The sequence below is a fragment of the Manis pentadactyla genome, chromosome 17 (assembly GCF_030020395.1).
Source record: "Manis pentadactyla isolate mManPen7 chromosome 17, mManPen7.hap1, whole genome shotgun sequence".
NCBI lineage: Eukaryota > Metazoa > Chordata > Mammalia > Pholidota > Manidae > Manis > Manis pentadactyla.
Genome location: NC_080035.1, coordinates 32528242 through 32600330, shown reverse-complemented (window position 1 = coordinate 32600330; position 72089 = coordinate 32528242).

Here is a 72089-nt window from a genome sequence, read left to right as displayed (position 1 = left end):
TTATCATATAATGTTCCCTCTCTTTGGCATTCCCTTCTCCCCATTACCACTAGATATTGTCATTTTCATCCTGCAGAAGCCAGCTCAAATGTCACAGACTCTTGATGGCTTTTTCCAAAGTCCACACCTAACAAAGAAAAGCAGTTCTTTGTGTATTGTGTTGAAGTTACTTATGATTTTGCACTTAATATTATGCATGCTATACATTTTAATAATATCTTTTTATTTGAACTTATACAAGTCCTAAAATTATGTTTTCTCAGTACTAGCACAGTGTCTACAGTGAAAGAAGCCAGAGATGTTTATTGAAATACATTGCATGCTTAGTACTTATAAGACACATTATGGCAGCAGTTACTCATTTTGCACTAGAAATTTAAATATTTTTAAGACCTATGAATTAAAGTAACTGTGATTCAGAGTACTTAGGTTTATAAATATAAATAAATACCTATTTTTTTCTGATTCCATAATAACTTTTCTTGGAATTCAATGCCCTTTGTTTGCTGTTCTGAATAAATAGGCGTTTCCATTTTCCTCTTGCAATTTTCTTTCATTTTCTGATATATGTAAAAATCTGTATATGTCCTGGTAGATATTTGCATATACAGTATATTGTAATGTGATTTTGAGGCATTTTTCTTTTTCTGAATGCTTCAAAGAAATTACTTTGGGTTCAGAATAGGGATGAGTCACTGAGATTTGTCTTTGAGTTTAGTTTCAGAAATACATTAATCTGTCTTCTGTGTGTACAGAACAATGTTAGGCTCTTACAGAGATGAAATTGAGTAAGATGTCCTATTTGCTGCCTTTACAGCTGTAGTGGAGACCTCATTGCATTAGAAGCTTGTGGGCAATAGTGGCCTCGGCCTTTGGTATATTCAGAGATGACTTTCTGTTGCTCATGCTTTTAATTTTCCACCTTCAAGATGGTAACTGCTTGCATTATAAGTAATTACATATCATGTAACAAAGAATTTTTTAAAAACCATTCTTCTCAGAGACTGAGTTTCTTGGTTTTCATCCCCAAATTAGTGCTGGCTAAGCCAATGAGAAAAAGACTGAAAGGACAACAGTGTGGTCCTTGTCTTTAAAGTGGCCATGTCTGATGGTATGTGATAAAAGGTATCTGAAGGGACACTTCAGATACAAGAGGCCTGACTTTCATTTATAGCTCCTTCCTTATGCAACTGCATAGTATCTGAAGGAATAAGTCACAGAGGCTCTGTTTTATTTTCTTGTAAATTCAATGGACTATGACTGAATTGTAATAAATGAAATCATTTCTAAAAATGCTATGCATGTGTCCTAACAATATTAGAGATTTTTGAGTGCTGACAAGCCACCTCAATTCCATTTTGCAATTAGCATGAAATAGATGCTATATGGATGAATGAATATTAAATAAAAAAATTATTAGTCTCATACTCCTGATTCTTCCTCTGAGTAAGAAATTGCTTATCAATAAGTGTTCGAGTTGCAATATTTTCTCTCTTAATATGCACAAATATATACAAATAACTCACACATAGCTTTTTTTTTTTTCTCTTCCTTTCTGGGGACATGCTATAGACACAAATCTAGCTTATTGAACATTTCTGTCTTAGGAGGAATAATTCCTTATGATTGGCCATTGTTTATTCTTTTCAAATATATATACAATGTTCCCAGTGAAATCTTTTGGAATAACTCATATGAACCAGAGGTCTTTAATTACTATATTTCCTTTGGATTTGTTTTTAAATATGACATCAAACATGTAAAAGGAAACAAGGGGATTATTAAATCAACTAATCAGAAATTAATTAATGACTCTTTGTTCAGGGAAACTAAGCTTATTTTTCTGTAACATATAACTCATAATGGAATTGATGTTAGCAGTACTTAACATTTATGTCCTTTTTTTGTGCTTTCCAAACCTTTCAACCTGTATTATGCTATTTAGTCATCACAACAACCAGGAAAAAGATACTTTCTCCTTTGGGTCAGTACACATACATTTAAAGGCTCTAAATTATTTCTTAAAAGTTACAGAGAGAATAAGTTGCAGTATAAGGTGTCAAACTTACATCTTCTGATTCCATGGCTTCCATATTTAAACAAAACAAAACAAACAAAGGACTTCTAAAGCTAACACCAGGAAGAGACGGGTACTCTCATTCCCTGAGGCTTCAAAGATGAAGACTAAGTCCTGCCAAGCCTAAGCATCTCATTTATTCAAAGAGCTGGACTAGAAAGCTCAGAAATCTTTGGGGACCCACTCCAAAGGCACAGGATTTGGCACTGAAAGCATCTCTAAAGCACAGATTGGAGCAGGAGCAAGGAAAAGGAAGCATTTGCAATAGACCACTTGTATTTTAAGGTCTTTTTTATTATGATTTTATTAAAGTGTTTTCAGCAGCTTTAAGGATCAGGACAAAATCAAGCACAGAGGCCTTTGGGATAGGGGTTACGGCAAGCGGAAGTCTGGCCTATGGACACCAAAAGCATCTTCCTGTGTTGTAAAAATAATAAAACCAAGTCAGATGAGGCACTTGGGTATAGTAAATCTAAGGTCTGTATCTCTGCCAAAAGATGCAATAGAAACAGCCCCATCTCTCCCAACTCTGCTGTTTGCCTTGTTGTTGCCAAATTCACCAGTGTAATGTCCATTAAAATAATATCTTTGGGAAAATAGCACAGTGTAAATGTTGTCTATGAGAATGAGAAAAACAGAACGAAGAAAATGGCACTCATGGAGATCTCTAGCTGAGTAATTATGGGGAATCAAAACTTCTAAAAGAAAAATAATATCTGCCATAAGAAGATGGATGGAAGGAAGAAAACTATCTCGGATCAAAATAAGTATGATAATTGAATTTAATCACTGTTCGAAGACAAAGAATGAAATGGATCACCATCTCATTGATTTATGATTCAGTTATCTCCTTCATTCTTCAAAGCAATAATACACAAACTACCTTGCATGGATATGTAGTGAAAGGGCTCATTTATGACCATAGGCTCTCGATACAGCTGACTTTTCCCATGTTGGTGGAGTCCTATCTTACCCTGTTAGCCAATTCTTTCTTGGAAAAGCAAGATAAGGAGATTCAGGTTATTAATTCATGACATCAATGATGACAGTTTGCTCTTGGATTTGTCCTTGTCTTCCTCTGAGCCATCATCCTCTGTGGTTCCCAGTGACTGAATTCTTTCTGAATTTCTACTCTTCTAAGTAATCCTGTGACATCCCCGCTGTGAGCCTCTGATCATCTATCCTCCTTCTCAAAAACACATTCTGCATTTGGACACAGAGCAGGATTTGGACAAATGTTTCTACAAATATTCCATTTTTCAAATCCATTAAAACTATCCCCTATTTCCATACCAAAACATCCCTCTGTGACCTGATATGGCATACTCCTATAGATCTGGGGCTCTTCTCAGCTCTGACTTTCCACAAGGTGACCACCCTACAGAAGCCTAATGTCTGATACCCTGATATTAGATGATGGATGGATGTGTTTTCTTTGTTAAGTAAGCTAGTATTTGTGATGGTTACTTTTATGGGCCAACTTGACTGGGCCACAGGGTGCTTACTAGGTATTTTGTCAAACGTGGTTCTTGGTATGTCTGTGGGTGTGTTTTGGATGAGATTAACACTTGAATCCATCAACTTTGAGTAAAGCAGATTGTACTCATAGTGTGGGTGGGCCTTGTCCAGTTGGTTGAAGGACTGAATAGAACAAAAATGTTGACTTCCACCAAGAAAGAGAATTCTCCAACAGATTGCCTTTGGACTTCAGCTGTGATATCAGTCCTTCCTGGACAGTCTTCAGGCTCAAAGTGGAACGTCACCTCTCCTGGGTCTCCAGCCTGCTGGCCCACCCTGTAGACTTTGGATTTGCCAGTCTCCATAGTTGTACGAGCCAATTCCTTAGTAATTCTCTTTACACACACACACACACACACACACACACACACACGCACACACACACACATGCACACACACACACACACATCCTATTTGTTCTGATTCTTTGGTGAACTTTAATTAATACAGTCCCATTTTTTAAAGCGATTTATTTATATTCAGCAAAGGACAATGCCGTAATTATATGGAAAACCTTACATATTAAGACTACACCCAGCCTTTCATTTCTATGTTCATTCCTCTATAGTATTTTAATCTTAGTCCATATAAATATGTTTTTATGAAATTGTCATATTTGTTGACAATTTAAATTGTGATGTTATAGATGTCTTAAATGTTCTCCATTTAACATTATATAACATTCAGATCATTTCATCACAATTATAGTTTATTTTAACTAGTAGAATTAATTTATTATACTTTTTGAAAATTCTTTTGGATTTTAATTTTTAATATTTAAGAAAAATTGACAATAAATATGTACATTTGTAATCTCAATAAATGGAATTCATAGGTTAAAAGCTATGAGCATCATTCATTACTTTCTAAAAACTGTGATGTGTGTAAGTGATTATGTATAAAAATATCAACAGGATATAAATATTCATGTCACAGAGAACAGTAATGCATATTATATATTGTCTTCTAGAAAACTATTTTTTAATTTCAGATTTGGTCTTTATTATATTATGGAAACCACAGATAGAACATATAACAAGTTTATAGTTCTATTCATTGATATTTCCTATCAGTCTCCACTTTTTCCAAGTTCTCACCTACCTACTTCATTAATTTTTACAAATAAAAATTGTATACATTTAGGCTGTACAATGTCATGTTTTGATATATATATATATTCTGAAATGATTACTACAATCAAGTTATATAACATGTCCATCTGCCCACATAGTTACACCCCCCTTTTGTTTTTGTCATGAGAATACTTCAAGTATATGACACATTATTATCAACTACAGTCACCATGCTGTACATTAGGTCTCCCGAACTTATTCATCATATAAGTGAAGTTTGTACCAAATGACCAACATTTCCCCTTAATCTGAACCCCAGCCCCTGGTAATCACCATTCTACATTCTGTTACTGTGAATTCAACAATTTTTTTTGATTCTGCATATAAGTGAGATTGTGGAATATTTGTCTTTTTGTGTCTCGCTTATTTCACTTAGCCTAATGCCTTCCAGGTTCATTATGTTATTGCAAATGGCAGGACTGCCTTTTTTTTAAGGCTAAATAATATTACATTGTGTGTGTATGAGTATGTATGTGTATATATAAATAATTTTATTTATTCGTTCATCCACTGATGGACACTTAGGTTGTTTCCATATCTTGTTTACTGTGAATAATGATCCATGAACTCAGGAGCACAGATATTTTTTCCAGATCGTGATTTCATTTCCTTTGGATACATACCTGGAAATGGGATTGCTAAATGATACGGTAGTTCTATTATTTTCTTGAGGAACCTCCATACAGTTTTCCAAAATGGCTGTACCAGTTTACATTCCCACACACAATACACAAGGATTACCTTTTCTCCATATCCTTGCCAACATATTATATTTTTACTTTTTTGATAATAGTCATTCTAACAGGTGGTGTGGGATGGTTTTCATGTGGTTTTGATTTGTACTTCTCTGGCAATTAGTGATGTTGATCATCTTGTCAAATACCTGTTGGCCATTTGTATGTTTTTTCTGGTGGTGGGAAAAATGCCTATTCAGGCCCTTTACCCATTTTTAAATTGGACTATTTGATTTTTGCAGGAGTATATGAGTTCTTTATATATTTTGAATATGAACCTCTTATCAGACATACGATTTGCAAATATTGTTTTCTGTTCCGTAGGCCATCTTTTCATTTTGTTGATTTTTTTTGCTGTACAGAAAGTTTTAGTTTGATGTGGTCCTATTTGTTTCGCTTTTGTTACCTGTGTTTTTGGTGCCAAATCCAAAAAATGATTGTCAAGACTACTGTCAAGGAGTTTTCCTCCAGGAAATTTATGTTATTTTTGATTTCAGGTTTTTTCCTTCCTCTATGAAAAATGCCATTGGAATCTGAATAAGGGTTACACTGAAACTGTACATCACTTTGGGTAATATGGACATTTTAACAATACTAATTCTGCCAATAATTTCTTTAATTAATGTTGTATAGTTTTTGGTGTACAGATCTTTCATTTCCTTACATTTAGTCCTAAGTATTTTATTCTTAGGTTTGTCTTAGTTTGTTGTTAATGTATGGAAATGCAACTCATTTTTGTTTGTTGATTTTGTACCTGCAATATTGCTGAATTTGTTTTTTACCAGTATTTTGGTGCAGTTGTTAGGGGATTCTATATCTAAGATTAAGTCATGGCCAAACAATATTACCTCTTCCTTTTTTTCATTTAAGGTAGCTTTTATGCCTTTTTCATGCCTAAATGCTTTGACTAGAACTTCCAGTACTGTGATTCATAGAAGTGGTATGAGTGGGCAATCTGTTTTACTCCTGATTTTAGAGGAAAAGCCTTATATTTTTCATAATCGAGTACGATGTTATTTGTAGGCTTGTCATATATGTTCTTAATGTAGAGGTACACTCCTTCTATGCTTAATGTGTTGAGGGTATTTATCATGAAGGGATGTTGAATTTTGCCAAATAATTTTGTATGTGTGTCCATTGAGACAATAACGTGACTTTTGTTCTTCATTTTGTTAAAAAGTTGTATCACATTTATTGATTTGCTTATGTTAAACCAGGCTTGCATCCCAGGAAGAAATCTAACTTTATCATGGTGTATGATCATTTTAATGTACTGCTGATATCATTTTGCCAGGGTTTTGTTGAGGATTTTGCATTTATCTTTTTGAAAGTTACTGGCTTGTATGTTTCTTTTAGTGCTGAGAAATCCACTGACAGCCTTATAGGGGTTAATTTGTATGTGGTGAGTTTTTTCTCCAGTTACTTAAAAAATTATCTTTATCTATGATTTTGGGCAATTTTATTATAATGTGTCTTGGTGAAGTCCTCTTTTCTGATTGGAAATTTGTGCATTTCATGTAGCTGAGTGTACATAACTCTCTCAAGATTTGTGAAATTTTCCACCATTATTTCTTAAACTTTGTGTCCTTTTCTTTCTTTCTCCTCCTTTTGGGATACCCATACTGCCTATTGTACTCACCCAATAGTATCTAATACTTTTAATTCTTTTTTGTTTCCATTTTGTTCCTCTCTCTGGGTAACTTCAAATGATTTGTCTTTGAGTTTGTAGATTCTTTCTTCAGCTTGTTAAAATCTGATATTGACACCCTCTACTGCATTTTTTCTTTTCATTCATTATATTTTTTAGCTTAAAAATTTCCTTTTGGTTCTTTTTATATTTTCTCTTTTGTCAAAATTCTTAGTTTATTAGTATTTTGTTTTCTTAATATCATTGCATTGGTTATCTGTGTTGTCTAGAAGCTCTCTGAGTTTCCTGAAAACAATTATCTTGATGCACTGTATAGACATTCATAGATCTCCATTTCTTTGGGGTCAGTGCCCAGAAAATTGTTGTGTTCCTTGGACAGTGTCATATATCCTTGATTTTTCATGTTTCTTGTAGCTTTGTTTTAATGTCTGTACCTATGATGCAGCAGTCAGTCACCTCTTTGAAACATTACAGATTGGTTTTGGTGGGGAAAGACCTTTATCTACAGGTGGGTGAAAGGCACCAGCCAGGTCAGAGGCTCCAAATGTTGTGCAGCTACATCAGCATCAGCAAAAATTGCAGGGATCCTTGCTGGCCCAAACTGAAGGTGTGTGTATCAGCAGCAAGAATTGCTAGGTCTTCAGTGGCAAAGCCTTCTGGAGTCCTCCTGATATCTTTTTCTTCCATGGGTCAGTCATGGCTCAGGGGCATTCTTTTGGAGCTGGGCACTCATAGTGGTGGTGCTCGTGTCTCATGCATGGGCACCTGTGAAGTGGTCACAGATCTGAGGTCTGGAATGCAAATGCCCTTGGAGGAGCCATGGAATGGGGATTCAGAATGCAAGCACACACACAGCTATAGATGCTCCAGGGTCCAAAGCATGGGCATGCTCACTGCAGTAGTGGTTCTGGCGTCTATGTGTGGGTATTCACAGAACAACCACGGAGTCAAAGCCTGGAGTATGGGGGTGCTTGAAATGACTATAAAGCTGGGTTCTGGAGCATGCACAGGGTTCTGCATGGTCACAGTCTTGGTGCTTGGATGTCACACCAGCAGATTCCTGTATAGTGGTGCAGTGATATCTCTGTCTTTGGGGGTCAGAGCAGTGATGATTACTACCTAATCTGAGATAGTACTGATGGTGTCCTCTGTAGAATGAGCTGATGGGATTCACAATGGTGAATATTATAGGTCCATACTATAAAAACTAGGGAAACCATGGCTACATCTGTCATGGTGACTGTTGAGGCTCTCAAACGTAAAGGCTACCAAGATCCTCTGCATAGCAGGCCAGCAGGGACAATGGTGGCACTTGCCACAAAGCTGATGCTGATAGCCCCCATCCTTTTTCTTTGTTTTAAGCTGTCTTCCGACATCTCAGCTATGCCAATCTCTCCAACAATCTTTTATGTGCAGTTCTCTGTTTTCTGCTCCACTATGATGGTGTAGGTTCTAAATGGATTCTTTAGCTTTTCCAGGGCTATTTTCATTTGTGGATGGCTATCTAATTTTTGCTTTTTATGGGGGGATGAAGACTGGTATCTTCTACTCCTCCACTATCTTGTTTATGTCACCTACAAAATTCATTTTATAGGTACAGGACAATGAAATGTACTTAAAACATAATAAACATAATAAAAATGTTACCAAAATACCCACATCTTTGTTTTTTATATTTAAATATTGCCCCTTCCATAATTTAAAATAGACGTTTGTTTAGAAACAACTCCAAGCCTTTATGATATTAAACAGTTTTGTTAAGTTTTTTGTATGACTTCTGATAAATTACTACAATTTTTCCTCTGAGCAATTTCTGGCCTAAATTTGATATGTGAATACATAGTACTATGGTTGGTTATTTGTTAAGTATCTTTTTATTAGGCTATGATTTTCTTCATCTATGAGTGTTCTTTTTATTTTTCTAAATAGCAGAGTTTTATTAGCTTCTAATATTTATTCATTTATTTATATTTTGATGAAATATCTTTGATATACAATATTATGTTGGTTTCAAGTATACAACACAGTGATTTAAGTTACCTGCATTGTTAAATCCTCAACCCAACTACTCTAGTTACTATCTGTCAACATAGAAAGATGTTACAGAACCACAACTATATTCTCCATGCTTCACTTCCATTCCCATGACCCACTTCTGTTATGACAGGGATTTTTGTGCCTTTATCCCCCTCACCCACTCCATCTACCCACTCCAACCCCTCCCATATGGTAACCACCAGTCATTTCTCAGTGTCTATGAGTCTATTGCTATTTTGTTCATTTTATTGTGTTTTGTTTTTATATTCCACAAACAAGTGAAATCATGTGATATTTGTATTTCTCTACCTGGCTTATTTCACTTAATATAATACCCTCTAGGTCCATCCATGTTGCTACAAGTGGCAGGATTTCTTTTATATGACTGAATAATATTCCATTATGTGTATATACCACTTCTTCTTTATGCATTCATCTATTGATGGACACTTTTGTTGCTTCCATATCTTGACTATTGTACATAACATTTCAATAAACACAGGGGTGCATATATCTTTTGAGTCAGAGATTTTGTTTTCTTCAGGTAAATTCTTAGGAGTGGAGTTATTGGGTTATATGGTATTTCTATTTTTAGTTTTTTGAAGAACCTCTATACTGCCTTCCACAGTGACTGCACCAATTTACATTCCCACCAGCAGTGTAGGATGATTCCCCTTTTCTCGACATCCTCACCAACACTTGTTATTTCTTGTCTTTTGGATGGTGGCTATTCTAACTGGTGTGAGGTGGTATCTCACTGTGGTTTTCATTTGCATTTCCCTGATGATTAGTCATGCAGAGCATCTTTTCATGTGCCTATTGGTCATCTGTATTTCTTGTTTAGAACAATGTCTGTTCAGGTCCTGTGCCCACTTTTTAATCAGCTTTTTTGGTTTTTTTTGGCATTGAGGCATATGAGTTCTTTATATATTTTGCATGTTTACCCCTTATCAGATAAACCATTTATGAATATATTCTCCCATACTACAGATTGCCTTGTTTTGTTGGTATCCTTTGCTGTACAGAAACTTCTAGTTTGATGTAGTCCCACTTGTTCATTTTTTATTTTGTTTTCCTTGCCCAGAGAAAAAATATCCAGAATAAAAGTATTCATGCTTATGTTCAAGAAATTTTTGCCAATGTTTTTTTCTAAGACATCTATGGTTTCATATCTTTTATTTAAGTCTTTAATGTATTTTGAGTTTATATTTGTGTATGGAGTTAGACAGTAATCCAGTTTCATTCTCTTGCACATAGCTGTCCAGTTTTCCCAACATCATTTATTGAAGAGATTGTCTTTTCCCCATTGTATATTCACAGCTCCTTTATCATATATTATTAATTGACCACATATGTATGAGTATATTTCTGGGTGCTCTATTCTGTTCCACTGCTCTATGGGTGTGTTCTTGTGCCAGTATCATACTGTTTTGTTTACATTAGCTTTGTAGTATAGCTTGAGTCAGGGAGCATAATACCCCCAGCTTTGTTCCTCTGTTAAGATTGCCTTTGCTCTTCAGTCTCGTTTGTGGTTCCATATGCAGTTTAGGATTATTTGCTCTAGTTCATTGAAAAATGCCATTGGTATTTTGATAGGGATTGTACTGAATCTGTAAACTGCTTTGGGCAGGATGGCCATTTTGATAATATTAATTCTTCCTATACATGAGCATGGGATAGATTTTAATACATTTGTGTCTAATTTCTATCATAAATGTCTTATAGTTTTCGGAGTACAGACCTTTCATCTCCTTAGTTAGGTCTTTTCCTAGATATTTTATTCTTTTTGATGCAATTGTAAATGAAATTGTTTTCCTGATTTCTCTTTCTGCTAGCTCATTGTTAGTACATAGGAATGCAACAGATTTCTGTATATTGATTTTGTTTCCTGAAACTTTGCTGAATCTGGCTGTTAGTTCTAAGAGTTTTGTTTTTTATGGAGTCTTCATGGTTGTCTATGTATAGTATCATGTCATCTGCAAATAGTGACAGTTCTACTTCTTCCTTTCCAATATGGATACTTTTTATTTCCTTTTCCTTCTGTTTGCTATGGCTAAGACTTCCCATGCTATATTGAATAAAAGTTGTGATAGTGGGCATCCTTGTCTTTTTCCTGATCTTAGATAAAAAGCTGTCAGCTTTTCTTTATGGAATATACAAATACAATGCAAAAGTCTTTGTCTGGTTTTGGTATTAAAGTAATGCTGACCTAATAGAATGAGTTGGGAAGTATTCCCTCCTCTTCTGTGTTTTGGTGTACTTCTAAGGATTACCTGTTCTTTAAATATTTGGTAGAATTCAGCTGTGAAGCCTTTTGTTCCTGGACTTTTGTTTGTTGGGAATATTTTAATTATCAAATCAATTTCATTTCTAGTAATTGGTCTGTTCAGGTTTCCTATTTCTTACTGGGTCAGTCTTGGAAGGTTGTACTTTTCTAGTTGAATTTTTCCATTTCTTCTAGGTCATCCAATTATTGGCATATAATTTTTCATAGAATTTTTTACTAATTCTTTGTATTTCTGTGATGTCAGTTGTATTTTCTCCTTTTTCAGGTCTGATTTTGTTTATTTGAGGCCTCTCTCTCTTTTTCTTGATAAGTCTGGCTAGGGATTTGTCTATTTTGTTTATTTTCTCAAAGAACCAGCTCTGGGTTTCATTGATATTTTTCTGTTGTATTATTCCTCCCTATATTATTTATTTCTGCTCTGATCTTTGTTATGGCAGTCCTTCTAACTTTGGGTTCCATTTGTTCTTCTTTTTCTAATTTCTTTAGTTGTGAATTTAGACTTTCAGATTGTTCTTGTTCCTTTATGTTTGTCTATACTGCTATGTACTTACCTCTCTGAACTGCCTTTGTGGCATCCCAAATAGTTTAAACTGTTGTGTTTTTATTTGTCTCCATGTATTGCTTGATTTCTTCTTTCATATGCTCATTGATACATTGATTATTTAGAAGCATGTTATTTAGTCTCCATGTGCATTTTTGTTTTCTTCATGTAATTGATTTCTAGTTTTACATAATTGTGATCTGAAATGATCCTTGATACTATTTCAATATATTTGAATTTGTTGAAACTTTTTGTGTCCTCATATGTGATCTATTTTGGAGAACATTCCATGTGCACTTGAGAAAAATGTGTATCTTACTGCTTTGGGGTGAAAACTTCTGCATGTATCTGTTAAGTCCTCCTGGTCTAATGTGTCATTCAACACCTCTGTTTCCTCATTTATTTTATGTATGGATGATCTGTTCATTGATGTAAGTGGGGTGTTAAACTTTCCTAATATGATTGTGTTGCTGTCTATTTCTCTCTTTAGTTCTGTTAGTATTTGTTTTACTTATATAGATGCTCCCATGTTGGGTGAATAGATATTTTAAATTGTTATTTCCTCTTGTTGGACTGGTCCCTTTATTATTATGTAGTGTCCTTCTTTGTCTCTTTGTTCGTTACTTTCTTTGTTTTGAAATCTATTTTCTGATATAAGTTCTGCTACTTCTCTTTCTAATATTTATTATAATTTCTTTTGCATTGATTTTTTGTTGCATTGCTGCATTGATTTATTATCTCAACTGCTATCTGATCAATGCTTTTTAGGTGTTCCATGGGTGCTTTATACTCTTGACACTAATATCAGGGCCATAATAAAGCTAAAACCAAAATTGAACTTGAAAACAAACAAAAGAGAAAATTTTAAAGAGTATAATATTCAGAGGGGATAAACTAGCTTAATTGTATTTATTCAAATAACAAAATACAAAAGTATTAAATACAAAAATTAAGAATAAATTGACAGGTATATGATAACATATTAAAAGGCATCTTACCTCACCATGTAAGCCATTGAAACAAGTAGAAAAAAAATAAATATTAGTGAGGAAGATCTGAATAATATAGCCATGAAATAAGCAGTGATCATTCATGTAAATTATCAATTTTTATAGAATAATTCCTTAATTATTTGTGTTACATAATAATTTGAGACTTCAGTATAAAAACATAAAAGTAGTGCCATGTGAGTATATAATAACTAATGCTAAATTATTTAAAAGGTAATAAATAGTGTGTCTTTATCAAGGAAAACTAAGTGCTGTACTGATGTAGTGGTTCAAGGAAGGCTCAGCAGCAATTCAAATAGAGACCATTTCTGGCAGAATTAAGACTTCAGATGGAAAATGGTGGGAAAAATATAGACATAGAAAAGGGTGTATAATATATACTTAGAACTCTCCACAATAGGTCCATACTAGTGTTACAAACAAATATAGTGCACAATTCATCTCTTGTACATATCACCATACAATAATTTATTAGTAGAAGGCTTAATAATATATTCACAGGGAAGAATATTGCATGAATTATGTATTTTATTTTTTCATCATCTCATTTAGAGTATGATGCTTGAAATAAGAACTATCTTTCAATAAACATTTATTGAGTATTTACCAAATACCAGAGTATATATAAAAAAGACCAAAGCCCTGTACTTTGAGGAATTATATTCTAACTTTGGAGAGGATGAGGGGATGAAAAATAAATATTAGATTTGAGACAATATTGAATAAGTATATCTTTTTCTTTAAAGTAACCTAGATTATTTCCTATACTCTGTTTTAATTATATTTTATTTATTTTATGTGTTTAATCTTCATAAATAAATTTTAGCCAATTTCTGAAATCTTTATTACTACTGGGAAATCAATTTCTTGAAATTGGTTTACCCCAAAGTATTTATATTAAGGTATATTTTTGTAGGCTCTAGATCTCCATTGATTCTGCTCTTCTTTCTCACTCTTGCTTTTTAAAATGATATTTCATTTTAATTTATTGAGCTCTTATAATTGGCATAAATTTGATTAGCTCAGATAATTTTATGAGATTAAAATAATGGATTTAAAAGGCTAATCTCAATTCCAAGATTTTTTTCCTGAAGCTCTATTTATTTGGGTTTTGATTTCTAATTTGTTTTCCACAGACTTTTCTGTGACTGAAACCAAAAAGAGTGACTTCAAAGGTCAGCATTTTAGGTAACAAGACAGGTGGGCTAGACATATATTAAGCACTTTGATGCTTCTCAAATTGCTTGTTAACATCCTGCTATATAATATATATGGACAGCCAGATGGGCAACACGATTCGTCATTGTGTTGTGGTGGTTGTCTATTTTGGTGACAACAAGCACATAATTACACAACAAACCTTTATCATCATACTGAATTATGCTAAGTTGCTAAGATTTTGTGAACTATAAAATATTAGACTAACAAAACCCACAAATACCACCATTTCTTGTCAAATACTTTCTCTTTTAATGAGATTCTTTAAAATTCAAACACTAAAAAATAAAGCTTGTCAATTTGTTCTATTTTAATGGAAATTTCTAATATATATATATATTTCTAATATATAAATAATATATATAAACTTCTAATATAAAATCTTTTAATCTATATTTCTAATAAATGTATAAATTATATATGTAATATAAAATATATAGATTATATTAAATAATTAGATTAGAAATTATGTATATATAAATATATTGCTGAAGATATATGTGTGTATATATATATTTCTGAGATACAGACAACACATTTTTTATGTCATCGCTTAGATATTTATATATTTTGAGGTATAAGAGCCCAAAGCTAATTGTTATATTTTATAGGAAACTGCTTCTTTGTAGTTATAATTGTATAAATTACTTGAGAACATTACATTTGCAAAGCAAATTTTACCTTACATGCCAAACCAAAAGACTTGGAACAAACTGGTATATAGATATGGATCAATAATCTGTTAATATTTTTAATGGGTTTCTAAAATATATTTTTGTTTGCTACTTTTCCCTAGGAATTTGATCTCCATGTTTAAATCTGCAACTTAGGAAGCTGGAATTTCTTCCCATTAGAGATACCATAATAACTTTGTAATTAGTGAAATCATTGTCACACTGCATAATCAGCTCATTGAACACATACATTATAGTAAGAAAAAATAATAAAAAATCCTTGATAGTAACATTACTGTCCCATTAAAGTCTTGATTAACTTTATAACAATAATGTAGTATCATTTTACTTTTATAAATTAGCAGACAAATTGGAAATATATCAAACAATGCTTCTGGATCTTTACAGAAGGGAGGGATGCTTAATTAAAATAATATAATGCTGGCAACATTAATTTCTTATTGTGGGGATTTAGCAACTCATTTCAGAATGTGAGGCCAAAATTATATTTCAGCAGTTTTATGTTAAATGTTTCAAGGAAAGCCATACGGCCCCTGGGCACTGCATGACATACAGGGGCAGCAGAAACAATCGATGTGTGTAATGACAATTGTGAGCATCCTTTCCAGATGAGCTGACCCACCCTGATTCCACCCTGCTGCTCCTGTTATGGTCAGCATGTACCTTCCACCATCTGTTTCTCTCATAGCAGTTGAATTGTTTCTCTTATTGTGCACCTAGACGGTGAAGTGTGTTGAATATGAAATATAGCTTGTAGGTCATGGGATATTCTAAGTATTTCTGATTAATATGGTAAGACTAATTTTAGTTTTGAATGCATTTTCCTTTGGTAGTAGGAAAACAGTTTTTATTCTGAGTGTAATCAGACCAAGGCATGTAAATTTTTAATAGGGACCATACATATAATTACAGATTGCTATAATTTGCTGTTTGTATTATTAACATCCTTATGACGATATAATAATCATTCCTTCTAACTAAGTACTTTGCATGATTACTAAACTGGCCTTGAAAACTAGAGTGCCTCGAAGAAAACATATACTCTGTGGACTTGAAATCTAGAAATAATTTTTGCATTGTTCTTTGTCTTCTCAAAAGATCAAAACTTACATTAAGTGTTTTTATCTGGCATTAAAATTTATATAATTTATTCTATTTTAATAGAGCCCCAAACGTTAATGTTATATCCAAGAAATTCATTTATGCTCCTTTGGAGAAATTCTGTTCCTCGTGGTCTCAGGGAATGGAGGATAAGAAATGAAGTCATACTGGGGAAAACCTAACTGGTGATTCTTCTAAGGAATAATTGGTAGAGGCCCAGGCAAGTGATGGTTGGGGAAATGGTTCACTCCTGAGAGAAGAAAGAGAGCAGCTAAAACTGTAACCTCAGCATTTAAGAAACATTTCCAAAAACATTCAAGAATCAACAAACTAACATTTCTTCAATGTTATTTTCATCGCATTACTGTTTGATTATTTTAATGTAATAAATAACTCAGGGAAAATCAAGCACACTAGTTTTCAGTTATTCCATTACCTCTGCTGTTACCTTGGATAAATAATTCAAATCTTAAGTCTTTACAGTGCCTCTCGCAGGTCCTGCGTGATCCGGGCCTGCAGTATTTCTACTAACTCATCTTTTGCTGTGTCCTCCTTCAGCTGGCTCCTGTCACAGTACCTTCCTTATTCCCTGCTCCTTGAACTGCCAAAAATATTCCAGCCACATCTTTCACAGTTTCCTCTGCCTGGGTCATTTTTACTCCAAACATTACTCTTTGAAATAATGTAACCTTATCAATGAAGCTTTCATTGACCACTTAGTGGAAAATTGAATCCATCCACAAATACTTTTGCTCCCTCACCACCCTTGCTTTGCTTTATTTTCCCCAAGCCCTTTCCAAGCATCTTGACTGAATTTATGTCCTTTTATTTTCTCACCCTCTTTTCCAGAATATAAACTCTATCAGGCACAGGCTTTGTCTGCTTTGCTTATAGTATAATCTTCAGATCTTAAAGCAATACCTGACACGTAGTCAAAATTCAATAAATAGTTGTTTCATGCAGGAATTAATTCAATAAACTCTTAATTAGTGACCCCTTTGTGCAAGCATTATACTAAAGATGAGCTAGAGATATACTGTTGAATACAACAGAGGTTTGTCGATTGTGACGGTAAATTCGGAAATATAAATTATTTATAATGTGATAAAACTGTGTATTACTTATTTTTTCCTTACCAGTTGTTCATTGACGAAGGGTTGAATTCAATAATCTCTACTGTTTCTTTCTGTTCAAAAGATCCCCCTTAATCTACCTCCACTTCACTATTCTATTTCTCTCAAAAGCCTCTTTTATAAACAATGACCTCTATTCACAAAGAATACCCTCAAAATCACCAAAAAGTCTCCCTTGTATTCATATGATTCTCTTTACTCGCTTCTGTCCCTCTGAATCCTATCCACTTTCAAGGGTGGTCCAAATCCTTCTTATCTTGACTTTACTAACCCAGTTCACAGTGGTTATAAACAGAATATGCTAATGAATTCATTCAACCTCCTATACAGTGAAAAGCAAGTAGAACTAGAGACATTGCTTCAAAGCATCTAGCCAGGAGATGACAAATTCTGCTTTTGTCCCTAGGCCCACAACTTAGAAGTCTTTTGCCTGGATCTGGACATCATGTATTCTTTTGTATTGTTTTCTTAGTCCATTCAGAGGTCTCCTCATAAGGATTCCAAACCTTGTCCTAAAAAATTATCTGATTTTTTTTTTCTGATTTAGGAAACTTTATTTTTCATGTTTGCCTTAATGTCTAATGCCAATACTCTTCCACTTGAAACTTTTGAAAGGATGATGGATAAATAACAAGTTCCAAAAATGCCCTAGATAGGCTCTGTCTTGCAGAGGGTGGTCTAGGAGGAGATGAAACGCAGGGGGACTAGCTGCCTGGGGCTTACCTTGAAAGGCTCAAGAAGTCATCCTCTCTAATACTATGAGATGAACATCACTGAAAAGAAGGCTTTTAAAAACACTAACTTCCATGTGGCAGAATAATTCCAAGAACAAGTAGAGTTAGGACTTATATAACCTGACTGAATTGATACAAAAATTAATGTATTGATTTAATGTAAGATTTCCCTTCCTAGAGGAAAGATGGAACTGCACAAATTAGAAAATTTGAAATAACATGAATTTTAAGGCAATACAAACATTCAGTCTGTAGGAACTGTTAACTGTATTTTTATTTATGATACCAAGTAAATGTAAATTAGCCAGTACATAACCTTTATGTTGTACGATGCAGGACTTTTTGACTCTTGATAATTCTCAAAGTTTCAAAACTTTTTCTGAAATTATCTGATCCTTTTATACTGATTTCTGTGTTATTTAATGGGATCTAAATTTAATTTATATCACAGATGATTTTATATATATATATTTCACACCTTAATGTGTATATGATATGTATGAATACATATGTGTTTCACCTATGATTTTTCTAATTGAAAAAATGAACACAGTTGAGATACTTCCTAGATCTTTGTATTTTTCACTTAATTCTTTTTGGAGATATTTCCATATCACTCATTATTTCTAATGATTGCCCAGTAGTCCATTATATAGAATATAATAATTTGGTTAACTAAGCTTCTAAGTTCTGATGGTCTCTTTAGGTATTTCCATTATTTTATTTTACTATCCCTAATAACAGTGTAATGAATGCAATGTATACATTTGTAAATGTTATATACACCATATAAATATAAGTAGTTTTTATAAATTTATGGGCCATTTATTCATTTTTGTGAGCTACATGTTCCTACCCTTGGTTGATTTTTGTATTGATTCAATCATCGTCTCCTTTAAATTTGTATGGACTTTTGGTAAATTGGAAGTATTAGCTCTGTGTCAAGTGTTGTAAATATGTTTTGCCAGTTGTCATTGGTATTCACTTCACTGAGATTTAAGGCAACTCATGGAAGTAAGGCTGTGAAAGCTATGCAAAATTAAGTGGATATCTGAGGCAATTACTCAGCAGAGTGTAGCCAGAAAAAAATGCTCAATTACTTTAATATTTCAAAAGGAAGTGTTAATTTGGCTTATTTTTAGAAAATAAAATAACTGGCATAGCAAAATATTTTTATCTGGAGTTCAATGGCATAAATAATATTTAATAGCTTCTGCAACAAAGTCCATATGTAATTTAGATATTTTGTAAGAATGTTTCTCTGTTCTTGCTCATCTCTTGAAAATAGTTGTGTCTGGTCAGATGGACATGTATCTCCTCTATGTCAAAGCATCATTTAAATTATCCTAATTTAAAGTAAAAGAAAATTGTATCTTGAGAATTAAGTATTTAGGAAAGAATAATAGTGATAATTGCGTTGATCAAGAAGAAGAGTCATCTAGGATAATATGTATCAAATAGAGGTGGAATCCTCTCCTGACCTGGATATTAGAGAGGTCTGTCTCATCTACATTGCTCTTCTTTGTTTCTACCAAAAATTTGAAAAATCTCAGTTTTTATTAAGATAAATTCAACTGGATGGTCCCCTTTTATGGTCATGTGAACATTTTGAGGTCATTATGTGAACTTTTTGAGTTTTCCCTTTCTTATGTAATTTTTACTCATGGCATATTTTGTTATTATTGTTTCCATCTGCCCCCTTTCTGGCACGGATTCTTTCTAGTAGACATGTCAGCTTTATTAACTAACAAAAATGGTCTCAGGGTTCCATGTGAGCTTATCTGATACTTCTTTTAAATCACGTTAATTAGTAGCAAGTGGTTTCTGTTTTGATTTCTCTCTGCTTTTAGTTTAACATAATTCTTCTTCCCCATCTATTTACCACATATGGAAATATGTTTAAAATGGTTTCTGGAAAATATTATTTATACACAGATGTTTCTACACACACATATCAAATATTTTATCTAGAAAGCAATCACATAAATAATACCAATAGCTTTGACAAGAAATATTCATTTAGAACACATAAGTATGTACCAAATAGGAGGGGATTATTTTCTTTTTCTCATCTATCTACCTACAAACAGGTACCTATAGATAAGAAAGCAATGGACATACCTAAAGAATATATATTTATGTGTGTTTAGTTATATAGTTGTGTGTGTATATGTGTGTGCACATAAAGAGGGAGAAAGAGAGAGAGGGAGGAGAAGGAATTCTATTTCTGCTTGGTACATTTTTTTCATCATCTGAAAATCTTCAAAACACACTATTAGAGCAACTGTGATGTTTAAAAATACGTAGTATCTGGAACAAATTCCACAGGTTTTCTATGGAGAATGGTTGAAGTAAAAATGCAAACAGAAGCCAAACAACTTTCCATGGCCTACAGCCAGGGTTTAAGTGCTTTGCTGAGGGACTAGGGAATGAATGAAAACTCACGTGGTGAGGTGTTGGGAGGGTGGGCTCTGAATGTCTGGTGACTGAGTTCACTAGCTGTATTTCATTGGCATGACATAATTATTCATGTCATTTTATACTCATAAAATATGGCTCATAATAATCTCTATCCCATTAGGTGATGTGAGGATAGAATGAATTAACACATACAACGTTCTCTAAAGAATGTTTGGCATGCACTAGATAATGAATATCTGGTTGTGTTATTACTGTTATCCCATCTTAAGCCTGTAGAAAAGAGACTGTTTCCACACCTTCCTCATATGTAGCAACCTTGCTGCTTAATTTGAGGTTCAGGAGTGAGTTGGCTCTTAGACGAAAGCATAATGAGAGAATGAGGCGGGGCGTGCCGGTTGGTGGAATGGCAGCTGAGAAGCTTGGGTGTGACTGTTCCATGACACTAGAGCCCAGCGCTCATGGGAGAGTTGGCAATAAGGCGAAAAAATGGACTGGCATCAAACTGTGACAGTGCTACTGTCATACTGAAAACATTTAAAAGCCCTGGACCCCAGCTTTAGGGCCAGTTTCCACAATGTTCCCTTTGGTAATGACTGCTCTTCTTCCTGAACAGTCTCCTGATCAGATACTACAGATCTTAATTTTTTTTTCCAGTTTTTAAGTGAAGAGTATGATAGACATGCCAGAATGTCATGAGAGCTAAATGAATTAAGTAGGACAACTAAGTATAGTCCCTGGCTTATAGACATGTTTATAAACAATAGTTATTATTATCAACATCATTAGCAATAGCGTTTTTATATAACTCCCCAAAGGAAATATAAAGGGTCAAAATTACATATATTGATATAAAAAGAGGGACAAGAGCAAGGTGAGTATGAATTTTTTCTTAAATTACAATTAGACAAATACAGGATTTGTGTCCTCATCTGGCTGGTACATCTTATGTGCACAAAAATAATTTCAGCAATTTGCTATTGAAGGTTACACTGTTTATCAGTCTTCTCAATCAATTTTATTCATAAAAGATGGTAAGTATGAAAAATATCCTTGTGGGGATAACAGAAGAAGGCTGCGAGGCACGGCCTCCAAGTGAAGAAGATAGCACATCAGCATCCTGCCCCTTCACAGCCTGAAGCGGCTGCAGTGGAGCCAGCACAGGGGCCCACGGACGCTGCCAGGGACCCAGATGCTCCCGCGGGAAGGCACGTTTCCTCGACTCAGTGTCTGGGGCTTGTAAATGTGGTCCAGACAGAAGGAGGGCAAACAGAGCTTTGTAGAGACAAACACTGTGTCCTTAACTGCATGCTGAATATTGGGGGAAATAAAAGGCAATATTTGTATGATTTTTAAAAATTAATTAACAAACATAAAACCAGACTGGACCTTGTAGTCAGTATTCCTCCTTGTCAGTGATCACATCCATGAAGGCATTTACCCATCAGAAAGGTTGTGATGACATTGACTGTATTCATGTCTTTGGGGGAAAGAAAGTAAGTGCTCCATACAACCATGTGTTCAATGTCACTGCCTGTGCATGAACGGATCCTAAGTGGAAGTGTTTGTGTGTGTGTGTGTGTGTGTGTGTGTGTAAATATTTGCAAAACACAGCCATGCGTAATTATATTTTTGTGCAGAATTTATCAGTGTATTCTACAGGAATATTATATATAGCTAGGAGTCAGATTGGTTATAGTGCCATGTCCTTCACTGAACAATTTCAACTTACTTTTTAAATATTACCAGCATTTGGTAATGAAAGCATAAGATTAAATTACTTAATCATATGGAGCTGGAATTTGAAGTTCAGGCAGTTGTGTATTTAAAAAAGTACAACTTAATCCAATAAATCCTGGCTGATGGCCTATTAAGTTCAAGGCAGTAAGAAATTGCTGGAACAGATTCGTAGATTTGGAATAGGCTTTTTCTGTCCAGAAGTATACTATATTTTGACATAATTACAAGTATTTACCACTTATATTTTTCTACCTGTTTTGTAAAGGACAATAGTCAAATACTAGCAGATAATGGAAAATCATGATGTTTTACATACAAATCTGCTTTATTACATTTTAAGTCTGCCATATTCTTATTACCTTTAGATTCTTTGCTGAGCAATAGAATTTGTTGTTTATGTATTGTATCTACCAGAACAATTTTGTTTTAATTTTCTAATGTTCTGATAATTAAAAAATAATAATGCCATTTTCTAATGGTAAAATAATAATTTCAAAGTAAAGAGATATAGATACGGAACATCACTTTTTAAAAATTATAAAACCAAATATGTGCTGACCTTCAGAGTTTCTCCTTTTTTAATTTAAGTGTGTTTTAGAGAAACAGCATCATATGACCAGGTCCCAGTTCTAAATCCCCACTTCAACCATTTCATTTCTTGGTCAAGAGTAGTACCACTAAATCTAGAAGGCAGTTTTAGAAACTTTTGCAATAATTGGTACGATATACTTGGCAATCTAATGTGAATGCAAAATTGTAACAATTTAAAACTAATCACTTTTCCCCCCTTAAATAAATGTCAATAATGTCGTTACTATGGATTATAGATTATATGTGTGTGTGTTTGTGTATTTGTGTGTGCTTACACAGTAGATAGAAACGGGGTAGAAGTTAAAAACATCTGAAAGGAAGAAAGAAATCATTATTTCACATGTGGAACATTCCCTGCATAGTTTGTTTACTGTTAAATCAACAGTTCTACTTTCAATCTCTCTTGGGTTTACAAAGTCACTGAAGAGAACCCAAATTCGATTACTTGAATCAACAGTCTTGCAGCTACCCATATACTCAAGTCCCTGCTTTTTATTGGATAGGAATTGCTCCAAGTTTTCCAGCTGCATAATCTCTATATTTTGCACACAAACCAAAAATATTAGATGTGTAGTAAGGATAGGGCCCGTAGCCATGTGACTTTCTTGGCTATGTCCAAAACACTGTCCACGTCTTACTCTGGCAGTTCCCCTAGCAACTAGCACTGTATATATTGGCATTTACAAAGAATGTTTGTTGAATGGAGTAATAAGGGAATGAATGAAAAAACTAATAAAAAAATAAGATATGAGGAATTTAAATTATATTGAATGATCCATAAAAATGAAGAGGCCAATGAGAAAAAGGCAGAAAAACCTACAGACTGAACAGCCTCTTATTGACAGGCTATCACAGCAATTTGCAACTGAATTAGCAGTGTGCTGGCAAGGAGCACTGGCTTTCTAGCTGTTGAGTGTTTGCTAAATCACACATCTTCTCCAGGCCTTGGTCTCCTCAACGGATCTGGTAGGTCATGAATTGAAACTAAGCATAGTGACTGCAAGTGCCAATAGATTGACAGCTGTTTTCCAAAACTGTGTGTGAGTCTAAGTCTACCCCTCTACATACTGAGAGTTCAAATACTGTGGATGGTTGGTTTGTGATGGCTGTCATGTGCCTATGGGGATGAGGGCATCCCTAAGCTGGTTTTCCATGTTTCCTCTGGATTCTCTAATTATTGTTTCTTTGGGTTAAAATGCTTTTCTTAGCTCTTTAACACCCTGCCAATGCCCATTATTTATAAGTTTTACTTAAACCTTTTCAAGACAGCGGTTCTGAACACATCACTGGTTAAATAACTGTGTTTCATGTTCTGTGTTAATTTTTCCTTATTGTTTGGTTTTCCTAGATGAGATATTACTATTTTAAGTCTCATATATAAGCAACCTCATGTAAAACAATTTTAAAAATTTAGTGTAATAAAAGTGACTTGTCTTACTACTCAATAAGAAAGACAAAATTATTTGAGATCATATATACTTTCTTGTCACATAAAGCTAATTAGTTATTTGATAACACTAAGTAATGGGTAATTCTAATGCAGAGTTTTCATAGAGGACTAAACAGTTACATTCAGGTTTTACTATCACTGATTATGTTCCTGGAAGGGTTATCTTAAACTGCCATCTATTTATTTCAAGGCACTAGTAATCCAGGTATCATGAAATGAAAATTTTATTAACTTTAAGCAATTCAGTTCAAATTTTCGTTAAGGTAGTTTGTACATGTACATGCTTAGAAACCTATTAGAAACAGTTTAGTCAATCCTGTTACAAAAATTCTCTTCTGATTAACAGACATAGTAATTTATTGGGTCTAATGCATTTTAATATATCAGTTTAATCGTCTTTGGCATGCATGTTGCCAATTTTTTGCCTTTAAACAAGAGTATATGGCAATTGATCAGAAAGAATATGCTTTCTGTGTGACTTTGAAACTCCACTGTTCCTGCTGCAGTTGTGGTGCTGCGATGGATGACTTTCACAACAGGAAATCAGGCCAATTTAAAGTCCAGGCACCAAGCAATTTGAGAACCACTAGCTTTATGCAGTAATATAATTATTCCCTCCGAGGCTCTTAATTGTATTCATCACACCATGATTTCTGCACAAATTAAGCATGCATTTACTGCTATATATAACTTGCTTTGCAGTTAACATTCTGGAAACAAATTTCAAGGAGATAGAATTTTGGACTTATTCATCCCCTGAAATCACAAGTTCCAAATGTTCCATATATTTCAAGGTCACATTTCTACCTTGTAGCTGCTAAATAAATGCAGTAACAAATTGTTTAGAGAGAACAAATATCTGGAACTGGATTTTTATGTTCTTTTTTTTTCCCTTATCCTGACAACTTGCAGGACTGCAAATTCTAAATATTCCTTTTGTGAATAATTTTGCTGGAAAGAAATCTTAGCTAAATCTAAGTTATATGTAAAGTCACACAGAATCAAAATCTGCCTTAATATATGCTCAATATGAAATGCTAGTTACTCATGAAACACATATTTAGGGCAAAATAAAATAAACAAAAATGATCCAATGAAATACATAGATAATCTTTCTCTGTTAAAACTAAATACTATATTTTACCTGGTATACTCAGAAAATGAATTTGTATTACTTTTTCTCTAAAACATTTAAACAAGAAAAATGAAGCATTTTTATTATTTCATTTTAAAAACCTTAGCTAGTAAAGAAGTTTTAATTTCGATACTATTTTCTGCTTACGGCTTTTATTTAATCACTTCCCCTTAGCCTGCTTTATTTTTATTTTTATCCATACTAGAATCATCACTTTCTAATATTTAATAGAGTTTACTTTTTTTCTCTGTTTTCCAGATTGTAAGTTCCATAAGGGCAGAGATTTCCCTCCTCTCTTTCCCTCCCTCCCCCTGCCTCTCTCTCGTTTATAAGTCTATATATCTGATCTATTGTTACTGCTCTATTACTATATCACTAGTGCTCCAAAGAGTGCCTATCTCAAAGTGAGTATTCAATAAGTATTTGCTGAATGAAATGCTGTGTAACATTCCCAATATTGGTTCTAGCTCATTAGAGTGTAAACTACTTATAAGAGGAGCTCTATGGGGACAGCATAGTGATTTGTATTCTCAGTCATTTATTCAAAACCTTTTGTTGAGCAGCAATCATGGGCCAGAAGGCAACTAAGACATATATGGTCTTTGCATTCCCAAATCACAATGGTTCAGAGTGTGGGCTTTCCAATGGTTTGTTCTTTTTTAGTTGAATAACATAAAGTTACTAACACTCTGTTCTTCGTAAAAGGAGGCTAATGACAACTATTTAAAAATTTGTTAGCAATTAGGTCTCTTACACACTGTTGGTGGGAATGCAAAATGGTGCAGTTGGTATGGAAAACACTATAAATGCTCAGAAAATTAAAACAGAACTCCCATATGATACAGCAACCCTATTTCTGGGTATATATCCAAAAGAACTGAAGCCAGTGTCTTGAAGAGATGTTATTAGAACTCCTGGCTATATAGCACTATTCATAGTAGCAAAAGTGTGGAAATAATCAATGTTCATTGACAGGTGAACAGATAAAGAAAATATGGCATATGCATACAAGAAAACAATATTAGCCTTTAAAAAGAATGAAATTCTGAGATATGCAGTGACATGGATGAACCTAAAGACATGCTACATGAAAAAAGCCAGGCAGAGAAAGAAATACTGCATGAGGTATCTAAAATGGTCAATTCATAAAATCAAAGTCTAGGATGGTGGTTATCAGCGGTTGAGGAGAGAAGAAATGAAGAGTTATTAACCAATTGGCATAGAGTTTCAGTTAAGTAAGATGAATAAGCTTGGGAGATCTGCAGTTGGACATGACATCTATAGTCAATAATAAGGTATTACACACTGCAAATTTTAAGAGGATAGATCTCAGGTTAAATAGTAAAAATAGTAAAAAGATGTAATTCCTATTTCCATATTGACATTTACACTTCTCTAAATTGATAAATGATTTTAGAAGCAAAGAATATTAAGATATAATACAAGTCTGAGTGTAAAATCCTGCAGACATTGGTCTGGCAAAGTAAGCTCTTAGTAGATGGTAACTTACTTCAGGGAGATTTTGATCTATATTTTTTGATCTAGTGCTTAAAACATATTTGGTGGGGAATAATTATTTTTAAAAGGCTGATTGATTTCTTTCAAGTGCCCATCAGTCAATTGTCCTCAGATCATGGGACTCTGGAAAAGGAAGGGTCTGTCCTAATTTTAATAACAGCTTTTAGGACAGCTATGAAAAGCAGTCTTTGCTGGTGATCTATTCTGAGCCATGGAGATACAAGGCTTGAAGGAGGCCCAATGTGATGGGTTGAGGTTTCTTCTAAAGACATCTACAAACAGTGAAAGGTGTTAAAGGATTTTGCAAGATAGAAAATATTCCTGAGTATTTTCTGGGAGGTTAAAGTATTCAAATAGAAGAAACATGGTCACCAGAAAAACTACTTTGAGATTTTTCATTAAAAGGTGTGAAATAGTGGAACACTGAATAAGAGTAGTTGTAAAATGACTGCTAAAAATAGGAAAGAGAAAGGCTCAAAAGAATTGGATAATTGAATGGTAAGGCTTACTCCTGGGATGCAGATGAAGTACAAAAAGAATCAAATATAAATACAGATACCTAAGTGAGTAATTATGCCATTTACTAAGGAGGAGGATGTAAAAAGACGAATAAGTATCCCTTGGATACACTTAAATACATATTTTAGGCAGAAAAATTATACTATATAATTATTGGGCACTATACTAATTTTCTTTTCCTATTTTCCCACCTTAATTTTTCTTCAGCTTATAAATTTAGTCTGCTCAGTGATTCAGTTTCAAAATTTTAGGCTTAAAATTACTATATATTTTCTTTACTGTTGTCTTATATGAGTAAATCTGAAAATGTAATTAATATTTGTCTTAATATATAGAAAATACCTGTGCTGTTGTGGAAGGATCTGGAAGTCTGATTTGTAAAAGTAACATCAAAACAATAAATGTTGGAAATTAAACCTTCTCATCTATTACATGAAATTTTTACATTAATGTTTGAAAGTTGATGAGTAGAATAATTGATTCCATATATATACACTTAATTGCAATATCTCCTACCATATTATTGAGCTGCATATTACATTGGCATTTTGAAAAATCCTTCATTTGCAGATTCTAAGTGTTTAAATTCTGTGCTCCCATCTGTCAACTTCAAGCCCATCCAGTCTATATCCTTTTTAAGTGGTGTTAACACAACTTCATTACATAGTGATATATACTATACAAATGTTAATTATGTATTTGACCTTGTTAATGGCATGGCAATGTTACAACTTTGATTTGCTTTTAAAAACTATAGATAAGACAAATTATGTAAAAGGATATAGAAAAGAATCATTAATGTAATTAGATCCAAACCCGTTTAAAGGCATAAGCATAAAATGTCCCTAACATGTTATTAATTTATTCAATCTATTTTAGGAGAAAGCAATAACATTCATGAACATTGTTAATTTTTTAATTTCATGTACTATCATTCTTATGTGCTAATTAAGGAAAAAAACTAATCTAATGACATGACATTGTTTCAAGGTACATCAAAAATAATTTTATAATTTTTACTAAGTAAAATTTAATCTCATATGTATTTCCTTTTTGTGAGAAATGATAAGCACAATACTTTGAAATCTATTATCAGAGTTGTCTTTTAATATTAAAATATAGTAGTCAATAAATTCTTCACACCTCTAGATTTATGCTAGCCACATGTCTTGTCATAATTGACATAATAATAAAATAGGAAGAGTCAGAGACAGAAAGAGGAAAAAGGAGAGCTAGGAACTGCTAAGTAGCAATTTCTCAGTAAAAAAAGAAATCAAGTGAAATGGATTCACTGGTATTTTATGTGCCATGTCCTTCCAATAAGATCATGTTTTTCAGAAAATCAAATCTGCATGAATATGGTAAAACCCAGGGCTAACCAAGTCACTAAATTTCAGACTTCCTGAATGGCCAACAAAGATCAAGAAAACAAATAAACACAAAGAGCCTAAAGGAATCAGTTGACCACACAGGAGAAACATAATTAATACAAAACAAAAAAGCATTCTCTGGAAATACCAAGAGGAAAGAAATTACTAGCAGAGCATAAACTGCATGCAAGGAGCATTTATCTCATGAATATTCATGCCACTTGTATTCCATATTCATGAAAACTTAGCAAGAGCTCCTTGAGGCTTGTGGTGTTGTAACTAACAAGGAGGGTCCTGAGGAGAAAATCTTAAGCAAATTAAATTTGCACTGATGAAGGATGGTTGGGGAAAAAGAAAGATATATTTTTGGCACATATCTCAGGGTGGTGCCCTCATATAATGGGACTTGTGATGGGACAATTCCTTGTGCTTTGGGTGTTCCTATTTTAGTGAAGAAGACGTTCCTACTGGAAGTGACAAGTGGAAGCCAAACAGCTGTGTTACTCTTACAATCAGGCCAGAACTTAGACCACAAACATATCTGTAGTAAATTTTAAAACAATTCACAATACCTCCTTCCTAAATATGACTTGCTTTAATACTGCTATATATTTCAGTAGGCAGGTAGTGAAAGCTTAAATAAAAGAAACCCAAATAAAATGATTTTGAGTAATAGTATATAAGCATGCACTATTTGAGTTTAAATTTTCTTTATATCATGACAATTTGTTAATTGGGAAATGGATTCCCTATTTTTCTTTATGATGCAGAAAAAATACACTAGTTTCTTTTATAAGATTTTTATATTTCTTAAAATCTGAAGAGGTGCTTGTACTTTAGAATAATAATTACCTTAATTCCAAGTTAAACTCATTTATAAAATGACTGAGCAATCTTTGGTTGTTTATGAAAAGGATAAAAGTTAGTGTTTTTGAGAATATGCTATAAATGCACAGAAACCGTCATTGTTTTCAACTGTTCATTATATACCTTTAGAAATATCTTAGGACTCTTATAATCTATATAGATAAGTTTTAATTAATTGTAGAATAAAAACATGAATCATGAACTTAAAGATCATTCATTTAAGAAAGAGCAAATTTTATATTAAGAGCCAGCACTGTATTAGGAGTAGAGAATAGAATCATAAATAAAATGCTGACCCTGCCTTTGGGAATCTCAAATCAGCTTAATAGCTAAACACAACGCAACATATTTTGGGCTTCACTAAGTTAGATGAAACACACATTTGACAAAATTGGTGAAAACTCTTATTCATGGCAGGAAGAGAGGTTCTGTGTGTATACAGGGTAGAAGGGTTAAACCTTTTAAAAGAAAGCATGAAGTCCATAGAGATGATGCATTACAAACACACTTAAATGTGAGATACAGAAATCACATTAGAGGGCAAAACAGTGCAGATGTGGGAATTGAAGTGCCAAAATATCATTAATTTTACAAAAAAGATATATACGGTCCAGTACTATATGTAACTCTGAGTTTTAGATTTTGTACTTTAGAAGATCATAATACTAATGATAATTTTTTAAAAAGTTATGTGCATACAGTCCTCTACTTTTTACAGGGGACTTGAATCTCTACATCGGTGAGTGTATCTCTGAGTAGAGGGGATTCCCAGCTCCAGGCAAGTTCACTGTGGATTCGGGGAGACTGAATAACAACAATGGAACTTTGCGGGTCAAAGGAGCTCATACCAAGCCTCATTCTCTCGGCAGTAGGTCGAGCTCTGGAATCCCGTCAGCCACATCTGCTGCCTCCAGCTCTGCCTCTCTCCTGCTTTCCTCTCCTCTTAGCACACAGCAGAACTCTTCTTATATCAATACTGTCAGTAATGGCTTATTGCCAATGGGTATACAAGTAGACACCTGTGCAGTAGGCTAAGTATTACCTCAACGCATGTATATAATGGGTGAGATTAGGATCAGATGAGACTCCTGGCCATGGAATTTCCATTTTCCCTGCAGTGAGGATGCCAAGGAGTTGGCAGTTAAATAGTGCTAGTGACGGGGAATGAATCTGGAAGGATTATTATTAAATTGTGCCCTACTTAGAATGGATCAAGAGTCTTACTTACCTTATACTAACACTCCAAGCTCTTCTATTTGATACTCAAAAACTATTTCCTGGGTCATGAGCTAGAGAATACTCTGCAGATTGAGCAGGCTGCTCTAAGTCTTCTGTAATACAGTTACTTGCTTGTCCTCAGGACTGTTGGCCCAAAGATGTTACAAATGTGTTTAGCATTAGAACTGGACAAAGAGGAAGAGGAGAAAGAGAAGTGAACAATAAACAGAAACAAAGGGAATATGAGAGAATGTAAAAAAAAAATAACAAAAAAAATCTAAAATAGTAGACAGGAGACTGAGTCAAAATGCTCATTGTGGCTTGGTTTTGAATAAGCTTCAACAGGACCATGATTTAGGATCATGATCATGGATATCTGGATTTTAAAAGGAAAAGAGATTTGATGCCATGAACTGGGACAGTTGTGGATACCATTGGTTCACTGCAACCTCAACTTGTGACAAATTAAAATTAACGACAAAAAGTATAATTTGTGCTCTCCATATATACTTCCTATATATATTTACCACAACGAAGGTATTTTCAATTGTACTATTAATTTTTGGTACCCAAATAGGTGTAAAATGATGACAAGAACATAAATCTTGGAATCAGAAAATTTGAGTTTTGGAGCTAAATCAATCAGGGAATCAGATGTATGATACTAATGAGATTACTTAACCTCTCCAGGTCTTTTTCCTCAACAGTCTAGTGGAGATTAAATAACAGTCTTGTTTAGCCTCATAAGCTTTCCCTGAAATTTCTTTGTAAACTAGGAATCAGGATGTTCCCAGTGTTGTATATACAAATGGTCTGTAAGCACTTAACAACTGCTTGGTACAGTGAGGATAAATATTCCTTGACCATATAAAGTAAATTATTGGCTAACTATAATTAACTGTAATTATATTTTTTGTGCACAAAAAGCAAAGACTCAAAACATTTTCTATCTCTTTCCTTTCTAGCAGCTTTCCACACATGGCAGAAATATATGTGGACAAAACAAATCACCCCTTCTTGGTCTTCACTGTTTTGTCTACTGAAATGATTTACAAAATAACACAAAACTGACAGACATTTATTGAGCTATTCTTCATCATATAATCACTCATGGAAGTTTGGTTAAGGTTACAGCCATATCAAATATCTAACTGTATTCAATGTTCTGAGAAAAAGAAATTTTTTTAAAGGTCAAGCTAGTTCATGTCACTAAGTGATAGAAATTCACATGAATGGAGCCCAATCTTTTGTCACCTTTGAAAGAGAAAAAGAACTCCTAAGGAATGTTGCTGAAAAAAGTTAAATTTCTCTAAAAGAATAAAATGAAGACCTTAATAGAAACTTAGCAATTTTTCAAAATGTTACTGGTGATATTCAGGGGAAGTGTCTTTGTTGTTTGGTTGTTTCAGTTTTAAAGAAATTATATTTTAGAAGGACGTGCTACTCAGAGAGACTTGAGAACTTTCTTCAGTGAACAAGAAGTTGTAAGGAAAAGACATTGGTTAAGTGAATTGATTAAAATATTTTTCTAGAGTTATTAGGAAGTATGTATCAAGAATTCTAAAGAAATTCGAACCATTTGCCCTCGTATATTAACACAATTTAGAATTATGTTGAGAAATAAACAATAAAGTATGGAGGTTATATTTGTAATGAGGAAATATTATATTTGTAATAAGGAAATACCGCAGATATGTCCATTATATTTTGTGCAATAATTGATCTGAAATCAATTAATTGTGATATAGTCCTGTGCTTTATAAAGAATAATTAATATGGAGTATAAGGAATGACTTCCCATCTGCAGTTTTATTATTACTGAGAACAATTTCTCAAAATGTATAGAAATTTGGTATTAAAGAAAGCAGCACAGGTGAAATAAATTTTGGGTTTTTGTTTGATTTGGTTCTTATTTGTTCAGTTGTAAAAGCCTACCCCAAGTCTTTAGGAGAAACTGAGAGTTAGCAACTCAGACAACTCTTTTTTCATTTTTTTTTATGAATCCAATTTTGTATTTTTATTGTAATAAAGGATTTATCCATTTAAATAAGCTTTCTTTTGTGACACACAGGTTGGTTCTGCACAATAATCTGAATCCAGTAAGCACACATGTGGGACATTGATATGCCTTTCCCCTACTTGCCACATTAGACTGAACATTCAAAAGAGATCAGTGACTTGGCTCAACTGACAAGATACACATTTTCCCTTTTGCTAATGTGCTAAAACAGATAGAAAATATTGCTTGCTTTTCTTTTTTCTTTTTGTTCCTCTAAAGCATTTCAACTTTCATTTCTGTAAGCGTTATCACATTCAGTGACTTCAACACACTCTCCATTTCCCTAGCAATCTGTTAGTGATCTGCTTCTCTCATCTCTCCACAGATTTGTCCTAATGAAGTCATTATGGCTGAGCTGTTGTTTTCATCTGCCTTTATTCCATCTCTATATGATAATAATGATCTCATTGTATTTTCGGAAACACTTACACACATAGTTTTGAGTCATTACTTTTAATGTTTCTTAAAAGAAAAGTAATTGTTTCTCTAAACATTTTGTTGTGTGTATTTACTGAAGGTGAATAGAAGACAGTAATGAGGCACTTCTGAAAGGTGATGGAATGGGGTGCTTAGGGGATGCCTCTGGATTCAGAATGAACTGGGTTCAAATCTTCTGTCTGCTACTTGAGCTACATAATCTTAACCATGAAGCTTATTTCATTACAATTCAGCTATTGTAGGTTTGCTTCATGTATTAAATGAGAAAATGCATATGGAATAATTAGCTCAGTCCCCAATGCAGAGATACTGAGCTAAATGCTTTACAAGAACAGAGACTGCTCATATGACTCCAGGTCATTATTTTAGGTGCATGTATTTAAGCCATGCTCTAGTACCTGGTATAAGCAAGCATTTGCATTTTTGCTCATCATTATCTGTCAATATCAGTTTACTCTTTTTTATATCTCCTGCCACAACTGATCTTTATAATCTTTATAAAATTAAAAACAGACAATCATGTTTACATAAAGGATACTTTAAATAATTGTTAATACTGTGTTGAAAATGAGCTTAAGAATCTGGTGTAAGAATGGAGACATCAAGATGCTCATAAACTCTTTCAACTAAATACATTTTTTTCTCTCCATAATCCTCCCAAATTTTCTCTTGCCCCTTTTCAATCTGTCCCTCCTACTTCCCTCCTGTTCACCAAGCATTCACTGATAGGCTCTCTGTCAAATAGATTAGTTTTCATTTTCTAGAATTGTATTAAAATGACATCATATAGTTTGTACCTTTTATTTTGCATAATTATTTTGAGATTCATCCATGTATGATAACATATCAAAGGTTCATTTTATGGCTAAATAATATTCTTCTGTGGTATATAGCATAATTTGTTTATCGTTACCTGTTGATGAAAATTTGGATCATTTCCATCTTTTGGCCATAGCAAATTAAGCCATTATGAATGTTTGTATACCTGTCTTTATATAAACATTTGCTTTCATTTCTTTTGAATAAAGAAAAATGGAATGGTATGGCTGAAAATGGAAAGACTGGATACACTGTAATTCTTAAGAAACTATCGAACTCTTTCCACAGTAGTTAGTACCATTTTACATTCCCACAATTAGTGTATGAGATTGTGTTGTATAGAATTGGTAATATTTCTTTCTTAAATGTTTGGTAGATTTTACTAATGAAGCCTTCTGGTTATTGCATTTTCTTTGTGGAAAGGGTTTTTACTATGTATCAAGTTCTTTAACAATTAAAGGATTATTCTGGTAACATATTCTTGAATGAGCTTTGCTAGTGTTTGTCTTTGAAAGATTTGTCCTTTTCATGTAAGTTCATAAAGTTGTTGACATTTTCTTATTATACTTTTATTACCTGAGTCACCTTTCTCATTTTTTATATTTATAATTTGTGACTTTTCTCTTTTATTGAAGATTAGTCTGACTAGATGTTTATCAATTTAATTGGTATACAATAACTAGCTTTGATTTCATTGATTCTTTTTCTTGTTTTACTCTTTTCTATATCATTCATTTTCATTCTGAGCTTTATTTTTTTCTTTCATTGGCTAATTTTAATTTGCTTTGTTCTTCTTTTTTGTTTCTTAAAGTGAAAATCCAAATCATTGAATTGAGATATTTTCTTTACTAATCTAAACATGTAGTGCTATGACCTTAGTAACATTATCCTGCCATTAAAAATCTTTTGATGTATTTTTTCATTTTCATTCAGTTCAAAATACTTTCTAATTTCTTCTTTGATTTCTTTTTTTATTTCTTCTCTTACCAATGTGCTATTTATAAGTGGTTTTTTGTTTGTTTCTAGTTTGCACTTAATTAAGAACCTACAGATACTTTTCTCTACTGTCTTCCCACTGGCTTTATTCTCTGCTCATTTACATTGTTTGCAGTGACATATCTGCTACCATCCTTATCTTTATTAATATTTGTGGAACATGTATTTTTGTTCTCTGGTTGCTTTTAAATTTTATTTTTTCACTGGTTTTACTATGGTGTACACTGATTTTTTTCTTCATGTTTCTTGTTCTTGGGGTTTGTTGAACTTTGATATATGCATTTTTTCTGCAGTAAGGAAAAATTTAGATGTTATTTTTCATTTAGATGTTATATTTTTCTGTTTCCTCTCTCCCCTCCTTTTGACATTCCATTTGTATGTGTAGTAGACTGCTTGAAGTTTTTCTACAGCACACTGATATGCTTCTTTTTAAAAATTTAATTTTTCTCTGTGTTTTAATTTGAATAATTTCTATTGCTGTATATTCAAGTACACTACCCTTTATTCTGCTATGTCTCATCTGTCATCCATCTTTTCCAGTGTAGTTTTAAACCCAAACATTGAAGTTTTATTCTCCAGAAGTTTGATTTGTGTCTTTTTAAAGCTTCATCTTAAATTTGAACATATGGAGTTTGTAATGACTGTTTTAATGCCCTTGTCTATTAAGACTATTATGTGTGTCAGTTTTGAGTTGATTATGACAGATTGATTTGTCTCCTGATTACAGTTAGTATTTTCCGACTCTGCATTTCTGGTGATATTTGATTGGAAGCAGTGCATTGTAGATTTCACCTTGTTAGGTAATTGATATTTTTGTATGCTGGATATTTTTTGTTCCTGTTAATATTCTTTGGCATTGCTCTGAGTGATAGTGAAGTTACTTGGAAACTATCATTTTGGGTCTGGCTATTAAGATTGTTAGGTAGGACTAGAGTAGTGCTTGGTCTAAGGCTAAGTGTTTCTCACTACTGAAACCCAATGATTTGAAGTACCACTAACACGTTGTGAATCAAGTTTCCCGATCACCTGGTGGGAAAAGACATTACTTAGCCTTGTCTGACTGCTGTGAACTCTTTCCTTCAGTGTTTTCAGATGATTGTTGCCTTGGTCTACAGAAATTTAGTTACACATGTGCACTGAATAGTACTCAGTTGAATATTCAAGAGGAAGCCTCTGCGGCCATATTTCTATCTTTGCACTTGGCACTCCTCTCTGATTCTCTGTTCTGCAAATTGTAACCATCTTGCTCTCCTCAGATCTCAACTGTTTTTCCAGTAGAGACAATTCACTGGCTGCATTTGGGTTCCTCTTTCCTGCTCCTTAGCATGGAAATTCTTTCAAGACACTAAGCTGGAGCAATCATCAGGATCAAGTAGTTAATTTCTATCTCTCAGGGGTAATTGTCTATTAGTGTGTACAAAACAATTATTTTATGTATTTTTCTCTATTTTTTGGTTGTTTCAGGTGGGAAGTTAAATCCAGTTTCTGTTACTCAATCTTCTTACACATGGTTTTAAATCTGTTGTTTGCCCATTTGTTTGTTGATTTACTAAACCAGAATGGGAGTTTATTAATGGGATTTTATTCTATTTATTTATTTATCCATTCATTTATTTATTTATCCATCCATCTATCTACCTATTTATTTATTTATTTATTAATGGAGGTTTGTTATATTTCACTGGTGAGTCACTGATGTATTTTATAAATATTAGCATCTTCTAGAAACATAGGCATTAGGTTGTTTTTTCTGTTTTTTGAAAGTACTATTATATTTTAGTCTTCTGATGGCCAATTTTTATACAAATTAATGAATAAAGGTAAAATAAGATGTGGATATTATTAGGAAAAGTTAAATTACTCATAGAATATAAATAGAATTGGAATATTTAAAAATTGATTTTCTCAAATGTATTGTAAAACATCTGAACCTGGAATTTTAATTATTACATGTTTAGAAAAAATGGAAACCAGTCAAAATTTGTTATTCTTCTAATGACATAGAATATTACACGACATAAAAAATCTGCATAATTTATCAAATATTCTATTTCTATCCAGAAATTTCTTATTAGCCATTGACAAAATAGTCCTCAATAAAACAGAAAATATCTGATACTAGTTGCATTACTAATATTAAACATACCCATTCTCTGATGCAGGAGAAAATCTTAGTCTTTGAAACTCAAGTTTGGAGCCAGTGATGGGGAATCTTTAAATAGTGAGCAAAACCAAAGAGTGCAAAAGAGTCCTTACATGCATCCAATGAGGATTATTTTCGATAAAGATGGATAATAGCTCTAAATATAATATTTTAAAATAAAGAAAAAGTATTAGGGAATAAATACGGTCATATCTTCAAAACCTAATGGCCTTTTCCCTCAAAAAAGGAACTGTTTTGGCCATTTCATCCATTTTTACTCCATTTGCTAAAAAATAAGTATCTCTCTGTATTTCTTTATCAATATTATTTTAGAAGAGCACAGATGATGTTTGGCATTCTAACTATTTCAAGCCAAGAAGTAGTCTACTTAAAACTGGCTTCAGTTTTCTTTTCTGTTGTACATTTTTTCTACGTTTTCATAGTACGATCTGCTTAAGGTACAAACACACAGATGGCAAGAAACTGTTACGAGCCATAAGGCTGAAGTATGTTTGTGTGTGTTGGTTGGAAAATATCTATAAAATGAAGTACTTGTAGACACTAAACAAAATCCACTCATTCTAGATATTTTATAATATAGTTACATATGGAGTGCTCTAATGACCACAATATATGCTTCTAAAATTAGGCTTGTTCACTTCAGTGAAAAATTATGTGGCCTTGGAGATCAAATCCAAGTTGCCTACAATTATTCAGCAAGATGAAAGAAAAGACTTGTTAACCATAACCTAAAGAAATAAAAAGAAAAAAAAGAAAAGATTTTGGAATTGAAGCTATTTTACATAAACTGGTATACATATTTAAAATATTTGATACTGTTTATGCATTTATATGATGTAAATGTAGTGACTACTGAGCAGATACATATGTTTTAAAAGGAACTCATTTTCTTTAATGGGCTAAAAAATATTTTTTAAAAAGTCTACAGGCTTACTATACTAATTCCTTTCCAGCTGAATATTAATTATTATCGTGCAAATAGAGTTTGGATGAAGAAACAATTTTTTAAATTAAGGTATCATTGATATACACTCTTATGAAGGTTTCACAAGCAAAACAATGTGGTTATTACATTCATCCTTGTTATTGAGCCCCCCCACCCCATTGCAGTCACTGTCCATCAGTGTAGTAAGATGCCATAGAGTCCCTATTTGTCTTCTCTTAGCTACACTGTCTTTGCCGTGATCCCACATACACCATGTGCACTAAACATAATAACCCACAATCCCCTTCTCCCTCCCTCCCCACCTGCCCTCTCCCACCCCTCCCCTTTGGTAGCCGCTAGTCCCTTCTTGGAGTATGTGAGTCTGCTGCTATTTTCTTCCTTCAGTTTTGCTTGGTTGTTATACTCCACAAATGAGGGAAATCATTTGGTATTTGTCTTTCTCTGTCTGGCTTATTTCACTGAGCATAATACCCTCTAGCTCCATCCATGTTGCTGCAAATGGTAGTATTTATTTATTTCTTATGGCTGAATAGTATTACATTGTATATATGTACCACATCTTCTTTATCCATTCATCTACTGATGGACATGTAGATTGCTTCCATATCTTGGCTACTGTAAATAGTACTGCAATAAACATAGGTATGCATAGCAATTTTTGTTCCTAAAACAGAAAACTAATTAGTTTAAGTATTGTTGGTCACAAAATTCCAAATATCTGGGTATCTGGGTTGTTTCAAGAAAAGAGACAGCTATACCATATAAAAGACATGACTAACTTCCAGAGAAATCTATTAATAAAACATTTGTCTTCCAGGTTTAAGGTATTGGTAAATGAAGTGTAGAGAAATAATAGATTCAATGGCTGAGAGAGAAATTAAGCTGAGATATTCAGTAGAAATATCACATTCAGTCATTACAAGTATGGTAATCAAATGTGATAAAAACAAATCAGTCATATTTGCTAAATATATTACCATAACCTATTTGCATTTTTGTTGAAATATGATTGATATACAATCTTATATTAGTTTCAAGTATACAACACAGAGGTTCAACAGTTACTGATATTATTAAATCCTTACCCCCATTAGTACAGTTACAATCTGTCAACACAGAAAGATGTTTCAGAATCATTGCTTATATATATCTACATGCTGTACAACTTATATTATATTACCCACCCACCACACCTCCCTCATGAAAACCACCAAGTCACTTCTCAATGTCTATGAGTCTACTGTTGTTTTGTTCATTCTGTTTTGTTTTCTATTTATATATAAAAAATAAGTGAAATCATACAGTATTTGTCTTTCTCCACCTGGCCTATTTCACTGAGCATATCTTCTAGAACTACCCATGCTGCTGCAAATGGCAGGATTTCTTTTTTTTTTTTTTGACTGAATAATAATATCCCATTGTGTGTATGTACCACCTCTTCTTTATCCATTCATCTATTAATGGACCCTTAGGTTTCTTCCATATATTGACTATTGTAAATTATGTGGTGATAAATATAGGGGTGCATTTATCTTTCTGAATTAGGGATTTTGTTTCCTTTAGGTAAATTCCTAGAAGTGGAACTAACTGGATCAAATGGTATTTCTATTTTTAATTTTTTGTGAGCCTCCATAATGATTTCCACAGTGACTATACCAATTTACATTCCCACCAACAGTGCAGGAGGGTTCCAATTTCTCCACATCCTCACCAACATTTGTTATTTTTTGTCTTTTAGATAGTGGCCATTCTGACAGATGTGAGTTAACATCTCACTGTAGTTTTCATTTGCATTTCCCTGATGATAGGGATATGGACATCTTTTCAAGTACCTGTTGGCCATTTGTATTTCTTCTTTGGAGAAATGTTGGCTCAGGTCCTTCCCTTATTTTTTAATTGGGTAATTTGTTTTTTGGTGTTGACTCATATCAAGTCTTTATATTTTGAATGTTAAACCCTTATTGGATAAATTGTTTAAAAACATATTCTCCCATACTGTAGGTTGCCTTTTTGTTCTACTGATGGTGTCCATTGCTGTTCAGCAGCTTTTTAGTTTGATGTAGTTCCACTTGTTCATTTTTTATTTTGATTCCCTTGCCTGAGGGAATGTCCAGGAAAATATTGCTCAACCTTATGTTCAAGAGATTTTTGCATATGTTTTCTTCTAAGAGTTTTTTGGTTTATGTGTTTGATCCATTTTGAGTTTACTTTTATGTATGGAATTAGGCAGTAATCAGTTTCGTTTTCTTGCATGTAGCTGTCCAGTTTTCCCAACACCAGTTATTGAACAGGCTATCTTTTTCCCATTATATATTCATGGCTCCTTTATTGTACATTGACCATATGTGCATGGGTTTATTTCTGGGTTCTCTAACCTGTTTCATTGAACTATGAGTCTGTTGTTGTGATAGTGCCATACTTATTTGATTACTATAGGTTTGCAGTATAACTTGCAGTCAGGAAGCATTATACCCACAGGTTTGTTCTTCTTCCTCAAGACTGATTTAGACATTCAGGGTCATTTCTGGTTCTATATGAATTTTCTGATTATTTGCTCTAGTTTGTTGAAAAAAGCCAGTATTTTGATAGGGATTGCACTGCATCTGTAAATTGCTTTAAGCAGGATAGCCATTTTGACAATATTAATTCTTCCTATCCGTGGCATGGGATAGATTTCCATTTTTTTCTGTCTTCTTTAATTTCTCTCATGAGTGTCTTGCAGTGTTCAGGGTATAGGTCATTCACTTCCTTGGTTAGGTTTATCCCTAGGTATTTTATTCTTTTTGAGGCAATTGTAAATGAAATTGTTTTCCTGATTTCTCTTTCTGCTAATTTGTTGTTAGTATATAGGAATGCAGCAGATTTTTTGTGTATTAATTTTGTATCCTGTGACTTTGCTGAATTCAGTTATTAGTTCTAAGAGTTTTTGTGTGGAGTCTTTAGGGTTTTCTATTTATAATATCATGTCATCTGCAAACAGTGACAATTTAACTTCTTCCATTCCAATTTGGATGCCTTTTATTTATTTGCATTGTCTGATTGCTATGGCTAGGACTTCCAGTACTATGTTGAGTAAAAGGGGTAAGAGTGGATATTCTTGCCTTGTTTCTGATCTTAGAGGAAAAGCTTTTAGCATATCACCTTTAAGTATGATGTTAGCTGTGGGTTTGTAGTAGATAGGCTTTATGCATACCCTCTATTCTCATTTTGTTGAGAGTTTTTATCATGAATGGATATTGAATGTTGTCAAATGTTTTTTCAGCATATATTGAGATGATCATGCAGTTTTTATCTTTATTTTTGTTAATGTGGAATAAATTCCACTTGGTTGTGATGGGTGATTCTTTTGATATATTTTTGAATTTGCTTTGTTAATATTCTGTTGAGGATTTTTGCATTTATGTTCATTAAGGATATTGATTGGTCTGTAATTTTCTTTTTTTAGTGTCTTTGTCTGGTTTTGCTATTAGAGGGATGCTGTCCTCATACAATGAGTTTGGAAGTATGCCCTCCTCTTCAACTTTTTGGAATACTTTAAGATGGATGGATATTGGATTTTGTTTAAATGTTTGATAGAATTCAGCTATGAAGCCATCTAATTATGGACCTTTCTTTTGTGAGTTTTTTATTAATATTTCAATTTCATTGACGGTGATTGGTCTGTTCAGATTTTCTGTTTCTTCCTAGTCTTGGAAGGTTGTATTTTTCTTGTAATTTGCCCATTCTTATAGGTTGTCCAACTTATTGGCATATAATTTCATAGTATTCTCTAATAATTTCTTTGTATTTCTGTGGTATCCACTGTGATCATTCCTTCTTCATTTCTGGTTTTGTTTATTTGTGTCCTTTTTTTCTTTATAAGTCTTTCTAGGTGTTTGTCAATTTTGTTTATCTTATCAAAGAACTAGCTCTTGGTTTCATTGATTTTTTTAACTTGTTTTGTCTTCTACTTTATTTATGTCTTCTCTGATCTTTATTATGTCCCTCCTTCTATTAACTTCGGGTTTCATTTGTTCATCTTTTTTCTAGTTTCTTTAATTGTGAGTTTAGACTGTTTCTTTGGAATTGTTCTTCTTTGTTGAGGTAGGCCTGCATTACCAAGTACTTCCCTCCTAGAACAGCCTTTGCAGTATCCCACAAATATTGGATGGTTCCATTTTTGTTTTCATTTGTCTCCATGTATTGCTTTATTTCTGCTTATTTGTTCATTGTTCCATTGGTTATATAGAAGCATGTTGTTTAGTTTCCATGTGTTTATAGGGGTTTTGTTTTCTTTCTGTAATTTTTTTCTAGTGTTATAAAATTGTGGTGTGAGAAGATGCTTGTGACAATTTCAATCTTTTTAAATTTATTGATGCTCTTTCTATGGCCTAATATGTGATTAATTCTGGAGAACGTTCCATGCACATTTGAGAAAAATGTGTATCTTGCCACTTTTTGGTGGAGTGTTCTGGAGATATCTGTTAAGTTTATCTGATCTAATGTATTGTTCAGTGACTCTGTTTTCATATTTATTTTCTGTCTATTGATATGTATGGTATGTTAAAATATCCTAAAATGAATGTGCTTCAGTCTATTTCCCCTTTAATTCTGTTAGTATTCATTTTACATATTTAGGTGCTCCTATGTTGGGCATATAGATATTTGTAATGATGATATCCTCTTGTTGGACTCACCCCTTTATCATTATGTTATGGCCTTTTTTGTCTCTTGTTACTTTCTTTGTTTTGAAACCTATTTTGTCTGATATAAATACTGTTACTCCTGCTTTTATCTCTCTATTGTTTGCAAAAAATAGCTTCTTCCATCCCTTCACTTTTAGTCTGTGTATATTTTGGGGTCTGATATGAGTCTCCTGTAGGCAGCAAAATGATTGGTTTTATTTCTTTATCCATTCTGCTACTCTATGTCTTTTGATTAGTGCATTCAGTCCATTTACATTTAAGGTATTTATTCATAGGTATGTACTTATTGCCATTTTATTGTTTTCTGTTTTTATAGCTCCTCTCTGTTCCTTTCTTCCTCTCTTATACTCTTCTCTTATTATATGATGGTTTTTTTTTAGGGTTGTGGTTAGATTTTTCTTTTTTAATTTTATGTGTATCTATTATAGGTTTTAAGTTTGTGGTTACCAAAGGTTCAAGGGTAGCTTCCTGACTGTGTAATAGTCTAAGTTTCTGATTGCTGTATTTCAAACACAATCTAAAAGTACTTTTATTTTTCTTCTTCCTCCTCCATACTTTATGTATTCAATATCATAATCTGCACTTTTTGTGTATCCCTTGACTAACTTTGTGTATAGTTGATTTTGCTACTTTTCTTTTTGTTTTAATTTTATACTTGCTTGGTAATACATTGGTCTACTGCCTTTACTGTGGGTTAATTTTCACTGGTGAAAACTATTTAGCCCTAGAACCATTTCCATATACATCAATCCCTTTAAAATATCCTGTAAAGCTGACTTAGTTGTTATAAATTCTTTGAGCCTTTGTTTATCTGGAGTTTGCTTAATCCCTGCTTCAAGTTTGAATGATAATCTTGCTGTATAGATGATTCTTGGTTAAAGGTCCTTCTGCTTCAGTGCATTAAATATTTCATGATACTAGCTCTGGCTTGTAAAGTTTCTGCTGAGATGTCTGCTGATAGCCTGATGGGGTTTCCTTTTTCAGTAATCTTTTTCTCTCTCTGGCTGTTTTCAATACTCTCTCCTTATACTTAATCTTTGCCATTTTAATTATTGTATGTCTTGGTGTTATCTTCCTGAGTTCCTTTTTTAAGGAGTGCTCTGTACTTCCATGATCTGAGTGTCTATTTCTTTTCTCAGACTGTGGAAGTTTTCAGCAATTATTTCCTCAAAGATTCTTTTACCCTTTTGTCCATCTCTTCTCCTTCTAGTACCCCTTTTATGCAAATATGGTTTCATCTGGATTGGTCACATGGCTCTCTTATCATTCTTTCATTCCTGGAGATCCTTTTTTCTCTCCATTTCTCAGCTTCATTGTGTTCCTGTTTTCTAATTTCCATTTCATTTATGATCTCCTCTACTTGCAGCAATCTGTTATTCATTCTTTCCACTGTATATTTCATTTCAGTTACTATTATTCTTCAACTCTGAATGGTTCTTTTTCAGCTCTTGAATCTCTTTGTTGAAGTCCTCCCTGAGTTCTTCAATACTTTTCTGCTTCTCACTGAGCATATTTGTGACTGTTACTTTGAAATCTTTATCCAGAACATTGGTGATCTCCATTTCACTTAGCCCTCTTTCTGATGTCTTATTCTGTAGTTTTGTTTCCAACATATTCCTCTGCCTTTTCACTTTGTATCTGCTGAGCTTTCTGGTCTAGAGAGTAATGACTTTATGAAGAAGGCATCCTGTGGAGTCCAGAAGCTCAGAACCCTTTTCTCTCCATTGCTTAGTTCTCCTTTGCTGTGGATCCCAGTTTCTGTTGATGGGTAATGGGTGGGGTCATCTTTCTGTCTGTCTGTAGCAGTGGTTCATCACATTCTGCTTAGGTTTATCTCAGTTTCCATTACCCTGCCCTTTGTGATCAGAGCAGTGGCTTCTTCTGGGATCAATGTGGGCAGGGTCATCCTCTGCCTGCCCTACAGTGATGTCTGGGCTGCTGAGTTAATGGGGTGGGTGGGGCCGTCACACAGTGAGTTGCACTGTAGCAGGTGCATGGGCTTATGGCAGCAGCAAGTTGCCCAGTTGTAGAGCATGCAGGTGCCTGGCAGCGGCAGCAAGCCATGTTGTGGGAAGGTGCTGGGCTTGCAGAGGTTTGCCCCTGTGCATGGGTACATGCTTGGGTTTATAGGTAGCTGTGGTGGGGATTCTACTGGCGGGAGTCCACGCTGGCTGGGGAGGCAGTGAGTACAAGTAGCAAGGGCACAAGGCTGTTACAGGAAGTCACACAGTTGCCCTCTAGCAGCAGCAAGGATGCAACACCAGGTTTCACCACCAGTAGGGAGGAAGGAACTCTTAGAGCTGGCTCCTGAAGATACCTAACTAATTGGACTGAAACAGTCTAGAAGGTTGGGAGAGTCTCTCTCTGCTGTTAGGCAGAAAAGTCAGATGCTGCTGAGCAGAGTGGGCTGGCAAGTGTGAGGTGCTCAGGGAAGAGTCTTGGGACTTAGTTGCAGGGAGAGGGATGGTGTGTCTGGGGCTGCTTAGAGTGTCCAACCTGTTGGGCTGAGGGAGGGCTGGGGAGCTACCCTCCACTAGCCCTTTCTCCTGAAGAGAGAGCTCCTTCCAACCTTCACTGCTCTGGTTCCTATCCCACTGCTGGTGAGTCTTTCAAGCTGCTGCCTCTGTGTTGGGTCTCAGAAGGACTGGCAGAGCATGTCTGTCCCCCACAAAGTGTTACAGCTGTTTCTGGCGTCCAGTCCCATTGATCACCAGAACCCAATGCAATGTGGATTCACGGTCCTGGAGCAGATCTCCAGGGCCACTAGTGCAGGGCTCCTGGGTACCTATGGCCTCTCCTGTCTGTTCCTCTTCCTCCCACCTCTGGCCTGGGATGGGGTAAAGGCTTGGTTCCCACTTGATCGTGGCTCTGCCACTTTAACCTTTTCTATGTGGTCTCCTCTTCTTCACAAGGTGTAGGTGGAGCTGGCCTGTTCTGCCATCTTCAGTTCATTTTCAGGTCTGTTTGTATTTGCTGTGTTTCTTTCCTTGGTGTGTGTGGGAGGAGGTTTCTACCTTGCCTCGCTGCTCTGCCATCTTGAGCTCTTTCCCTATCAGTGTGTGTTCAAACTTCTTATTGTTTGCTGCAGAATACTCACAAAGATTTTAATAGGGAACTTTTCATTTTTAATTCTAATATTTCTTTTTGTCTCAACAACAAACAGTGTTAAATTAGTCATTGGTATTTTAATCATGGTTTCAATTTATTTGACTATATCAATTATGTCTCTACATTTAAGGCTCAAGTTTCATCCTAGAAATAGGAAGTTATCTACTTCTTTGTAATTAACTCCTTCCTTGTTAATGTAATTTATCTCAGCTTTTAGTTCTATATAATACTGTGCACTTTGTTTTCAGTAACTAAAAAGTTAATATGTAAATAACTAGATATATTTTAGAACAAAAAGTAAGTATTGTGTTATGTTAATGCAACCAGTGGATAATTGTTTATTTGTGTCTGGAAATAATCATTCTATTTATTCAAAAGCATGTTTTTCCTTTTTTCTTCACGTTAATTTTTATGGATTATATTGATGTTTGGGAACTTGGAAAAAGTATATATTAAACTGAATTTCCCCCACATATTTTTTCTTTTAAATGAGAATTGACTTTGTGAAAATTAGCTTGCCTTTTAAATGATATACTGATATTGAATTATGAGTCATTGAATTTATTTTTGCTTAGTTTGGCTTCTCTCTGACACATCAAAATAGAGAAGTGCATGGGTCATATTATCCTTTTACTGCATTGTTTTTCTTTGCCTTATGTCACTTTTCAGAGTCAAGCAACATAATCAAACTCTGAAAACAGTTGAAGGGCTCAAAATGTAATAATAGCCTTATAAGTAAGTAAATTAGGAAGTCTTGATTGTGAAATGATTTGAAGAACACTAAGGAATTTTCCCTTCAGCTCTTGAAATTCTACGATTAGACATTCACAGCTTTGAGTAAATTATTGCCTCTCCCAACCAACCCCCTTTCCTAGGATTTCCCCTGTAGGACTCTACTCAATGAAATTGATTTCACCTTAGAATGAATTCATTTATCATACTATTTTCTGTGTGATAAAAGAAACCAAGAGAGCATGACAAGTCTAGATTCATAAGAAGGAGAAAAAAGGAGGGCTGATAGCTAGAACGAACAGGCAAATTTTGCTTTTCCATAATTTTGTGAAACCACCTCCTTTATCTGATTTTAGTTTGGATTCTAATCTTTTCCCACCTTGATGATGTAAATGAATCTGTGGTCACAATGGGATTGTAAAGAAAGGGAAAAATCGCATGCGGGAGGAGAGGCCATCTACTTCTCTGGAGCTATTGAACAGTCCCCATTTCCTTCTACCTTCTACAATCCTGATCTACAACAAAAACAGACTCCATACGTTAATATATTCATTTGACTGTATCATGTAAAGTAACTTCAAGTTAACAATTTTTTCTCTTAAATAAGCTTTCTATCATTATTTTTGTCAACAATGTCATCCTCATTATTATTGATGAATTTTTCATTCATTTTTGGGACAGTAGTTATTGAATCATCAGACTCTGTGCTGATCCATGGAGGCAGACAGCCTCTCTGATGGCTGTAACCCTCATAATACCCCTGGCCAATTGTGCAAGAAGTCATTCCCTCCCAATTTCTGCAATGAGCAACTTATTCCCTAAAGTGTGAGATTTGATTACCTTTTCTCAGCATGCATTCAGACAAATGTTATTATTGGTCATAAAATTATCCAGCCCAGTGACCTACGGTGACAGTGAATTTCACAAGGTGACTGCCTGCTGAGTGAAGCATCTCCTTTTATTTGTTCTAAATATTTTATAATATGCAGCTTGAAAATAAAGGTATAACTTCAGATATTTAAATACAGTGACTGGCATTGTGGGTGAGCAAGATTTTAACATATATATGTCTCATTTACGTTCATCAAGTAGATTTGTCAAGTTTAGCAAATAAAAGTACAGGATCCCCAGTTAATTTTGAATTTATGGTAAAAAAATGATGATAATATAAATATATTCCATGTGATATTTGGGACATCTTTATGCTTATATTTGAAATGTTCATCTGAAATTCAAACTTAATTGGGTTTTGTGTATTTTATCTGGCAACCTGTGATTGAGGGATTCATTTTAACTGTGCTTCACCCAAACCATTTTTATTACTATATGTTGTCTTTATCTAAATCATTGATTCAATTAACTTTATTTAAGTGTTATATACAGAGAAATGTTATAACTTGTCTAAAATTCTCCTCTGAATCCTGAATAAAAATGTCCACTTCCTGTTTCTCCCCTCTTGGAACCATTTCTCAAGCATGTAAAATTCATCAATGACTGCTGAACTGTGTTGCATCACTGAATCTAGATTTCACAGTTGCCTAAATGCCATTGTCACCATAGAGAAATCTGTGTAGCCCTGGAAAGGTTGTAGATAGCACCTGCCCAGGTGTTAGCACACTGTGATTCTCTATGCTGCAATGGTGGCTGGTAAAGATAATCTGTGGAGAAAAACACAAATATAACAGTTTCCCCTTGTCTGTCAGGGACACATTCCAAGATCCTCAGTGGATGCCTAAAACCACAGATAGTACCGAACCCTGTATATACTCTGTTTTTCCTATACACAGATACCTCTGGTAAAGTTCAATTTATATAGTAGGTGCATTAAGAGATTAAGAAGAGTAACTAAAAATAAAATAAAACAATCACAACAGTATACTGTACTAAAAGTTCTGTGAATGTGGTCTCTCCCTCAACGTAACTTCTGCTGTAGTTTCCATTATTCTTGTGGTGAAATGAGGTGATAAAATGCCTACATGATGAGATGAAGAGAGGTGAATGACACAGGCATTGTGACACAGCTTTAGGCTACTACTGACCTTCTAACAATACAGAGGGAGGACCATCTGCTTCTGGATTGTGATTGGCCACAGGTAACTGAAGCCAGCTTTAGAAAGCAAACCACAAGAAAGGGGGGACCACTGATAGACTCTCAGAAGAAGTTGCTCAACAAGGCAGCTTACTTTGCTGGAAGCGAATAAACATCAGTGCAAACATGTCCTACCTCACCAGAAGAAGATGAGAATTTTATTCTACTTGAGCCCATTCTGTAAGCAGAGCTCTTGGAGTGATGGTATTCCATGGGGAACCTATGTGGGAAAAAATGTATTTCAACAACTGACCATAAACTCTTTGAAACATAGCTAGAGATCTTTCTACAGTGACTGCCAGACTACAGTAATTGTTTATCACACTGTCAGAATAAAGTCAGCTAGGCACTATAAAGCCTCTTTGGAACATGGCAATGCAGATACTCTTAAAATTCTCTAGAGAAATCCAGATGCCTCTGTAATATTTGTCTGATGTGTGTTTCCTATATCAACTTTAGCTATAACTGAAGAAAACAATAATTACTCTGAGCAGAAGATGTCAAGTACTTCATAAACATACAACATAGTAATGACTCAAAGTAGACCCAAAGGAAGGCACAATTGGGTCCCTGATCACATCTTTTGTGCAAGACATAGAAATCCTATTTTGCTTTGAATCTATAGAATTCTATTTTAGAATGAAAAAAACAGTTATAAAAATGAACAATGTGTCATGCATATAGTGGTGGATGTTATTGGAAAGAGAGAAAAGGAAACTGACATCATTGTTATCAGTGTAGGTGATGTTACGAAGTGGCCCATGTGCATATGCTGTATAGAACTGTGTGCAAAATATTTTAAATAATCATATTTCTCCTCTATAGGATGTCACAATCTAAAACCAGAATGTGAGGGATTGGACAGTCGAAAGACAGACTTAGAAATGGATAACTAAATATGTCCAAAGTTACAGCACAAAGGAGAAAGGGGAAAAAAAAAGCTATTTTGATATATTTTCTTCTTGTTGACAAAACACAATCAATGATGACAGTTACTTTTTATTATGGGCATGCTGCGGGCTTTGTGTATAACGGTCCCTATCATTGTTAATGATAATGCCGCTAGAGATGAAGTATCAGATTGTAATTCCTGATTAGAAAATAGTATCTTGCTTGAGTTCACACGTTATGTTATAGGATCAAGAGCAAAAGAAAGATGGGAGTAATGAAAATGAACTAAACCAAACCAAGTAAAACATGCTCTTTCTATTAAACCTTTCAGCCAATAATTCTCTACAAGGGATGATTTGGCAGATTTGGCACTGTCTGGAGATATTTTTCGTTTTCACAGCTATCGAGGAGGGGTGGGAAGAGTGTTATGCATCTGTGGGTAGAGCCAGGATGCTGATAAACATTTCACAGTGCAAAGGAAAGTGTCCGCAACAGAAATACCAGGCCCTGGTGTGGACGACGGGCAGCACTGAGTTAGAAGAAGCAGGCTGTTAAACTACTTATTATCTGCTTTGTTATCTGTGTTAGTTTTTCCTTTAAAAAGGAAAATTCCTTTATACTCCAGAATTACTCAGATAATTGGCCACAGAGACAAAGAGCTCAAATATCCCTGCTGTTCCACCTATTACATGTGTGGATTTGGGCAAGTCTTCTCAGTGTACAGATTTGTGCCTATTGTAATTCGACAATATATGATCTCATGGCTTTCTCCAAAGAAATGGGTGAATTACAATAAAAATTTTGTGATTCTTATAGCTATCCTATTCAGGTCAAATCATGCATGCACCCACACACACAAACATATACATGCATAGCTCATCCTTTCCCCAAACTTAGAGGCTTCGATATTATTCTAGTCACCTAGACCCAAAATCCTGTCCCTCAATTATGAACCTATTGCCAATGGCCTTGTTTGAGAGCCTTATGGTATCTTAACTCTGTTTTTTCAAAAGACTCTCCTTTTATCAGGTCTAGCCTGTGCACACAAAATCTTAACTCTGCCATTAGCTTGTTGAACAAAACAAACAAACATGCAAACAAAAAGACAACTTTCCTCTGAATTAATTTTGGCTGTGACACAAAACCCAACACAATGGCAGCTACAGCATTTAGGATTCTGTTCCATAAAGTTCTGAGGAATCCAGGCTACTTCTGGATGATTTTTTTTGTCATCCCTACAGTATACCCTTTGACTCATGGTCCACAATAGGTAGTCCAGCTGCAGACTTCTGATCTATACACAGGCAAAAGGGAGGAGAAAAAGGCTAAGAAGGGCATGACTCTTTTGTAAGGATGTGAAGTGTGCACACAGAACTTCTGCCTTTGTATCATCAGGAATAACTGAGTCATATGATGGCCGCCAGCTGCAAGGGAGGTTAAGAAGGACCATTTTTATTCTGGGGTAGCCAAACTACAGGGGTTCAGTTGATAAAGGAAGAGGAGGGGTGTGGTTAAGGAAAGGCAACCATCATTTTCTGCTACACAAATGAAAAAGAGATTTCCATTAACAAGACATTAAGGATCAATGCGTTCAACACGTGAGGCTTCTAAAATAAGCTTTGCATTAGCTTTTCAGCCTATTATTCCACAACTGACAATCTCGATCTCTGCCAAGCCTCCTTTAAACATGCCATCATTACTGTCATTTCTCCTTTTCAGTCTTACATTCCCATTCTTGTTTTCCAATGACAACACTGTCCATATTTTGAAGCTTAGATTTTCACCATCACCCTACGAGTCTTCCTGTTACTACAAATAGCATCCCTTTCTGCCCCTGTCACTTCAGACACCAGTGGATCTGCTGGATCACAGGATCCAAGTGTCAAGTTGTGCCACGGTCCAGAACTCTCATAGAGTTGTCTGTTGTTTTGGACTCCACTCAAAACCAATAGCTTTTAGGGTGATCTGGTAGAAAGACAAGGGTAACACACTCAAATAAGGAATATGCTGCCTCCAAATTCCAAAGCGGTCTCCTTCAGGGCACCTGTAAAAGCCTTCAGTGCTTGAGCTAAGAACTGGAATCTGCACTCTGTCCAGTGATATAAGGAGCAACCAGAAAATCTCATTATATTCATTATTTTGCCACAAATATTTGAATGTATCATATAACAGTCACCTAGATCCTTGCTTCTTATCCAGAACAATGTGGGGTTAGGGAAGCTGAACCCCATGCAATAAAAAATCTGCATATGACTTTTGACTCCCCAAAGTTTAACTATTAATATCTCACTGTTAACTGCGAATCTTGCTAATAACATAAACTGTCAGTTAACTTATATGTGTATTATATATGGTGTTCTTACAATAAAGTAAGCTAGAGAAAAGAAAATGGTTTTTCAAATTGTTGCAATTCTCAAAAATGTTCCAATATATTTATCAAAAAATCCACCTATCAGTGGGCCCATCCAGTTCAAACCCATGTTATCCAAGGGTTCACTATAATTGGCTGATAGGAGTATCTAATGGTGATGTTTTGCAAATCTCTATTGCCAGATCACACCTGGATTATCAGTGCACTTTTTACTACTGAAATAGCATTATTAGCATCTTTAAATTTTATCAGATTAAAGAGCTAATTGCAGAAACTTGAGAACCAATTCAGAAAGCTCATCCTTACATTCTGTTTCTCTAGAATCACTGTCAATATCAAAATCTCTTTCCTTAAAAAAAATGTATTTACAAATTCCTGGTTTTATTAATAAATGTTTCAATCAGTTGTATTAATCACTGTTTTTACGCTTAAATTCCCATATCTTTGGTGAGCCCTTTCATAGCGCTTCTGTGTTTTGCATAACCAGTTGTTCTGAACATTTTCCATGCTTTCTGGAGCAACAATATTTATAAATCTTGTATATTTCCTGCCCTAGACCTACAATCAGCCATTCCTCAGGGAACTCTGGTTTCTAGGCATTTAAGGACAATAATCTGGATGCTGATTGTGTTTATTACTATTAGTACTATTACTATTACTACACCGCTTCTAAGTCCTTTTAAAGGACAAAATTAAGTATATACAGATTTTTAAAAGAAACAAACAGGCTCATATTGCTATTTACAATTCAAGTTCAAATATGACCACATTGTAAGTATGTATGAGAGCAAACAGAATTGTAAAATATCTTAAAACTAATTCAATGGTCTTATTTTTAGTAGTAATATTGGTGTCAATATTTAACACTATTTGATACATGGTGGGGTAATCCATTACTCAAAACTGAATTTAAATGTCATTCCTCCTATAAAAGCACCCCATGATCCTTGAAGCTGGCTGTGAAGCAGTGTATCCTGAAGCTCTGGAGCCAGCCTACTCAGGTGAACTTCTAAGTCTGCTGTCTGTAAGATAGACAATCTCAGATAAACGACTCACACATCTGATTGCTGGATCCTTCCACTGGCAAAATCTGAATAATAGAATCTTTCTACCTTATGTAATTTAGGTAAGGATTAAATTAGATAATACATATTAAAATATTTGGAACACTGCCTGACAATAAGCATTTGGCAAATGTTACTAATTCATAGATAGCTCATGGAACATTTGAATTTGTATTATATTCTGTACAAGAAAATGTTTTTAGTATACTTTAAGTTTCCTGAGGGTGGATTCAACATTTAAATCACCATTATATTCTTACCAATGTTCAACAACGTATTGTTTGAGTTCCTTTGCAGAATGCCTTGCACATAGTACAGACTAAGTAGTATTTGATGATTGGGATTGCGTGCGTCTGTGGGTGCATATGTGTGTTTACATGGAAAGAAAACAGGAGAGACAGAACTACAGAAGTGGGAAAAGAAAAGGAGGTGGGGAGGGAGGAAGGGAGGGAGGAAAAGAATGATCAAGTTTGATATTTTTCCCTCTGCATTCTTGCTGAACTTCTAAAACAAAGTTCACTAGAGTGTCATCCACTATTAACATGGAGATTAATCCACATAAAAATGTAGAATTTCAAAAATATCTTTTGTAATGTTTCTTCAAGTAGATAGGTAGAATATCTGGATTATCTGCTGAGCAAGCAAAGGCAAATTCTCCGACAGCTTGTACACCTGACCTTCCTGAACAGCATTCACCATGGATAACTGGTAAGGACAGGATTCGTATTGTCTATCATGCTCTCTAGAGCTCACAGTAATCTGTCTGGACCATGTGTCAGACTATGTTAGTACCTTGAAAACTGACTTTCATTTTTTTTAAGTTGCATTATTAGGGAAGAACCAGCCCTTCCACTGGTGCGATTAGAGGCCAGGATACCAAAGCAGGCTACAGCAGAACTTTGTTTTCAGCCTTATCCTGTCAGTTCAGCAACTGTGGTTGGAGAGGGGATCAACTGCACACCTTGGTGATCAGGGAACTCAAGGCTTCTGCTAAACAACCGCATGAGAACTGCAAAATTTGCTACATTAGCGATCATGGCTGAAGAATCAGGGCGGCCTCCCCAGCTGAGAAATTGTGCTTACGGAGTGGGTGCAGAAGGGAAAGGGTGGTGCTTGGAAAGAGGCGGCGAGGCATGTAATTTGTCTTTATTATTGCCTGGAAAGAGAAATCCATAATAATGACACACTTGTGGGTTTCTTCCTAACGCTTTTTCTCATATTCTTTTTTGCATGTTCTTCATTCTTTACTCTGACAATAAATGTTGACATTTTAAATGTCATTTATGGTCCAATGAATCCCACATTTATATTTTCAGCCCAGATATATCTTCTGAATTAAAGACTTATGAGCTGATTTATTCATTCCTTTTTTCCTTTTTCTTGTTTATTGAAATCTACCTGTGTGCTAGGCAATATCATAAATCCTAGAAATATAGCAAGGAACAAAATTACATGTAGCATTTTTGGTTTCTTATGGATAATTTTTATCTTTTTCATCTTGCTATCTCTTTATTGTTTGAATCCTCGGTAATGTCCTTATATGCATTTTCCACTCCCTACGAAATAAGTTTTGGAACACCTAGTCAGGCATCTTTTCATGTATGTTGACTCTCACTAGTTATGGTTTGCTTTCTTTCTCAAATAGTTCATAATTTTGGATTTTTGACTTATCTACAGTGCTGCCTGCAGAGAAGGATGTCATTCCAGAGTAGTTTCACATTATCTGTGGGACCTCTTTGCATTGTAAATGAGTCAAGGGGCTGCCACCAAGTTCCTTGGCAAGGTGGCTACTAAAATTCAAATTTCCATGCTGAAGTTCCCTAAAATGTAGGACTGAGTTTTCAATATTTCTGAAAAACTTAAAAAAAAAACCCAAACCTTAGATGATAACAGAGCAGCTCTCCAGTTGTGTCCTTATTGTGTGGAGAAGGTATTCTCTCATTCATTCATTCTTCTTTCTTGAGAGTATGGCTATTTGAGTTGTCAAGATCTCTACTCCCATAACCTTCTGGTCATTAAAACAAAAACTGTAGAGTATTTCAACAGAGCCTTTCTCTCTCTAGGCAACAGCTCAGTGTCAACTTGAATGTTTAATAGTGTTCTCTCTTTCTTTGTGTATTTTTATTATGACTAGTAAATATTTAAGCCATATAAAAATATACAAAATAAGACCCCAAATACCACACATACAGATTAAACATGAAATACAATCAGTAGAATTAGTTTTCTGCAACAGTTTACTCAATCACATTCCCCTTCTGACCTCCTCAGACATAACCTTTCTTCTGAAATTAACACTTGTAAATTCCATGGCAACTTTTATACTTTTTTACCACATGTCCATGAGTGAAAAAATATATACCTTTTTCTATAATATAATATTTTCAGCAATTTATCTGTAATACAACATACAGAATATATATCTTTCTGTAACTTTAATTTGCCAAAAAAATATGTAGATTAAATCATGTTGATATATGTAGCATTAGTCATTCATTTTCATTTTCCTTATTGCATTTCACTGTGTAAATATGCCACCATTTATCAGTCCATTTATTTTCTCTTTGTAGACATTTAGGGTACTACCGCATTTTGGTATTAAATGCAGTGCTCCAAATAACATTCTCATGTAAGTCTCTTTGCATACAAAAGTTTCTCTTTGTACTTAAATCTAGTAATTTCTGAGTCCTAGAGTACATACATTTTAAAGTTTACAAGCTATTTCTAGACTGTTCTCCAAGATTGTTTTTAATTCCGTTTACAACTACAAACCAACAGGGATCAAAATTTCTATTGTTCTATGTATTTTTCAACTTGATATTGTCAGACTTTAAAATTTTTACCAATCTGATGAACCTAAAATAATATTTTTATTGTGGTTAAAATTAATAGAAGGCATTTTGTAAAATTTATTTTTTTATTTTTTGTTTTTCATTGTCAGTTCATATAATTTATATACTTTTCCATTAGAATGTCTGTCTCATTTAAATTACAGGAGCTTTTTATAAATTCATGCATTTTTATTTTATACATTGTGAATATTTGTCTCTAATACGGTTTTTACTTTGTTTTTGTAAGATTTGATAACTAAGAAGTTTTTTTTTATTTCAAAGCAGACAGATCTATCAATTTTTAAATTGTTTATGCTTCTTATATCTTGTTCAAAAATTTCTTCCCGTGCTGAGGTCAGCAAGATATTCTGCTTTTTTGTATAAAAGTTTTAAAGCTTAACTTCATGTTTAGGTCTCATAATCCACAGGGGGTTTATTTTTCCCTATGGTTAGCCACCAGATTCCAAGTTTATTTAAGCCACACAGAAAACTAACTTTATTGACTAGTGTATTATTTTCTCACTGATCTGTAACATGAAGTCTTTCATTTGTCAAGTGTCCATATAAGCAAACACAAATGATCAGAGCATAAAATCAGTCATACAGATCATAGATCTGACGTAGTATCAAGCTTCGTAAATAATTGTAAAGACACCAATGATTGAAACCCAATTGAAACTAGTTACTGCTGTGTAGAAGATACTCTGAACCTGATTATTTTAAGAGATCTCTCAGAGAGGTTCTGGTCACATCACTTACAAAGATGAGAGTTCTATTAGTCATGAAACCTTTCCATTTATACTCTAATAGTTACCTTTCCTAAGGAGTCATGGTCCTCAAATCCATAGATTTCAAACTGATAGTCCATAAAACAGCCTAGACTAGGAAATTCTTCTCCCATGAACAAATATCACTAATGTGTTTTCCAGGAGGTCTAGTATTAAAATGCTTATGACGAAATTTGATCAGATCGCCTTCTTTCTTGTCTTGGCATCTCCCTCATAAATTGGACAATGGATTTCCATTGAGATTGTCCAATCAAGGTTGTCCAATCAACCTTGTTGACCATTTCCTTCCTACTATGCATAAGTGGATGTGGTTCTAGGGTTAGTATTATCTTCTCTCAGTCTGTCAAAACTCTGTACCCAAGTTACATTGAATTAATAAGAACACAAGAAAGTACAACACAGTAATTAAGAAGTAAGCTAGACTGATAATATTTATTCTTGGTTCTGCTATTTCATGTGTAACCTTGGGTATCAACCTCCTTTGCCTCTGATTTTATATCTTTTTGGGTTTCTTTCAATATAAATGAGTTAATGTATACAATTTCTTAGACCAGTGCCTTGAATTTAGTAACCTCTCAATGATATTAGTTACTCCTACCATTATGTAGTTTTACAGCAATAAAATCTATTATAAACTCTTGATATCTGGTAGGGTGATTTCCTAAATGCCACCCCTCTCCCTGCCCCACTCTCCTGACATAAATTCTTTACACATGCATTCTTACTCTTCTTCAAAATTATGTTGCTTAGTTTTAGCCCTTACATCATCTATATATTATTCAGCTTTTCAGGAAATTTAAGTGTGATTATAATCAATTCTTATCATATACATAATGTATCTTCCTATCTTTGATATAGACTATTTCTGTATTGGTTAAAAATATTTCATGACTTTTTATTAATTTTTAAAATTTTCTCCTAAAAAAGCTTGTACATCTTTGGATTATTGTACTAATTATCATCTATTATTGGCTGATATGACTAAATTAATTTTTAGAAAGATGTTTTCTAACTTGTTCTTTATGCATAGGAATTACATTGATTTTCATGTATTGCTGTATCTATTGATTTTGTTGAGCTCTTTTTAATTTCCTCATTTGTCTATTTTCTTTTATTTTTCTATGAAGACAAGCATTATTTATGAACAATGATAGTTTCTTCCATGCTTTCCAAATATTTTGCATTATATATATTTTACTTGTTTTGCAGTTATATCGAATTTATAGTACATTGATGAATAGAATTTTTTCTTCTTGACTATAAACAAAGTTCTTACATTGTTTCAATCTTAAGTACAAAGTCTGCATTTGTTCATTGATTCCTTTTGTCAGATTAAGGAGGTTCTTTTTATTCATAGTTTGCAATGAATTATAGTGAATATGTTTTAAATTATTTCAAATATATTTTCTGTATCTTCTGAAATGGCAATACATTTTTAAATTTAATTTGTTAGTGTAATAGATTTCTTAATAGTTAGATATGCTGTTATATTTCTAGGACTCAGAAATATTGGTCGTGCTATATTTTTTACTTTTTTCATACATAGTGGGTTCTGTTTGCCAGTGCTTACACAGGGTTGGTTAATCTATGTTTATAATTTTATTCCTTAAATTTATTATTTATATAGTATCTTCTGCTTGTATCAAATATGTACTCATTTCATAAAATAAATAGGGAGGAATTTTTATTTCTTTCCTTAAGATAAATATAAACATGTAGTAAATTCTTTGAGTACCTAAGCATAGAGGGTGTGATAATTTTAGAAGATAAGAAAATAAACTGAAACAGCATTTGGGAATCATTTTCTAATCAAATTATTTACAAGACATATATAAAAGCTTCCGATAATTACAAAGTAAATGGGGTGATAAAACTAATGTTATAACATGTCAAATAAAGTGTACTGGAATGTTAAATTATGCCTAAATACTCATTTTCAGAATATACTCAAGAATTTCACATCAGGATAAATCAAATCAAGAGAATTTATGAGTTAAGAACTCAACATAAAGATACGTTAAGGACACAGATGTCTGTTTACCCTGACTATTTTATTTTATTCTTTAACATAAACCCAATATTAGAAGAGAATGTGTTCAAATAATTTTTTATTTCAGTGCATGCTTTAGAATAATTTTATATATTTTTCAGAAATTCCATGAGATTGGTGCATTTTTCAGTTGAGAGTATTTTCCTGTCACTTAGCTAAGTCTACTGGGATACAGAAAGAAAGAGAAAAAGAGCAGAGAGAGAGATTAAAATGTATTATGCAAATTTGTTTTGAAATTCATTCTTCTTGTCCTATGTTTCACACAAATATATAATTTATATAGTTTACTTTTAAGTGCCCTCAGATCTAAATGAGAAACTCTCTCAGGGATTTAACTTGGTTTAGAATTTAATTTAAGCAAAATTATCAATCTCATTCTCACAAATTTGGAAACACAGTGTTGTAATATTTCACTTTAAAAGTAAGTTTCATTTTGTTAACAAAAGTAACTACTTCTGTTAATTCATTCCCTCACTATTACACAAATTGGTTTCTCTTGAACTATGTGTTCACATAAAGAATTACTGGTAAAGTAATAGATTTCTACCTGTTCAGTGACCACATTTTCATTAGGTCAGTGCTCTAGGGCAAAAGTCAGCAATTTGAAGTTTTGGAGAATCAAAGCTTGAAACTTCACAATAACAAAATTAAACTGGAACTACCACATCATTTATGCCATTGTGAATCATAAGGACAAGGTTCATTCTGAAATATAAAATCATTGTTTTCCTTTATATCAAGTTATTACATCTACCTTCATGTTCTTGAGTATGTTTAGAGCTCCCCAAATATATTCTCACACTGCAAAGATGCTAGAGAGAGATATACAACATTAAAATCAGAGATGACATTTCAGGGTCAGTGAATAAATCTCATTAAACCTCAAGTGTTTATTCTTGTTACTTCATGTATCTTTACTCCACACAGCTTCTTAGGTTTGCTCAAGTCTGTGGCTTAAACCACAGTTTGCTTTAGCTAACAGTATCATTATAAAGTTAATTAATCAAAGCCTTTTACAGCATATTTTCCCCCTTCAGTTCTATTATTTGTTTTAAACCAACTGGTCCCTGTTTTAAATAATTTATGGCAACAGTCCTCAAATTTTGTCTGAGGACCCCTTTATACCCTTAAAATTCATCAAAGACCCTGAAGAGCTTTTGTTTATGTGGTTTATGTCTATTAATATTTGCCATAGTAGAAATTAAAACTGAAATTTAAAAATACAGATTTATTATTTTTAAAGGAAAAAAATAAACCAAGTAGATGTTAACATAACTAATATAATTTAATAAAAAAATAACAGTATTTTCCAAAAGAAGTTAAACAAATTGTATCCTTTGGCAAATCCCTTTAAAACCTGGCTTAATATGGGACAATGGGTTTTTACATTTCCTGAGTTATTTTTTTGGTTGAAGTATATGAAGGAAATTAACCCTCACATAAATATATTTGAAGAATAGAGACCTATTTTTATTGTCCTTTTGGAAAATTGTAGATATTTTTATTTGATACTATACCAATTCAATAAATGGTAATGTATTAAAAATTGATTGCAAGGTGGAATCTAAAGCCATATTAAAGAACTTTATGTACTTATATTGAAATCTATGGGTTTATTTTGCATTTTGAATAGGTTTTTATCTAAGTATTAATACACCATGATTTATACACCATGCTTTAGTATTTTGGAAAATACTGGTTTGTGGAGTTATGCAGATCTACTAAATGTGAAAACATCTCATAATATAACACAGAAAAATAATGTTCATTAAGAGCAGCTGTAGTCTTATCACTGGTCTGAATCTTTTAAGTACAAGGTGGCAGGTACAAGTTTCCTAGGCTTCTGTTTTCACCTGAAAACTTGAATTTTATCATCTGTAATAAATACCATTATTTGTTTTCCATGAATAATAGACTCCTTTTGTTCATTGTCCAGCAACTGTTTACCAAATGCCCAAATCCGATCAGCCATAGATTTCTTCTCAGTTCCCTTTACAATTAAAAAGTGTTCAATAATAAAAGGGGCTAGTTCAGCTTATAACTGAGCCAGTTCAACAGGTGTTTTTCCTCAAAACAATCATCATACTTTGGTACACAGCAAAAGTGTCACACAGCTTCATACAAAGTATTACAAAGATATAATTAAAGGGGATTTAATAAGTCAATAGCATTTACTATTTCATCAGCACATTCTTAGGTGAAACTGGATTTTTTATTTTCCTCCAACTTTGTGACAATAAAGAAAATAGTAACTACTATTAGAGTCTGCTGCCAGTGCCAATGTGTTTTCATAAATTTAGAAAATGCTCTTGGCTCTCTATCTCTTAATTCTGCTTATTAACAATGTTATAAAATAGAAAAAGCATGATTTAAGTACAAGATACATGTGCACACCCACCTACCCACACACACACACATATAATTCCCACTCATGTCTTTATGAATTTTAATTCCAGTCAAAACAGATATTTTTTTAAAATTTGGGTTAAAAATTAACTGAAAAATAACAGTACACCAATTGCTTTTCTTTCCCCTTCCATTATCCCTTTTAAGCTCAAGGATTTTTTTTTCAACATTGAAAATCAGTGGAAGTTTATATATATATATGTACACACACACTAGCTATTTCATTAATGATATCAAAACGTTTATCATATCCCTGTTATTTTTTATGTTAAGACCAGAATCAGATGAGATTACTTCTCCTTAGGAAGTGTCCCCATTCTCGTGTCATGCTATTATATTATGGCTTGTTTGTCAAATTATTTTACCTGTTAACATTGATGGGGTGTCTTCATGAATTCTATTAAAGACTGAAACATTACTTACTGACCACATACTATGTGTCAGGCACAGTCTAATGAGCAGGAGATCAAGTGGCAAATAGTTGAGTCATGGTCTCTGCTATTGCAAAGTTTGTAGTCTAGAGTCAGAGATAGTCATGTGACAGGTAACTCTTTGTGGTCCATTTAAAATAGTTTCAAAAATTCTTTGATCCTCTTCCATTTAAGAAGTTTGAATTTGGGTGGCATTAGTACTCATTTCTAAAGAATAGAATAAGGTAGAAATCATGGTGTAAGACTTTGGAGAATTGGTAATAAAGGGCCCAGTAGCTCCATTCTTGCTCTCTGTCTGGGTTTGCTCATTCAGGAAAGCTAATAGCCACGTCAGAAGAACACTCAAGCAACTTTATCAAGAGATTCATGTACAAGGAACTGAAGCCTTCTGCTATGTTAGTAACAGCTATACAAGTGAGCTATTCTAGAAACAGATCCTTCAGCCCCAGACAAGCTTTCAGGTATGACAGCCCCACTCTTCTGAGCCAAGACTTAGCTAAACTAATCCCAATTTTCTGACCCACAGAAACAGTGAGAGAGTAAGTTTTGTTGCCACTAAAGTCTGACGTCTTTTGTTATGCAGCAGTAGATAACTAACATAATGTCACTGAGCAGATAAATCTAGTTGGAGAAGTAAGCACAGGACAATGAAGGCGTGGAAGTGCAACATCTACACTAGTCTGATAAGGTTTCTGACTATAAGTAATGTTTAAGCTGAAACTTGATGAAAGAACAGAAATTGTATAGTATTATTGATGTCATTTTTTTCCTTTTACCTTAGGCTCCTATATAACCAAGTTAACCCTGTCTCTAAATTTTTTATATATTTTTTATCATGGAGTTTTTTGCATTGATTTTGATTTTAAAAAGTACATCATTAAAATATTACTTGTTTCAGAGGTGGAGCCAAGATGGCGGCATGAGTAGAGCAGCGGAAATCTCCTCCCAAAACCACACATATTTATGAAACTATAACAAAGACAACTCTTCCTAGAATAGAGACCAGAGGACACAGGACAACATCCAGAACACATCCACACCTGTGAGAACCCAGCGCCTTGCGAAGGGGGGAAGATACAAGCCCCAGCCCGGTGGGACCCAAGCGCTTCTCCCCCCAGCTCCTGGAAGGCGGAGAGGAGTCAGAGTGGGGAGGGAGAGGGAACCCAGGACTGCTGAACACCCAGCCCCAGACATCCGGACCAGAGCACAGACACAGTGCATGCATGAGGTGCTGGATTGTAGGGAAACAGGGCAGCAAGACTGGTGAGTGGGAGGGTCCCTGAGGCCGGTGACCAAGGACAAAGAAAAGCAGATGGCTTTTTAATTAATTAATTAATTAATTATTTTTTGGCGAGTGCTTTTTGGAAGTCTTAAAGGGACAGGGACACCAAAACCCCAAAACCGAACGGAAACGTCCCGGGACACTTAGTCCAGAGGCAGGGAATCTGGGGATCTCTGGGCACTCTAACCCCCTGGGCAGCAGGGAGCATGGAGGCCCCTCACAGAGATAAATAGTTTGCTCCCCCTCCAACGTGGCTCCACCATTTTGGGGCAGCTGCCCGAGAAATGGCCACGCCCAAAGCAACAGTGGAGATAAACTCCATAGCAGCCCGGCAGGAAGCAGAAACCCTGTCTGTGCGCAGCTGCCCAGCACAAGCTACTAGAGGTCTCTGTTCTCCCAGGAGAGGAAGGCCACAAACCAACAAGTAGGAAAGTTCTTCCAGCCGTCACTCCTCCCAGCTCTGCAAACTATTTCTATAACCATGAAAAGGCAAAATTAAAGGCAAATCAAGATCACAGAGACAACACCGGAGGAGACAGACCTAACCAGTCTTCCTGAAAAAGAAATAAAAAAAAATCATAAACATGCTGACGGAGATGCAGAGAAATATGCAAGAGCTAAGGGATGAAGTTCGGAGGGAGATCACAGATGCCAGAAAGGAGATTACAGAAGTGAAACAAACTCTGGAACGATTTATAAACAGAATTGATAAGATGCAAGAGGCCATTGATGGAATAGAAACCAAAGAACAGGAACGCATAGAAGCTGATGCAGAGAGAGATAAAAGGATCTCCAGGAATGAAACAATATTAACAGAACAGCGTGACCAATCCAAAAGGAACAATATCCGTATTATAGGGGTTCCAGAAGAAGAAGAGAGAGGAGAAGGGATAGAAAGTGTCTTTGAAGAAATAATTGCTGAAAACTTCCCCAAACTGGGGGAGGAAATAATCGAACAGACCATGGAAATACACAGAAGTCCCAACAGAAAGGACCCAAGGAGGATAACACCAAGACACATAATAATTAAAATGGCAAAGATCAAGGACAAGGAAAGAGTTGTAAAGGCAACTAGAGAGAAAAAGGTCACCTATAAAGGAAAACCCACCAGGATATCATCAGACTTCTCGAAAGAAACCTTACAGGCCAGAAGAAAATGGCATTATATATTTAATGCAATAGAAACAGAAGGGCCTTGAACCAAGGATACTGTATCCAGCACGATTATCATTTAAATATGATGGATGGATTAAACAATTCCCTGACAAGCAAAAGCTGAGGGGATTTGCCTCCCACAAAACACCTCTATAGGGCATCTGACAGGGACTGCTCTAGATGGGAGCACTCCTAAAAAGAGGACAGAACAGAACACCCAACATATGAAGAATGGAGGAGGAGGAATAAGAAAAGAGAGAAGAAAAGAATCTCCAGACAGTGTATATAACAGCTCAATAAGTGAGCTAAATTAGGCAGTAAGATATTAAAGAGGCTAACCTTGAACCTTTGGTAACCACGAAATTAAAGACTACAATGGCAAAAAGTACATATCTTTCAATAGTCACCCTAAATGTAAATGGACTTAATGTACCAATCAAAAGACACAGAGTAATAGAATGAATAAAAAAGAAATATCCATCTATATGCTGCTTACAAGAAACTCACCTCAAACCCAAAGACATGCACAGACTAAAAGTCAAGGGATGGAAAAACATATTTCAGGCAAACAACAGAGAGAAGAAAGCAAGGGTTTCAGTATTAATATCAGACAAAATAGACTTCAAAACAAAGAAAGTAACAAGAGATAAAGAAGGACACTACATAATGATAAAGGGCTAGGTCCAACAAGAGGATATAACCATTCTAAATATATATGCACCCAACACAGGAGCACCAGCATATGTGAAACAAATACTAACAGAACTAAAGGGGGAAATAGACTGCAATGCATTCATTCTAGGAGACTTCAACACACCACTCACCCCAAAGGATAGATCCACTGGGCAGAAAATAAGTAAGGACACGGAAGCACTGAACAACACAGTAGAGCAGATGGACCAGTAGACATCTATAGAACTCTACATCCAAAAGCAACAGGATATATATTCTTCTCAAGTGCACATGGAACATTCTCCAGAATAGACCACATATAGGCCACAAAAAGAGCCTAGGAAAATTCCAAAAGATTGAAATCCTACCAACCAACTTTTCAGACCACAAAGCCATAAAACTAGAAATAAACTGTACAAATAAAGCAAAGAGGCTCACAAACACACGGAGGCTTAACAACACGCTCCTAAATAATCAATGGATCAATGTCCAAATCAAAATGGAGATTCAGCAATATATGGAAACAAATGACAACAACAACACTAAACCCCAACTTCTGTGGGACGCAGCAAAAGCAGTCTTAAGAGGAAAGTATATAGCAATCCAAGCATATTTAAAAAAGGGAGAACAATCCCAAATGAATAGTCTAACATCACAATTACCGAAACTGGAAAAAGAAGAACAAATGAGGACTAACGTCAGCAGAAGGAGGGACATAATAAAGATCAGAGAAGAAATAAACAAAATTGAGAAGATAAAACAATAGAAAAAATCAATGAAACCAAGAGCTGGTTCTTGGAGAAAATAAACAAAATAGATAAGCCTTTAGCCAAACTTATTAAGAGAAAAAAGGATCAACACAAATCAACAGAATCACAAATGAGAAAGGAAAAATCACAACAGACTCCACATAAATACAAAGAATTATTAAAGACTACTATGAAAACCTATATGCCAACAAGCTGGAAAACCTAGAAGAAATGGACAACTTCATAGAAAAATACAACCTTCCAAGACTGACTAAGGAAGAAACACAAAAGTTAAACAAACCAATTACAAGCAAAGAAATTGAAACAGTAATCAAAAAACTACCCAAGAACAAAACAACCGGGCCGGACAGATTTACCTCGGAATTTTATCAGACACACAGAGAAGACATAATACCTATTCTCCTTAAAGTTTTCCAAAAAATAGAAGAGGAGGGAATACTCCCAAACTCATTCTATGAAGCCAACATCACCCTAATACCAAAACTAGGCAAAAACCCCACCAAAAATGAAAACTACAGACCAATATCCCTGATGAACGTAGATGCAAAAATCCTCAAAAAAATATTAGCAAACCAAATTCAAAACTACATCAAGAGGATCATACACCATGACCAAGTGGGATTCATCCCAGGGATGCAAGGATGGTACAACATTCGAAAATCCATCAACATCATCCACCACATCAACAAAGAGAAAGACAAAAACCACATGATCATCTCCATAGATGCTGAAAAAGCATTTGACAAAATTCAACATCCATTCATGATAAAAACTCTCAGCAAAATGGGTATAGAGGGCAAGTACCTCAACATAACAAAGGCCATATATGAAAAACCCACAGCCAACATTATACTGAACAGCAAGAAGTTGAAAGCTTTTCCTCTGAGATTGGGAACAAGACAGGGATGCCCACTCTCCCCACTGTTATTTAACATAGTACTGGAAGTCCTAGCCACGGCAATTAGACAAAACAAAGAAATACAAGGAATCCAGATTGGTAAAGAAGAAGTTAAACTGTCGCTATTTGCAGATGACAAGATACTGTACATAAAAAACCCTATAGACTCCACTTCAAAACTACTAGAACTGATATCAGAATACAGCAAAGTGGCAGGATACAAAATTAACAAACAGAAATCTGTGGCTTCCTATATACTAACAATGAACCAATAGAAAGATAAATCAGGCAACTCCATTCACAACTGCATCAAAAAGAATAAAATACCTAGGAACAAACGTAACCAAAGAAGTGAAAGACCTATACTCTGAAAACGACAAGTCACTCTTAAGAGAAATTAAAGGGGACACTAACAAATGGAAACTCATCCCATGCTCATGGGTAGGAAGAATTAATATCATCAAAATGGCCATCCTGCCCACAGTAATATACAGATTTGATGCAATCCCTATCAAATTACCAGCAACATTCTTCAATGAACTGGAACAAATAATTCAAAAATTCATATGGAAACACCAAAGACCCCGAATTGCCAAAGCAATCCTGAAAAAGAAGAATAAAGTAGGGGGGATCTCACTTCCCAACTTCAAGCTCTTCTACAAAGCCACAGTAATCAAGACAATTTGGTACTGGCACAAGAACAGAGCCACAGACCAGTGGAACAGATTAGAGACTCCAGGCATTAACCTAAACATACATGGTCAATTAATATTAGATAAAGGAGCCATGGACAAACAATGGCGAAATGACAGTCTCTTCAACAGATGGTGCTGGCAAAACTGGACAGCTACATGTAGGAGAATGAAACTACACCATTGTCTAACCCCATACACATAAGTAAATTCAAAATGGATCAAAGACCTGAATTTAAGTCATGAAACCATAAAACTCTTAGAAAAAAACATAGGCAAAAACCTCTTAGACATAAACATGTGTGACCTCTTCTTGAACATATCTCCCCGGGCAAGGAAAACAACAGCAAAAATGAACAAGTGGGACTATATTAAGCTGAAAAGCTTCTGTACAGCAAAAGACACCATCAATAGAACAAAAAGGTACCCTACAGTATGGGAGAATATATTTGTAAATGACAGATCCGATAAAGGCTTGACGTCCAAAATATATAAAGAGCTCACCCACCTCAACAAACAAATGAAAAATAATCCAATTAAAACATGGGCAGAGGAACTGAACAGACAGTTCTCCAAAAAAGAAATACAGATGGCCAACAGACACATGAAAAGATGCTCCACATCGCTAATTATCAGAGAAATGCAAATTAAAACCACAATGAGGTATCACCTCACACCAGTAAGGATGGCTGCCATCCAAAAGACAAACAACAACAAATGTTGGCGAGGCTGTGGAGAAAGGGGAACCCTCCTACACTGCTGGTGGGAATGTAAATTAATTCAACCATTGTGGAAAGCAGTGTGGAGGTTCCACAAAATGTTCAAAATAGACTTAACATTTGACCCAGGATTTCCACTCCTAGGAATTTACCCTAAGAACACAGCACCCAAGTTTGAGGAAGACAGATGCACCCCTATGTTTATCGCAGCCCTATTTACAATAGCCAAGAATTGGTAGCAACCTAAGGGTCCATCAGTAGATGAATGGATAAAGAAGATGTGGTACATATACACAATGGAATATTACTCAGCCATAAGAAGAAAACAAATCCTACCATTTGCAACAACATGGATGGACCTACAGGGTATTATGCTCAGTGAAATAAGCCAAGCGGAGAAAGAGAACTACCAAATGATTTCACTCATCTGTGAAGTATAAGAACAAAAGAAAAACTGAAGGAACAAAACAGCAGCAGAATCACAGAACCCAAGAATGGACTAACAGGGAAAGGGACTGGGGAGGATGGGTAGGTAGGGAGGGATAAGGGGGGGAAGAAGAAAGGGGGTATTATGATTAGCATGCATAATGGGGGGGTGGGAGAAAGGGGAGGGCTGTACAACACAGAGGAGACAAATAGTGATTCTACAACATTTTGCTATGCTGATGGACAGTGACTGTAAAGGAGTTTGTGGGGGGGGGCTGGTATAGGGGAGAGCCTAGTATACATAATATTCTTCATGTAATTGTAGATTAATGATAACAAAAAAAAAAAAAGAAAGAAAAGGGGGATTACTCCCTGATAGGATAAATCTAACTGAATCAACGATTAATGCATGCTTTAAATATCCTTAATTTTGATCATTTAAAGCATGTCAGATGATCAGCTATGGAAATACATTTTTCTGATAATATTCCTTTCTCTCAAAAAAAAAAAAAAGCAGTTCCTGTGTGGTGATATCCAATAAGTTCTTCACAATGGTATAAAGGGCATATCAAAGTGTGGGCAAAGGGTTTGTTTGTGTTTATACAGAGGAACAAAGCCTAATTTGGCTACCCAGAAAATGAATTAAGATATTATATGTGGGGTGGAAGATGGCGGCATGAGTAGAGCAGCGGAAATCTCCTCCCAAAACCACATATATCTATGAAAATATAACAAAGACAACCCTTCCTAGAATAAAGACCAGAGGACACAGGACAATATCCAGACCACATCCGCACCTGAGAGAACCCAGCGCCTCGTGAAGGGGGTAAGATATAAGCCCCGACCCTGTGGGAGCCGAGCGCCCCTCCCCCCAGCTCCCGGCGGGAGAAGAGCAGGCAGAGCGGGAGGGAGACGGAGCCCAGGACTGCCGAACACCCAGGCCCAGCCATCCGGGCCAGAGCGCAGACACAGTACGTGCCCAGGGGACCCAGGATGCTAGGGAAACAGGGCAGCAAGAACAGTGAGCGGGCACCGGAGGCCGTGTGCCGGAGGACATAAGAAAAGCGCGCAACCATTTTTTTTGTTTTGTTTTTTTGTTTTGGCGAGCGCTTTTTGGAAGTCTTAAAGGGATAGGGCCCCCAATACTTGGGAAACAGGGCAGCAAGACCGGTGAGCAGATGCCTGAGGCTGGTGAAAGAGAATAAAGAAGAACGAGCGGCCACTTTTTTTTTTCTACTTTAATTTAAAAAAAAATTTTTTTTTTTAATTTAATTTTTTTTTTTTTTTAATTTAAATTTTTTTTTTTTTTGTGGTCGTTGTTTTGTTTTGGTGGGTGCTTTTTGAAAGTCTTAAAGGGGCAGGGTGGGACACTTAATCCAAGGTAGGGAACCCGGGGATCTCTGGGCACCCTAACCCCTGGGCTGCAGGGAGCAGGGAGGCCCCTTACGGAGATAAATAGCCTCCCAGCAGCTCCTGCTCCAACGCGACTCCACCACTTTGGAGTAGCTGCCCGAGCCAGGCCACGCCCACAGCAACAGCGGAGATTAACTTCATAGCAGCCGGGCAGGAAGCAGGAACCCTGTCTGCGCACAGCTGCGCAGCACAAGCCACTAGAGGTCGCTGTTCTCCCAGGAGAGGAGGGCCAAAAACCAACAAGTAGGAAAGTTCTTCCAGCCGTCACTCGTCCCAGTTCTGCAGACTATTCCTATCACCATGAAAAGGCAAAACTACAGGCAGACAAAGATCACAGAGACAACACCAGAGAAGGAGACAGACCTAACCAGTCTTCCTGACAAAGAATTCAAAATAAGAATCATAAACATGCTGACAGAGATGCAGAGAAATATGCAAGAGAAATGGGATGAAATCCGGAGGGAGATCACAGATGCCAGAAAGGAGATCACAGAAATGAAACAAACTCTGGAAGGGTTTATAAGCAGAATGGATAGAATGCAAGAGGCCATTGATGGAATTGAAACCAGAGAGCAGGAATGCATAGAAGCTGACATAGAGAGAGATAAAAGGATCTCTAGGAATGAAACAATGTTAAGAGAACTGTGTGACCAATCCAAAAGGAACAATATCCATATTATAGGGGTTCCAGAAGAAAAAGAGAGAGGAAAAGCGATGGAAAGTATCTTAGAAGAAATAATTGCTGAAAACTTCCCCAAACTGGGGGAGGAAATAATCGAACAGACCATGGAAATACACAGAAACCCCAACAGAAAGGATCCAAGGAGGACAACACCAAGACACATAATAATTAAAATGGCAAAGATAAAGGACAAAGAAAGAGTTTCAAAGGCAGCTAGAGAGAAAAAGGTCACCTATAAAGGAAAACCCATCAGGCTAACATCAGACTTCTCGACAGAAACCCTACAGGCCAGAAGAGAATGGCATGATATATTGAATACAATGAAACAGAAGGGCCTTGAACCAAGGATACTGTATCTAGCACGACTATCATTCAAATATGACGGTGGGATTAAACAATTCCCAGACAAACAAAAGCTGAGGGAATTTGCTTCCCACAAACCACCTCTACAGAACATCTTACAGGGACTGCTCTAGATGGGAGCACTCCTAGAAAGAGCACAGCACAAAACACCCAACATATGAAGAATCGAGGAGGAATAAGAAGAGAGAGAAGAAAAGAATCTCCAGACAGTGTATATAAAAGCTCAATAAGCGAGCTAAGTTAGGCAGTAAGATACTAAAGAGGCTAACCTTGAACCTTTGGTAACCACAAATTTAAAGCCTGCAATGGCAATAAGTACATATCTTTCAATAGTCACCCTAAATGTTAATGGGCTGAATGCACCTATCAAAAGAGATAGAGTAATAGAATGGATAAAAAAGCAAGATCCATCTATATGCTGCTTACAAGAAACTCACCTCAAACCCAAAGACATGCACAGACTAAAAGTCAAGGAATGGAAAAACATATTTCAGGCAAACAACAGAGAAAAGAAAGCAAGGGTTTCAGTACTAATATCAGACAAAATAGACTTCAAAACAAAGAAGTAACAAGAGATAAAGAAGGACACTACATAATGATAAAGGGCTAGGTCCAACAAGAGGATATAACCATTCTAAATATATATGCATCCAACACAGGAACACCAGCATATGTGAAACAAATACTAACAGAACTAAAGGGGGAAATAGACTGCAATGCATTCATTCTAGGAGACTTCAACACACCACTCACCCCAAAGGATAGATCCACTGGGCAGAAAATAAGTAAGGACACGGAAGCACTGAACAACACAGTAGAGCAGATGGACCAGTAGACATCTATAGAACTCTACATCCAAAAGCAACAGGATATATATTCTTCTCAAGTGCACATGGAACATTCTCCAGAATAGACCACATATAGGCCACAAAAAGAGCCTCAGAAAATTCCAAAAGATTGAAATCCTACCAACCAACTTTTCAGACCACAAAGCCATAAAACTAGAAATAAACTGTACAAATAAAGCAAAGAGGCTCACAAACACATGGAGGCTTAACAACACGCTCCTAAATAATCAATGGATCAATGACCAAATCAAAATGGAGATCCAGCAATATATGGAAACAAATAACAACAACAACAACACTAAGCCCCAACTTCTGTGGGACACAGCAAAAGCAGTCTTAAGAGGAAAGTATATAGCAATCCAAGCATATTTAAAAAAGGGAGAACAATCCCAAATGAATGATCTAATGTCACAATTATCGAAATTGGAAAAAGAAGAACAAATGAGGCCTAAGGTCAGCAGAAGGAGGGACATAATAAAGATCAGAGAAGAAATAAATAAAATTGAGAAGAATAAAACAATAGCAAAAATCAATGAAACCAAGAGCTGGTTCTTCGAGAAAATAAACAAAATAGATAAGCCTCCAGCCAGACTTATTAAAAAGAAAAGA